This window comes from Aythya ferina (assembly GCF_964211825.1).
Source record: "Aythya ferina genome assembly, chromosome: 5".
Taxonomy (NCBI): Eukaryota; Metazoa; Chordata; class Aves; order Anseriformes; family Anatidae; genus Aythya; species Aythya ferina.
This window is the reverse complement of record NC_140301.1, coordinates 53,548,204-53,620,292: the sequence shown is the minus strand read 5'-3', so window position 1 is coordinate 53,620,292 and position 72,089 is coordinate 53,548,204. Positions and strand designations below refer to the sequence as shown.

General features: G+C 37.5%; 1 long non-coding RNA gene across 1 annotated transcript; it reads left to right on the top strand.

Moving 5' to 3' along the window:
* Positions 1-26,082: 26,082 nt before the first annotated feature.
* On the top strand, positions 26,083-33,736 carry LOC311437609. Its single transcript, XR_014693585.1, has 3 exons — positions 26,083-26,106; positions 26,535-26,618; positions 32,828-33,736. It is a non-coding gene; the product is annotated as an uncharacterized lncRNA (long non-coding RNA).
* The last annotated feature ends 38,353 nt before the right edge of the window (positions 33,737-72,089 follow it).

The following is a 72,089-nucleotide window of genomic DNA, read 5'->3' as shown; positions in this document are numbered from 1 at the left end:
CATCGATTGTACGTGAAACAATTGAATGCATCTGTGTAATAAAGCCAGAGCTAGCTGAATGCCAAAAGATTCCAGAAACCATTTGGGCTGAAAGTTCAGGGTGCTAACTGGCCAGTGAGCAGCAATATGAAACCTCACTCCCTTCCACTCCCTACATTCAAATAGAATACTGCAATCCAGACCTACAAAGGTATTTAGGTCCCACATTCTTTTTTAGGAACCCAAAGTTAGATGCTTAAGAAGGGACTGGGAGCCTCAAAGTCTTTGTATATCTTGGCTTATATATGCAGCATTTTCTATAGGCTTGTGCACAAATCACAACCACGAAGGAACACCTGGGGAGGGAGAAAGAGGAACTGATCTCAGAGCTTCATATGTTTTTTATTACTAGGTAACTCTTTCCATGCAATATATGTGTACAGAATGGTTGCTGCACTTGGAGTCTGGCTTCCAGGGAGGCCAGCTTACATCACAGAGTTGGGAATAAACAGCCAAAAGTTCAATACTATTTAGTAAAACCCAGACCAAGCTACATGATATTCAGGCATAGAAAATACATCTTCTGCACTGCTGTGGAGTACTTTATGAGCTGTCAGTAGATATGGCATGACTTGCATTCCAGTTTCCCATGGCTGCAGTGTGTCGCCAGAAATATCTTTGTTACTCTTGAATATGTTCTGTGTTGGTGGATGGGGTGCAGGACAAAGTTGAAATGTCAAGAAATTAATCAGAAATGAGGTTCTGGATTTTTTCCACATCGTGGGATTCAGCTCATACTGCAGGTGGTGGTCCTATAAAACAGTTGTTTTTCACAAATCATTCTGCCTGTTCATTAATTTCATGAACCAGAAGGCCATTTCCCTGTAGTCTTTTTTTTTTTTTTTTTTCTTTTCTTTTTTTTTAAAAAGGGCCCACCAGACCTATATGTCTGTTTTCCACAGTTTGTAAAGAATTACACCTCACTTATCAACATTTACATGAAGGCACAGAGAAGTCATTGGGTGTTTTGGAGCTGCAAGCTGAAAAGTGAAATTATAAGCAAAATCTGAAAGAAACATAAAGAACCTAAGCCATTTCTCATGTGAAAATTAATATTCTTACCTTTACATTACCAAAAGTGCAAAATTATTTCATTTTTAATGCTTTATTAAACAGAATATAAGACAACAGATCAACTCTGAAGTCAGCTGCATAGCTCATCTGTTGGGCAGACTTTCTTTCACTCACAAAACAGACACAATTTCATGGGTTAGTATTTTTGAACAAGGTTCCAAACAGGCAGCTCAGGGAAGGACTTGTTAAAACACAAATGGTCCTTTTTTTTTTTTTTTTTTTTTTTTTTTTTTTTTTTTTTTTTTGTGTGTGTGTGTGCGTGTGTGTGAAAGATTTAGAGGTACCAACATTTATATTTGTCTAAACTCAGAGGAAAAAAGACACTGTCCTATTTTTGTTTTTTGAGAAAATGATTTAGAGAAAAGGTGTTATTTGAGAAGGCTCACCAGACCAATGGTTAGGTCTAGGACCTGGGAGTTCTGGATCATTAGTGTTCATGTAAGCAATTGGGAAAAAAAAGAAGAAAGATTCGATCTAGATACATCGGGGAAGAAAAAGAACCAATCTGAGCCCCTTTTCAAACCATTCAGACCACTAGGTCCTGAATACTCTAGGGCAACATTTTTTTCCCCTCTTCAAATTGGACCCTGGCTCTTGAAACCTGGGATGGTTTCAAGTTCAAAATTGTGTATTTCTATGGGGCACGTAGCACAGAATTTGCTGCATTAGCAAATTCTGAGCTTCTCTGAAGGAACCTCTACCAGAGCACATTTCAGTCAGCGTTCTTCAGCAGTGCGGTCTGTGTGCGTGCTAACAATCCCCACTGCTTGTTCTCACTGGCAGGGAGTTAGAACAACTTTTGACCCCAAGCCTGCTGGAAGGCATGAGTTAAATGATCATCTTTGATTCCCACTTTCCCTACAAACAAGGTCTAACCGATAGCTTATAAATTCTGATAATTCAGCAGGGAACAGATACTTGGAAAGAAGAAATGATAGATGATATGGAATATAGAAGAACTTATGTACAGCAAGCTAGATACAACTATGTTCACTCCTGAGTGTTTTTATGTTGTAAGGTAACTATTTCATTGGAGAGAAACGCTACTGGCACTTAGACAAAACTAGAAGTATGAGGGCATGGCTGCCACCTAAAGTTTGGAAAACAAACATCGACAAGGGGACAAATTATATAACGACATATGAGAAAGAACATTGTAAATAAGCTAAGAAAATTAATGATAATTTAGAAAAAAATGGGTTGAGCATGAGGGGCTGTTTAAGAGGCTTGGGGTCACTATTATTTGTGACAGGTATAATCTTCCTCCTCTGCTGAAAGGAATAAGTCTAAGATGTCATACAATGAGAGCACATGGTAGGCTGAAGAAATTGGAAAACTTATGGGCAACATAATTTTACTCACTTAAGGATGGACTAAAATCATGTAGCCTCTCCCTGAAAGATAGTTTAATACTTGGGGGTTAAGAGAAAAAGACAAGACTACCCTAAAATGTCCCCTAGTTTCCCCTCTGCCACCATTCCATCCATCCAATTTCCTCTGCAAGTGCAAGCATTTGTGCCGCTAGTCAGTGAAGATGATTGGGAAACAAATCAGTTTAAAAATAAATCTTCTGCTGGGTTCGTTTTAGCCTGGATTGGTTTCCTGATCTGGTTCATAATGCAGCCAACATGGCTAATGGTGTCTGTATCTTGCTCTATGGTCGTAGTCTCTGACTTCTGTGATTTGCATTAGCCTTGCAGCTGCTGCACGTGTGCACTGTAGGACTTTCAGACCTCAGTAAGGAACACTGTGCTATGGAAAGAGAGGGCTGGGTCTTCCATGTGGGGAAATATCACTGTATTCAACTGGAAATATTTTACTGGAAATGTTTCTATTGCCTTCATTCAGACTGAGCTTACACTTCACAAAATAACTCAGTGACTAAAATACCCGTGTCATAAAAATATATGTGCTAATTTCAGTTTTCTGTGATTTCATGAATACTATAAATGTTTATTTTATATAATACGTCCTTTTAACAAGCTGTTTTATTCTGTTCTATCATGAAGCATCTATTCTGTCCTGACTACTCTTCTGATACAGGCCTTTGTAATTCTAGGAGGAAAGGTTTGAAGTTAAAGTGTATGAAGACTACTCTTTTTACTACATCTGAAACAGCTCATTACACTCACCTCATTACCACTCAATTCTCTACTTTTTCAATTCTGTTGTCAGTCTGGCTGCTCAGCTGCACTACCTCAAATTTAACTGTGTCCTAATCCTGTGGTTCCATCCATCTCCTCATCACCTCTAATTCACTGCTCAACCCCCCTTTTCTCTTGACAGAAGGTCTTAGAAAGTTCTACCTTTGATATTGATTTTTTTAAAAATATTTTTCATGTGACCTGACCTTCCTCTTCATGCTAGCTTTGGGCCCTTTCCCTGCTCTTTAGACTTCTCTTTCTGCTTCTCCCTCATCACAGATGCAGGCATGCTTTATCTGTTCTTTTCAAATCCCTTTTTCTGCCTGCCTCCTCCTACCCTCTCTCTTCTTAGTTTTCATCTTCTGATCATTCTCCTCCCCTCCCTTACTCCTTAGCCTCTTGATCTCCTCTGGTTTGTTGTTTTCAATGTGTCTAGTTTTTTTTTTTTTTTTTTTTTTTTCTGTTTTTTTTTTTTTTTTCTGCTCTCTATACCATATGTTAAGTCTCTCACATCATAAATAAAGTACTTTTGACTCCTTCTTGCATCTTTAGCTACTGGCCCATCTGCAGCCGCTCTTTCATCTCTAAGCTCTCTGAATGTGCTGTTTACACTTTTTCTTCCTAGAGCTCTTCCAATCTGGCTTCCCTCCTCTGCCCTTAAATGAAACCATTCTTTCCACAACATCTAATGGCATCTGCTTTGCCAGATCTCAGACTCACTGTTATAACCGTAACTTCTCCTGGACTCTCTGCTTCTGCTCTCCTTGAAATCTCTCTATGATTCCTTGGGACTGGCTTTCCTCGACTGCTTCTTTTACCTCTCTAATCCTTTCTTTAACACATCCTCTGGAGAATCCTCCAGCTCTTGATGAGGCAACTAAAGGCTTCTAACTTTGCCTTCACAATTGCACCTAGGACCAAAAACTCTCATTATCTCAATGCTTTCACAGATCTACCAATATATTCTTCTGTTTCCTTTTGTCCTAAACAAACTTTTTGTCTGATGCCTTCATGAATGACTTACTAACCATGCAAACTTAGCTTGGCTGAATCACAGATTTTTCACCACAGACCTTCTCACTATATTCTTCTCAATAACCATGGATTTTAGTGTGGTTGAAATCCTAATCTGAATGCCATCTAAGCCTTCCAGACTATTTCTAAACTTAACAAACATAATATCTCCAACACATAGTGCTTCCTAGCCATGCGGGTTGCTGAAACTTCCTCAGAATCTTCTTTCCTGACACTTAAATTATGCAGTATCCTTTTCTCTGCCCCTATAAAGGTGTTCTTGCTCCCCTAACGTTCATTTAGGAAACAGCAGCAACACAATATCCCTACTTCATAGTTTAGTGATATTTCACATATCTCTTAATGTATCTCTTCCTTGAAACCCTTTTACTGCATTCTCCTTCTTTATTTTATCAAACAAGATTACTGCTTGCCTTCAGAGTAAAAGGCCTTTATACCTACTTCCATTTGCCACATAGTATTAGCTCGCAGTATTAGCCTTTTAACTTCCCAGACAAGGACCCTTGTGTTTCTGACTGCCAAATTCGGAGGGAACTTACTGTAAAGCATCTGCAACACTGTCTCAATTTTTTGCTTCAAATACATTTTTAAAACCCCTTTCTTGTGGGGAGGAATAATAGGCAGCTTAATGCAATGACATTACAAATCTCAGATTTTCTTCCTTTTCTGTTTTATTCCATTGTATATCCTGGGTAAGGGGAGTAAGTTTTCTCAGATCATTTCATCTCTTTTATTCCTTTTGTATTCACTACGTTCTGATTATAAGTAGAATATGCAGTATGAGAAGGGAGGAGGAGAAGCATTTGCAGCTGTTATAGCACGTTCAAATTGAACTAAAACCAGAAGAGAGCAGAGAACAGCTTTCTCCTTCAATAAAATAAAATTGAACCAAGTTAGGGGGAAACGTGTCTGTCAGATATGTTAATTCTATAAAGGAATGCTCAAAAGTATGAAAATAACTGTTTAAGTTTGTGAGTATGTATATGAGACAAAAGAAACAGAAACTCTAACAAAGTAGTCACCATTTCACAGTATAACTATATTTTGATGATTCTGAGACTGCCTGAAGCATTTTTGTGTGTGTATGTGTAAGAGACTGGAAAGGCACATGTTCCATTTCTACCTGAAACTGTTAAAAAGAGAGAAATTCAACGAATTACAGGATGGACATTGTCATATAGATTGTGTTAACATCTGGAATTTTATTTTTCTCAAAATGGAATATTTGATACTATATTAATTTGTGTTTGTATATGCGTATATATATATGCGTATATATATAGCTTACTGGATATTCGACTTGGCTGGTAGTATGTGTTGAACTTTTGATGGACTCTGTGAAAGGTGGAAAAATACTTACAGTAGTTAAAGTGGTGTTGACTGATTGGTGAGTTGTTCTTAGTAAAAGGAGATAGTCTTGTATTCTGCCAAGCAGAGTTATCCTTTGTGTGGGGCAGGCATTTTGAACTGTCGTTTTTTTTTCACTTGGTGTGTGGTCATCCTGAAATGCTTTAGGAATGTCTCGTTTTCTTCTTGTAAAGTAGGTTTGTTTTTCTTTCCTTCTTTCTTTCTTATTTTCCGTTTTGGTGGATAGCTTATTTTCCTGGTATAGGGCTGTTGTCTTGTGGATTATAAGTTTTAAAAAGCATTATGTGTTTGAGCAGAATAGGGCCATATCCTCATCTGTTATAAATTGCTAAGGCTGTTTTGCATACGAGGCTTCTTTGAAGCTGTTTGACAAAATATCTCTATATTTCACATAAATTAAAAGCTGAGAGTACCTTATTATTTAATTTATTAAATAATATTTAGAGAATAATTATTTTTCTCTTGCAATTCCAGTGCCATTCACAGATTTCCACTTGCAATTAATGTAGTTCCAATTTTGCTTATGATAAAAATGTACCTTAAATTGAGCTTTTCATAATATTATTTGTTATGTAATATGTTTCGTAATATTATATGTGTGTGTGACTGCACACACACAAACATATACACAGACAAGCATGTGCTCAGTACTAGAGCTGTGTGTGTACCATCAGCTCTACCATTTTGTGTACCATTTTGAAGATGAGCATGCTTTCTTTTTAAAGTATAGGGTCCATTCTGACCTCGAGGATGAGACTTAAACTGCAGAATAGTCATGCCAAATTGCCAGATTTGAATGTCATTTTTTTGGTGTTTATGATTCTCTGTTATGAGAAGGCATTTCTTTACTGTGAGGATGACAGAGCACTGAAACAGGTTGCCCAGTCAGGTTGTGGAGGCTCCTTCTCTAGAGATACTCAAAATCCACTTGGATGCCATCCTCAGCAACATGTTCTATGTGATCCTGCTTGGCAGAGGGTTTGGACTAGGTGATCTTCAAAGGTGCCTTCCAACCTCAGCCATTCTGTGTGATTCTGTGATTCTGTGATTCATTTGCCTTGACATCTCATCTGAAAGCACTGTGCTAGATATTGTACACAGATTGGGACAAATTAGAAGGCTCTTTCCTTACATCCTGAATGAATAACCATATGGCTCATTGTTGCAAGATGTAATGCACTAATAGTTTCATTTTCAAGATCAGAAACTGAATCTGTCACTACTGGAAAATACTGCAGTTCTGAAATCCCACTCAAAGTAGAATAGACACAGAGAAGGAATATTAAGTTGATGAGTACTGGAGAAAAAAAAAACAAAAGAGAGAGATTGGTATGTTTATCTTAGTAAGATGGAAGCTTAGGGAGGGATCTAATAATTCTCTGCCAGTGCTCATGACAAAAAAAAAAAAGGGGGGGGGGGGGGGGGGGAGGGGCTATTTTAACACAAGGTAAGGTGAAAGCATGCCAGTCCTGACACTATTTCAGCTGGGGTCTACCAGAACTTCTTAATGATCAGACCTTTCAGATGCAAGTGATAGGAAGCAAGAGATCATAGCCCATGTCAAATTCAAAGCCCTATCTAATTTCATGATAAAACCTGTTACAGTCCTGGAAAATATCATATGTCTAAATTGCTTCTACAGTGACCAGGGGGATTTAATGTTCCAAAATACCTCTTCCCATCTTGTATCCCTGTATTAATTTCTGACATGAAACAGTAGATCGTTAATCTATGTTTTCAAACAAATATTTTACAGTATTCATGTTGTCTTTACTTTCTAGGTATCAGGCAATCTAGTAAACCTTTTAATATCGGAGGCCAATGACCAGGTTGATGACCATACAGAACAATGGTGGCAACCTCAGACATGGTTAGGATTTTTATTACTAAAAATTGAATCTCTACATGAGTCTAAGAAAAAACTGCAAACTGACTCTAAAAACTAGAGGACAACGCTGTGAATACCACTGCAAATACCACTGGCAAGAGACATGTCTCCAAGCTGTCTTCAGACTCCAGAGTAAATAAATAAAATATTTCAGAGAGAAGAGGCCTGTATATGTTGGCAGCATTGCTTGACTTTGTGTGTAAAACCAAGCACGATTCGTACTTCCACTAGGTAGACACCAACACAAGAAACTCATTTAAACTGGTCAAATTCTAACAAACATTTTCTGTGAAATTTTGGTGAGCTGGAGTTTGCCAGAAGTTTTTCCAGGAATTAACAACCTCCAAAGACTGCAAACACTTTTTCTTCTGAACATCTCTGCCCAGAATCTTTCTCCAAAACTCATAAAGCAAGAACTTGAGAAAACCTGCCTGAAAAGCAGTCTGCTTTGTAAAAATATAGTAGGAACTTGCCAATCTTTGAAGCCAGGGAGAACCTGAGTAAATGCAGTGAAGTACTCTGCTTCCCAAATACTATGGGAGAAAATGAAAAAGTTTTAAACATACTACTGGGGGACTCGACCTTTATCTAATTCTTCCTCTTCTTCTTCCAACCTTCTGATTTCTCTATGGTAAAGCATAAAGTGTCCGATCTAGGCTAATCTCTAAAGATGCTCCTTTTTGGGGCTCTCTCCCTACTCCATTTCCCCACTCTTAGTCCTTGGTAATCAAGCCTTGGCACATTTCCACCCATCCTCCCCCCCCCCCCAAACAACACCCACATTCAGAATGAGATCACATTACTCCATGATTTCAGTTCTTTTGTTACCTTACACTTTCAGCAGGTCAATTATCTCTTTGGAGCAGTTTGAAATGTCCTATTGATCCATAGACTCAGTAGTACAATATTTGCTCACTTCTAGTAAGCCTAATGGACTAATGGCAGTGAGCATGTATTTTTAGAAGAGATACACTTGCCAAGATTTAAGATCTCTGGTGAGAATCAGCTCTGTATGAAAGTTAGAGTAAAATAGAGTTTTTATTATTATTATTATTATTATTATTATTATTATTATTTCATTTATTTTTTAACATGAGAAAAAATAAACATTATTTTTAACTCAAAAGAGATTTTAGTTTCACACACTGCCTGTGCACAGGCCCAGTGAGGACAAGGGCCGTGTGATGACACTTGGTTGCATAATTTCAAACTGAATGAGATTTACATATATTTTGTATAAAAACAAAGCAAGAAAGTTTCTCCTCCATTTTTGGAGGAGAAACATTTGCCAAAAGCTCAAAAATTTGGTGAGCTACACTAAATCTGAAGTCAAAATTTTTGAGGCAATTATGTAAGATAAGATGATGATTTGCACCTATGCATTTGTGTTCTCTGGACTTTGTAGGCCTTATAGCTTTGCCATCATCCCTCAACACTTGACCTTTGAGTGCTTTGATCATACTTACTTCCAGTGAGCTTACTAAAGAGTGATTAATTCTGTGGTACATTAAATTTGCACAATACTTCTTTTTTCTTAATAGAACACATTGTTACTATTTTGCAAGCCATCCACAAGTTATTACTTCATGTTTGGTTTTAAAATACAGTTTGGAAAATCAAAACAAGTCTTGACTACAAATTAATCATGCAGTGAAAAAAAATCAATACAGAATAAAATAAAGTAGCTTCCCAAGGGAAATGTTTAATTGGTTTCAAGTGTTCTTAAGAGGAATGAGAAATGAGGCAGCACCTTTTACAGAAAGTGTTAAATCAGTTAATAATTTTGTAGACTTTAACTGCATAAAGAGATAGAGCTTATTTAAACCAGCTTTCAAAGTAATATAGCAAGATAGGCTTTAGCATGAATAGAGAGAAGTTTCTGTTTTTCTTTCATTCTATCTTTTCTTGTCATACCAAGATGTTTGTATTGCACTTTCATCTATGACCAGATCATGTATGAAGAAGTCTTGACCTGTTTGTTACCAACAAGTATTTGATATTGCTCATAGTCACAGGAAAATCAGAGGTAAAATCAGATTAAAGCCAATTACACAGACACACACACATACACAAAAAGAACAACAACAAAAATGGAGTATGCCTTCATTGTATTTTTCTTGTTACTGTCGTCACAGTCCCGCTTTCTGATTGGAACCATGGAGTGTGTCCTTACTTAGAAGAGTTTCCCAATTCAAGTCAGCACACATGCATACTGTCCACTTCAGAATATGGTCTATGTTGCATTAACCTTAAGCTTATGCCTAAGCGCAGTTCCAGTTAGGAAAGAACATACTTCATGAATCAGAGTTCTGTGTGTAAAGTTCTTCATATCTTCTGGATCTTGCATTTACAATGCCTTCAGGCATAACCTTGCCTTCAGCAAGACATGTGACATCATTGCACCTGATAGGCAACGTCCAGCTGTTCATATGTTACTGAACTCTGTATTTATGTTATAAATTCTCTTGAACAAAGATGGCCTCCTTTTATATTCATTTATACTATTTCAAGAACAATGTGGCCTTGACCCCTTTGAACTATAGTTATTAAAATAACTAGCAAAAACAATATAGATATACCTGATATGTATTCATTGCAATGGGCAGACATAGGGCACTTCATTTTTTGCTGAAGCTGAGAATTGTGTATTTCAATCTCTTTCATCCTCACGTATTTTTTCCATGATCTAAGAACTTTATCTCTGCAGTCCTGTAGCAATGGCTCCAATCTGATCCCATGGAACAGACAATCTACAGTCTCAACAAGTGAACACAAGGACATTTCTGAAGCACAAAACTATAGCGTCACTGCACATCACAGTTACTTCCCTGACAGACTGAGTTCTGCACCAAGACCCACTACATGATTAAGGAACAAATAGCAATTCCAAAAGAAGTATGTCCAAATTCCTATGAAGCTTGGTACCCCATTGTCCCACCATCCTCTTGACCCACATTTATATTTTATAGCAGATCAAAGCTTACTCTTGTCTGCTTTTTCTCATGAATAAAGCTACATCATCTTCAGTCAATACTTTTTTCCATATTCCTTCATATCCATAACTTATTTTGGAAGGCAATTCTCGGTTTCTTGGGGACTGTAATTCCCACTAATTTCTGATTAGTTAAAGACTGCTGAAAGCCAGCCACAGAAATAGTCCATGTAAAGACTATGCACACTAGACTTGCAAGTGTTCTATATGTTTCCACAGCATCTTGTCTATGACAGAACTATGTGGAATACCTGAGCTGAGTTGTAGTAAAAACATATCTTGTTTCTTTTTCATCAGAAAATTTTGTTTAAATACTTCTGTCTAGTCCTAATGGTGATTTTCTCTCATTCATGTGTCTTTGTGGTAAATAATTGCAAAAAAAATATATGTCAAAACCAGAATATTGAAATTATACCTAAAGGTCAGTATAGATGCCATAAAATATCTTATAAATGGAATTTCGAATATGACAAGTCCTCAGATGAAATTAATTCTAACACCAATTCAACTAATTGAATCAATAGGTTTTCCTCTGAACAACCTTGTGCCAGGGTTCTGAATTATCTTTAGGAGTTATGACAGTGATGGACAGGGTTTGATCAATATTTGTGCTGGGGAGCTTAGACTCAGAATACGTCAGAATGGCCACGTATTTCATCACTTTTTTGATCAAAGAAAAACATTCACTTATTTGAGATAGCTTTCCCACAAGAAGTGCATGCTACAGAAAAGCAGACCAAAGGAGCTGATGCCTTAACTAAATAGCCACAATCAAAGGACAGAACAAACAACCCAACGTGCCATTCCAACTGAAATCTATTTTCTTTACTCTGGTTTTTCACTTTTTCAAAATGCCTTGGAACATAACCACCATTACAGGGTAAACCGATCCAAAGTAATTTTCACCAAGTGGGGAATAAATTAAGAAGTCCCATGGTGAGAAAGCACTATCCTATTTCATTTTGTGTGGTGACATGCACGATAGCCAAACATGCCAAACAATTACATTTCAGAATTATAAACTCCAACAAAATTGATGCCTACATCTCTATTTGACTCTCTCTCCTCTCTTTGACTCTTTCTTATCGTTGAATTTGGTTGAGTTATTGTAATTTATTCAACCTATTAATGCTATCTGGATTTTTTATTTTTTTCATTGGTTTTGAAGGGGTAGGTGAGCTTTGCATGGGTTTTACATAGCCCCTTACATAGTATTCTAGGGTTTAATGTCTAGTTGACCACTGCACTACATCTTCCAAGTCTCTGAAGAGTTAAGAACTCTGGCATTGACTGTAACACAGAGGAAAGGCTAGCCATGGATTCCAGCATTGCTTTTTATTATGTTGCAGCTGTACTGCACTCAATTCTACTTGGACAAATTCCTGAACAAGAATCTATTTCCCTCACTTCACTTTTGGAATATGTACTGTTTTGGTTTTTGGCTCAGCTTTGAAGCAATGTTCTTTTTGTCAGTATTGAAGGAACGAAGGGTATATTTAAAGAATAAACTGTTGGGATGTGTTTGGTGATTTTGATTTAGGATGTAGGAATAAGGTTCTCAAGGGATGGAAAAGTTGAATTCTAAAAATAATGACCATCTACATTTTGGTGGAGGTATTATTATTGCATTGACTCATATGGTCCCCACTTGATTACATCTCTGTTGAGGAATGGGGCATTTGTTTACAAAGAAACAATATTTACAGTAGTTACAAGCTATAAGCAATTTCTTCCAGTAGTTATTTAAATAACATTAATAAAATTCAAATATAGTATAATATATTAACTCTCACACCTAGAAAACACATTAGACAAAGTTTAAATTAACACAGTTCTTATAGACTGATGCAAAGTCTCTTGTGTGATTTCCAGGTGGTTGCAAAGCCTGAAAAAAATAATATTTGTCTATGTATAGATCACCTTAGTCTATTTTTAGGGTATTTTCCAGTTGAATACAGTCTCCTCTTTGGGATCTTAACAGATCAAAGCCTTGATAAATACTATATATGAAGTTTCTCCATTGGACATCCATAGTATACTTATTCCATTTAATTCCCACAGTATAACTAAAACTCTATTAGCTCTATGGACTTCATAGTAATGAGGAGTTGACCCCCAGTGGGGTCAGGGTTTGGACCTAATTTTTTTCTTTGTAAAAACAGCAACCTGGAGAGAAATCAGCAATCCAACTCTAACATTAGGCTAACATTACCACTTTATTCATTGCCTACAGGCATTTACACATATGTAATGGTTTGCTTCACTGCAGCATAAAGGTAATCCATAAAACAGAACAAAATCTTTCAAAGAGGTTGGCCAAGATCTGCTCTTTATTTGTATTGTAGGCTACAATTATGAAATTGGAAAGTAAAAATTTTGACAAAATGTCAAAAGAAACTTGCCCCTAAAATAGAAGAATCCAAGGAAAAAAAGACTATTCTCCAAGGTGAATTAGGGACCAATCTTGCCTGTAAGGGCAAGACATTATTCTAGATTTCCTTAGGAATTGTCAGCTATCAGAATTAGGCCATCTTTTTGGCTGATGCCAGTAACTAAACCATTGAGTCTAGTTAGCAGAACGTGAGAATCTCCACAGTTGGAGAAAAGGAATCAGGCTTTTCACAAGAGGCTCCAGGATTTTCACATCTGTGCACAAGAAGAAGGAGAAGACATTGACTAGTGACTTTTACTGTGGTTTGTTAGAAAAGTAAGCTTACAGCTGTTGCCAACATCTCACAGCCTGACCCTTTAGATTGTAACACCTGGACAAATTATGACAGGTTCTCTATAGTGAGCTACATAATATCAATCCCTTAAAAGCATTTATTAAAATAAAATAAAATTTTAAAAAATAAATTTAAAAAGTAATTTGCTTTGCAAGCACAGTTGCACAGTTTCAAAAAATAAATCCTTTTTCTTCCCCTTCTTTTCTTAAACCATTAATTTGTATTCTCTTCACTTAATTATGTCGTTGCTTTTCCAGGAAAACAGAACATTTAATCTCTTACTAAATCAGGAAAGTAAGAATTTCTTACTGCATCCCTAATCTGACCAGTGCTGCTAAATTGGTCAATTTATGTACCTTCTTGCTCTCTTAAGCACAGTTACTCTCCAGAAACAAGACTTTTTATAGCAAAAGAGCATGAAGTAAATGGTTCATTCCACTTTCCCTCCTGATAAGATTTTGGACTGAGTACATTTAAAATACTCTTTTATTGCCCTGTAATAGATTTTAAACAAATACAATCGTTTTTGTAGTGATCAAAGAGATATGGATATGTTTGTCATCTGTTAGAGATCTAGATGCAACACAAAGCAAAAGAAGACTCCCTGATGCATTTGGCATGAAGCCGTTTCCACCAAGTTATGTATTCTCAGATAGTTTACAGCAAAGGGACCAGAATCTGGCAAAACAGGCATATTCATATAATCAACTTCATGCCCATGATCTATAAGATGAACTTCACAAGACCTGCTTTTTGGGTGCCAAGCTAAGCACACATTTTGGATTTTTAAGTCCTGAAAACGTCATGGGAACTTGTCTGATTGTCCTGACTCTTGCATCAAACCTAAAGTTTACCTGAAGGTTTGACACCTGTAACATGCCTGTGGATGACACAGGCATTAAATAATGAAATGTCTGCACTAGGAGGACAGCATGAGAAAGCCTAAGGAAAGCTGCACCTCCCATGAAAGACTGAAGAATAGTATTCATGAAGACTTGAAGAGCAAGGAGACTGCATTACCAGTGCATAACAGAGAGAGTCAGCAGGTTGAAGTGACCTATTCCAAGTATATGCAGGATGGCATTTTATTGAAATTCTTTTCTTTTCCTGTATGAGGATATGAACCAAGAACTTAAGGTTCTTGAGTAACACTTTCACCACTTTTTTTTTGGTCTGCTTTTATTCAGGGTCTGCTTGGCCATGTTTATTCAGGGTCTGTGGTAGTTCCATAGCTGTAATGCAAAAAAAAAAAAAAAAAAAAAAAATCAATGTAACAATGTAAAAGGCATTTTTTTATTTTTTTTTTAATACATTAAGAAGTTATTAATTGCACAATATATATGACATGGCTTTTAAGTCACTTAAAAGCTGGAAAAATTGAATACTTTGTATTTGGATAAGGAGCAAAATTCACAGTATGAGATAGTTATAATATATAAAATTTGACAGAACGAAATATCTACCTACTTAGTTATTTTCAGCATATGGTTATGAAATATAAGCCTTCTTCAATAGATTGTTTGTGTTGTAGTGTGTGAATGTTTTTTATGAATTTCTAATTTTATTTTATTTTTTTTTCACACAGAAAAGAGGAAGTTTAAAAAACATGACTGAGAAGATTCTCTTTTTGTTTATTTCAGAAAATATGTGTCTTTTAAAAGTAAATTTGAATTGGTTCCATTATTCAAAACATATAAAACATCTTAAAGGCTTTGACAAATTCTATTCAGAAGCTGCCAATAAAATGAGTTTTATAACTAACAATATATCACAGTTTTGATACCAAGAAAGCTGTTGAAGACACTGCCAGTCATTCATTTTCTTCCAGTTCAAATGCAGATCCTTATAGGGATGACATCTCACTACCCTGACATCTGGAATGTAGTAACAAAATGCTGCTGGCTCAGAGAAACAGGAGCAACATGTACTATTCATTGCCAAATGTCACTTAGCAACATAACATGTACAATGGAGGAAAACTCACATAAGCCATACCCTAACCACCCCCCAAAAAACAACAAACAACAACAACAACAAACACAACAAAAAGCTATTTGTAAGACGTATTTTGAAATTAAGTATTGGAATTAATGATGGCATTATGCTACCTATGAATTTTTTTATGTTAAAAATATAAGAATAGAAAAGAAGTTCTGGTTCATTCCACCAGAGAACTGATATAAGGCACTATTAGCCTTTGCATTGCAATGCTGACAAGTCTCTCTTGGGAACAGGGTGTCCTGAATTATATTTGCAGCTTCAGAATCTTCTCTGGCATGTTATTGAATTGGTGTTTAACTAGAGTTACTTACAGGATTATCCAGCAGCCAAGCAGAGTTTTTTGGCTTTCAATTTTTTACTTCAGTGTCTGTCACCATCTTCCCCTGTGAAGTACCTAAATGTATGCCTACGCTTTGCAGATGTAAAGGGGCTTAAGTTCTGAATGGTCCATTGCATTTCAATGGCACAGTACAGCTTCAGATGAATTTAGTTTCCAACAGTGTCATACTGGCATCAATGGGCCTAAGTAGATTCACTGTTTTGATTTGGCTTTGGTCTTGAAAGAGATGGTAACAAATAAAAAAATGTAGAAAATGGAACTTTAAGATTACCCAATGCTAAAGTACTATAATATTTTGTTGTATTATCTACAAAATTTAGTTTATCTGCATCTTCTCTATCCTACCTTGGGTTTAAGCATCTTTGCAGGAACTATAAAGCAGTTAAGAAACTGGTTTACAGAGGGGCCACAGAAGTCACATGTGAAAAGTTAAGGATTAAAGAGGCAGGAGTCACAGATGGAATTAAACAGTTTGATCTTGTTTAAAGGTGTCCATTTGGATGCTCTCTGTGGACAAATATTAGGTATATGTTAAAAAAAATATCCTAATAACCTGAAGCTAAGGCATCACTAATGTGGCACAGTATCACATTAAAGAGTATGAGGACCTTGAGGACCTGAAGAGATGGGATGAAACCAAATAGCCTAAAGAAACAGTAATAATAATATCTGGTAGCAACCAGGAGCTTAACAGTTAGAAATGTTGTTGAGAAAGACCTAACAACATTTGTACTGTACAAGTGGACTACGTGCTGTCAATGCAAAACAGTTACTAAAAAGGCACATGTACAGTAGTGCATAGGGAATTTGCAATAAATTAGAGAAGAACCAAAGTCATTGACAAAACATCTGTGTAAACCATAGTTTGAGTGCTGTGTTCAATTCTGGAGAGCTTTGTTCATGAAAAAGGGAAAGAACTATGAAGAACAGGATTATTAGGGGTGCTTGGAGGAATAAAAGTCCCATTTTATAAGAGAGGTTGCTTTCTTGTGCGTACAGGGGAGTGAGTAAATACAAGCATGGGAAAAAAAACAATTTCAACTCAAAATATGTTGGAAAAAATAAGTAAAAAATAAACAAAATAAAACAAAAAAAAGCAACAACCTGCATTATAAACTTAGATGTGAAATTACGAAAGAATTGTCTCACCATCAGAGGAGTGAAGCTCTGGAACAGCATAAATACAAGAAAAACCTAATTGGTGGCAAGGCAGGGCTTGATCTCTTTCTGAAATGGATTATGTGGTAGCCTTCAACAGACTAGTACAGGATAGCGACCTATGAAGTCTGTTCTTTCTCTAATGTCTATGACATCAATTTAGGCACAAGGAAAAAGCAAGCAAACAAACAGAAAAGCCCTAGCCATACTGTAATCTTGGGGAAACAGTAGAAGGAAATAACTGACTAGGCAATTAATAAATTTTAGATAGATTATTGTTAAAAGCAGTCAAGATCCACACAAACAATTGGAAAAGGAAAGAAACCTTCTGAGAAATAGAAGTTTAATGGTGTAGTTCTGTACTAATCTTCTCCTCAAAGCTCCTAAATAGATTGACTAAAACCAGGTACAGGTTTAATGAGCTGCAAATGGCCCAACCAGAAGCTGCTTTTTATGAGTCCAGAGATTAGGGAAATTATGAGTAACCTCTTCCTGGGTCATACTGCAGAATTAACAACTAGGGGAACTACTATGTTGATACAAGGTTGTAGTCATAGAAAATCGATTAGGCAGTTTGGGATGAAAATAAATAATTTTCTAATTGAAATAAATAAATAAATATATATATGTACTTTCAGTTACTGGAAACATTCTTCACTAAGAGACAGAGTCCAACTCTCTGCAGTCCATCCAGGTTGCTCGGATATCTCAATAAACTTAAAAACTTGCCAGTGATTTGAAATATGTGAGCTTTGATAAAGTCATAAGACTTTCTTTTTGGTTATAGTAGCTATGCTTGAAACTCTTACAGTCACCTGTCTTATATCAGTCAGTTCTTGTCCATATCATATACTGTAGAGGGAAATTTGTTTCTTCCCATTTCAGAAGAGATAAGATGCCAGATACTCTCAACAGCAAATTATGCAACAGACTTCCTAATTATGAAAGTTGTTAATTTTGGCAATTACAACAGAGAAATTTGTTCATTACAGTTGGGAAAGAATCCACATTTCCCAATTTATGACAATTCTCAAATTATTGTTTTGTTGTTGTCATCATGAATCAGGTCAAAAAGTGGAAAGATAAACAGGATGCTATCATGACCATGACATCTTATTTACTGCAAACAAGACATTCCTACTGAAGGATCTTTCTGTGTACTAATTGGGCATTTCCTGACAGACCAAATTTCAGCAGAAACACCAGTCTTTGTCCATGTCATACATATATATCAAGTGAAATTTATTGAAAATAAGGCTTAAGATTTAATTCCTGTCCTTCTTTTTCCACATTTGATTCTTTCTTTTCTTTTAATCATCTCTAGTTTTCCATCGTCTCTTCCCTGACAACTTGCTGATATTCCGGCCAATGTATGGTTAATAGTTTAATATTAAAGCAACACATTCCCTGCCTCCCACCTATATTAATACTGTATGGTATGCAACTGAGTATACTACTAAGCGTAGCAGCTTCTTTTTTCTTGTTTTTGCTGTGTTGGAGCATTTCTTATGGAAGGTAAGAATTATATACAATTTTAGCTAGGGACAGGACATGTAGAAAGTCCTTGTAAGCTCCTTCATGGAGAGGCTACAGTTACTTTGTAGTATCACTGCAGTGTACTGCAGATGCTGTTGCATATTTATCATAACAGCGAGAGTGATGACATGAAGCACAGTGGCAGATCTGAAAGGTGTGACACTGTAACAAAGGAAGAAGAAACTGGGGAAAGAGAAAGCATAAAAGCCTGGTTCAATTGAGAGTCATGGCAAAAACTCCTGCTGACTTCAAAGGATTGTTTCCTCCCAGCACATTTTGATTTGGTAAGAGTAAAGCACTGTGAAGTAAAAGATATTACTTTGATAAGTCCAGATGTTACTTTAGCTTGTTTCACTAAAATGATGGTAGGCACCTGGCATGAAGCAGCACAGCCAGTCACTGACATCACCAACTGACCATCTTAAACCAGAAACGAGTCAGCTCCAAAAAGCTCCCACTTCCTCTTCAGATATGCCTTCAAAATATCAGAGAGGGACAGAGTATGACCAGTGGGTAAATATTTTTATCTCTGTACTTTTCTTTTTTTTTTGCTTAGAACTTCAGATTAGAATTTCAGTCCAGATTCTAGTTAATTTTGACTTTAAACAAGTGGTGGGAAAAAAAAAATGAAAAAAAAATATTAAGTTTTCAGTTTCCTTCTTCAACTAATAGAACAGTGAAAATGTTATGTAATTTTTATTTATTTATTTATTTTTAATACTAGTTATCATTACTGTCAGTAGAGTATGCTTTATGAATTTTCTGCCTATTTTTCCATATGTTAACATGCCAGGTCTCCTCTCCTCTCCTCGCCTCGCCTCGCCTCCCCTCCCCTCTCCTCCCCTCTCCTCCTCTTTCCTTACTTTCTTTCTCTTTCTTCTGAGCAAAGATCACTACATTGGACATATAATTACTACAATGTTTTCTGCCAATATAAAGAAACCCCAGAGTTTTAGGTTTATCAGTTCATCATATTTCACTTACTACAGGATAATCAGGAAACTCAAAACTTTTCCTGAATTTTAAGCGTGGGGTAAGACATTATAACAAAACATCATCATGGAGATAATCTATTAGAAGTTATATTCCCATCTTGCAGTTCAGAATGCCTATATTGTTTAAGAAATTTAGTTGATTGTATGCTAATTCAAATGTTTTTGTAATCTGAATAAATCATAAACTCTTGCTTCTGCATGCAAGCAGGGTATGTATCTGCCAGTCAAACCAGTGGTGGAATCCACAAAGTAGAGGCACTAGTTTTCACCCAGCTTGTTTATATTTTTGATCAACATGTAGCTTGAGCACCGCATGTTGCTTACAGCATCTGTGATATTTCTCACTTTTCTTCCAATACCTGCTAAATGACATCTCTTAAAAAAAGTCACCTGAAAGACAAGTGACAACATTTTAAAGAATAAGATCATTAACATCTTTTAATGAGGTTATGCACTAAAGACATTCTTTTCCTTTTGTTTGCATTAGTCTAAATTTACAGGAATAAGAGAAGAGTTGAACCTATCCTGGTTTATCTGTAGTCTGATCTTGCAAATCTCTTTTCCTGATTGCAGGATCCTAATATCGAATGTTTTTCTCTGTGTTAAATATATTAAGAAAAAATAAAAAGACATTGAAAGAGATTTTAAGCAAATGTAGATAGAAAATTACCTTCTGATTCAATAGTTGGACTCTGTCTGGAATGTTTACTGAGTTCTTGTGTTTCTGATTTTTTCCTTCTTTTCAGTATTTTAGGCTTTATTATATATATATTTTTTGCTCATGACTGATGAATGATTTACAAAAAAGTAACATTATTGTCTTCCTGACTTTTGGGTTTCTAAAGAGCACACATGATGTGCTACCAATGGTTGAATTGGCTTCTTGTTTTGTAGGAGGATAATTCAGGTTGAAAGAGATCCTGGGACCTGTAGCCCAAACTCTGTTTAAAGCAGTGTCAACAATAATTTCAGTCCAGGACTTTATCCATTCTTGAAACCCTCCAAGGATGGATGTGGCCCTTACAGGGACAGAATTACCATAGTCTCTACACACAAAACTTTGTGTTTCATCTTACTAAATGTCATCCTATTCCTAAAAACACTTAATTGATCAGTCCAAATGCTTTCTCAAAAGCCAAGTACCATACTTACATAGTGTTTTTGACTGGCTTAGATTTGTGTAAGGAACCTTCTGCAAGGTACGTTCAGCTCCCTTTAGAAATTGCATGTGCGTGGATAACTGTACAGCATATGTTTCCTATGGGCATATCAGCAGTAAGTTTGTTTCTCTAGAGCCTCTTGAAATTGTTCTTTTTACTGCACCTGGCAGAAAGTTGTGTTTGCTCTCCAATCTCAATCTTGGAAATTCAGGTCTTCTCAAATAGGACTATTCCCTCCTTCCCTTGCATGATTTAGACTTGAAAGGATTCTGTTTCACTCATTTTTGTGCAGAAAGCCACATCATTAACATAAAATGCTAGCAGCTATTACCAGTTTGATCAAACGTTCACTGAGCAGTGCATCTTCAGTACTCGCTACTGTTAGCCCACTGCTTTATTCCATAATGGGGTTTCTCACCCCATGCTATTCCCAAAGCTCCATTTTGTTGTCCAAAGTGTTTCTTATTTTTTAAAAACTTCTTATACATAGTTCCTGAAACACACTATATACTTTTGTTGCAGTACATACCTGGCTGTCATTCTCATTATATGATTTCTTTCTGTTGGAAATCTTCTATAGTCCCATAGGTTTTCATCCATTTCCCCTGTCTTCTTTATGTGATTTCCCTGTATATTGAAGTCAAGTGAAGAAATTACATCAGTTTGTCCCACATATTTCCATTCGTATTTTTGTTAGAAGCTTTCCTAAGCAATCATGATGTATTTCAGAAAATTATTTCCCTAGTTGCACAGAAGTTACCCTGCAAAGCCTCTCTTTGCAAAAGTACCTGAAAGTTCATTATAGGCTCCATTTTTTTTAGCCACTTCTCTAAAGTTGCTAACATCAGCCATCCTTCTCTGCAGAGAAATAAAGTTTCACTGCAGATGACCTGAGTTTTATTTCTTTCACTGCCTTCCATGGTTTTGTGGGATTGTCCCTTGTACTTTTCAGGCTCATATTCATGCTTTATACCTTGCCCCTGGCAGGGCCTTCCCATGAGTCCTCTGAATCTGAGAGGACTGAAGGCTGAGGAAGGCCTCATGGCGGCCTGCAGCTCCCTCACGAAGGGAGCGGAGGGGCAGGCACTGAGCTCTGCTCTCTGGGGACAGTGACAGGACCTGAGGGAACAGCATGGAGCTGGGACAGGGGAGGGTTAGGATGGGTGCTAGCAAAAGGTTCTGCACCCAGAGGGGGGTTGGGCACAGGGACAGGCTCCCCAGGAAAGTAGTCATGGTACTGAACCTGCTGGAGTTCAAGAAGTGTTTGGATACTGCTTTCATACACAGTGTCTGTTCTTTTGGTTGGTCCTGTGGGAAGCCAGGAGTTGAACTTCCTGATCCTTGTGTGACCCTTCCAACTCAGGATATTCAGTGATTCTATGATTTCCTCTAGCTTGTTGAGGTGATTTAACACCTATGGGCAGCTCAGCACCACCACTATACTTCTCTAATTCCCCCTCCTCAAAGGAAGGGGGAGAAAATATGATTAAAAAAGCTCAGAATTTGCGATAAGGATGGGGAGATCACTCACCAATTACCATCAGAGGGAAAAACAACTCATAAGGGAGATTAATATAATTTATTCCTTGTTGCTCACAGAGTAGGTCAGCGAGAAACTAATAGCGAAACACCTCAGCCCTAGTGGTGCAGGGGAATGGGGAACAGGGGCTGTGGTCAGTCCACAGTGTTGCCTCTCTGCTTCTCCTTCATGGTCACTCTCTGCCCTTGTTCCAATGTGGATCCCTCTCATGGGCTGCCGTCTTTCCAAACTGCGTGGGCTTCCCACAGGCTGCAGTTCTCCAAGAACTCCTGTATAGGTCTATAGCATGGAGGCCCTCTGTCAGGAGTAAAATGCTCAAACATGGGTTCCCCACAGACTGCAGCTCTGGCCAGAATCTGCTCCTGAAGGGTCTCTTCATGGGCTTCAGCCTCCTTTAAGCCACATCTACCTTATCCACTATGGGCTCTTCTACATGGCATTGTCAAATCAGTGTTAGCCAATATAGCAGGAACCGTGCATTACCCCAAAATCTGCTGACATCTTTGAATACACAGAAACTATTGCATGTCTGTGTGAGATCTTACAGCTTTATATTGGAAGCCAGCTGTGGCAGTGCCAAGCAGATTTTGCTTCATAAAGAAGAGAATGAAGAAACAGAAAAGATTAGCTACTTGTGGATTAGCTTCTGCTGGAATAGCCTTACTCAGTACAAAGCTATTTCTGGTTACAGAAAACTATCACTGATTAGTTTTATTGGTTTTATAACAATTGGTTTTATAACAATGAGCACAAAAGATGCTCATATACAATTATTATTGTTATTATTATTTATGAATTAGAATTTTGGGTGTAGCTGAGTTATTCAGTAATCTATCCAGGAAGGTACTTTATTTGTAAAATCCTCCATCAGTGGCTACCTTAAACCATAAATTGCTTTTCTGCCCTCATACATTTCTTAGAATGTACAGGTATGCTCCAACTGCTGAATGCATCGTGAGAGCCTTTCCTCTGCAAATCTCTGGGTCTCAGCATTGGGTCTCAGCACTTCACTTATGTCCCAACTGAGTGGAAGTTTTCACTACCTTGTGGATGCAAAGGCTTCCCAGCATGCAGTGTCAGCATTATCTAGCCCCTCCTGAAGACTCACCTACATCCTGAAGGATTCCCAATACATCAATGAGCAGGATGCACAATTTGGATGTGTTAAGGAATAAAGGCTTGGGCTCTAGTTGACAGATTTCCTTTATTTGAGACTTAAAATGACTCTCTGATGGGGGACAGCAAAAGTTAGTCATAATATGTAATTTTATTAAAACCACTCAAGGGGCATCGGACAAATGGAATAAAGAAGCAAATACAACAATTAGCAACAGATTTACAGAAGTTACATAAATGGACATAAATGCCACAAAAACCAAATCTCCAATAAGTGCAGGAAACTTTAAAGGATTGGAAACATTTTCCTGGAAATATGACAAACGGATTTCACAGGCCTGGGTGTTGGTGGGCATACCACACTTGTGTAGATCATGAGATTCAGCAGTAATTCTCTCATGGTGCTGTGTTTGTGCTACTTACTGGCATAGTGTTAACTCTCCTGTGTATCTCTAACTACACCTGTCAGAGCATCTTGGAGGTTTGTCTCTGGGGAGTCTGGAGCATTGATGGGAAAGGCAGTTGTGGAAGGCAGGTGTTTTGGATGGCAACTGCTCACCGTGTCCTACAACATTCAATTGACAATGCTGTATCTTGCTGTCTGACTTCCCAAAGGAGCAGGAACAGTTATTTTGCTGAGTGTTCCCATTCCACTACTGCATGGTTGCCCAAATTTCAGGTGGAATCCTACTTCTTCCCTGAGGTTTGCATACTAGTCTGTGTAAATTTTGTTTCGTTTTTGCTTTCCCTCTATCAGCAATCCCTAATATAAAGAAAGTTAAAAAGTGCAAGAGTCTTTAAAGTGTCAATGATAATTAATACCAGGCCTCTGTTAGCTTTATCTAACAGGATATAATGACCACAAGAAGAGAGCTCCTCTACAGCCCTTGGGACAGCAAAGGCAATTTTAGACTTAAAAAGTTTGAAGATGAGACATAAGAAAATGAAAACATATTCCAGCAGTTTTTCATCCAACATGGATGTATAGCTAGTTAATACAATTCCCCCAGTTCATCAGTGATTCATACCAAAACATGTAAGGAGATACAGGAGTAGACTTGGGCAATACAGGAGCAGACTAAGGATTGCATGAAATATCCTTTCTTGGAAAAGTTTAAGAAAAGTTTAGATAAATATCTTTGAGCAATCAACTAGGTATAAAGCATCCAAATACAGTATTGGAGAAATGACCTCAGTGGTTTTATGATGGAACATCCATGTCTACATATTAGTATGAAAGATAACATCCCAGTAGAATGCTACAAATATCAGAACATTTGATATATTCACTTAAATTTGAAAATATGAACTTTTGGTATTTTCCTTCATAAATTCTTGGTCTTCTTCATTTTTGGAACCCCCCAGCTTCTTCTCATGAATCAAAGGAACACCTCTAAGGCATAATTGCTCAATTGTGACTCATTCTAATAAAACCTCCACACAATTTAGTCTCTTCTCCCTAACAAATATTCTTTTTTTTTTTTTTTTTTTTTTTTCATGCTCTCTTCTTATCTGCGTGTTTGATACCATTACTCTTCACACTTTTAGCATTCTCTACATTCCCGTTTTTTTTCTCTTACAAAAAAGTCTTCCTTTGTAACAGATCTGTGTAGCTTTCTAGAGCTGTTCTTTTTTGTTTCAGTCATTCTTACTCAAGATAAAAGAAAATCTAAAAGTTTTGACATTTCATTTTCCTCCTTTCATTAAAAAACAAACAAACAAATAAACAAAAAACATACTTATGTATTTGAAACCAGTGTCAAAGATGGGAAGTTAGGTAGCTATTCAAACAATGCAATATGGACAAGGGCTGTTTGCCAACCTGACTTTTAAATCTCCCCACATCACTGTCAGGCAATGAGGAATCACCTTTTTTGTAGCCAGCTTTTCCCCTTTGTCCAGGTGGTGGCAAGCAAAGTGCTCCATTCATTTTTAGGCCTGTTCTACATGATCTTTTGCAGAAAAACATCAGCTTAATGTGCCTGTGGTTCGAGTCACTACCATGATCCATAAACCAGAGCTCTGATCCAAAAGCTCTGAAATCAGAGTAGCATGGTACTAAGACCGAGTCAATTTGTGCTGCTGGATCACAAATTGTTCTTTCGTGAAGAGTTGTGTAACTATTATCTATGTCTTTCCATGTTGAACCAAGAAATAAAACCTGTATTCATTGAAAATCTTTCACAGACTCCATAGCCTGTTTGAAGAACCGTAGCATAATACAAAGTTATCATTTTTTTTTTTCAGTATTTTCTAAGCAACATAGTGGATTAAAATGGAAACTCGTGATGATGTTTCATAACTATTGTAAGTAGCTATTAGCTAATTAAACCACTGAATTGATCAAACTTAAAGTTAATTTCAGAGTAAGGACAAGGGAAAAAAACACAAACGGAAATGTCTTTTTGACACAAATTTGTAATTTATGATAAATTTAGATTTGCAAAAAAAGCATGGGTTAGAAAATTTAAAAAGTTTACAAGGGCATCAAATTGCCCATTGCCTTGCAGTCTATTTTGAGGGATTTTCATAGCATGAAACCTAAGCATATTGCTTACAGTCATTAATGGAATTTCGCAGAATTTATAAGTATGCAGCAAGGACATTTCTTTCAAGACAGTGGGATGTTTAATTTAACTGCCAGGTCAGTCTTAGATTATCAAGATTTAGGCATTTGGTAGGGCACAAGTTCTTAACATATTGGAGAAGCAGTGATGTCAGGTTAAAGCTTCAAACTGAGTGGGGTGGGAGTCCTAATCTTTTTCTAAATTGCCCAGTTACCCATTATCAACATTGTTGGTTCTTTGGTGCATTACCTATTTAGTATGTGTCAGTGATGACTGTCAGGTCTGATAGATGTCCTATGTTACTTCTGTGTTTTAAATGACAAATATAATAAGTACCTTTCCTGTGTACGGACAGGCAACCAGCTATATATGGAGATCTGCAGATGACGCAGTGCCATCAGTTCATCCCTCTGCCACCAGTACATTAGTAAGTGTGAAAACACCGAAAAAAAATGCTGTAAAAAGCAAAAACAACAGCCATGGTGTAAGCCTTAAGCCTTCATAGTAGTATAGCTTTGGCAAACTGAGAGCAAAAAACGTATGAAATGGTGCCATACTGACACCCTTTTCCTCTGTATTGGTGATTAGACACCTTTCAGGGGTCAGTTCTTGTCTGTCGATATTATTTATATACTGAAGTGAAACTAGAAGGGATGTTGAGTGAGATAATCCTTGTTCACTCTGAGCCTTACCAAAAAAAAGTAATTCAATGAGCATCAGGACTAATGAATTTTGTTTTCCTGTATATTTGTGTCCCATGGATGGAGGGGAGAGGGAAGAGAAACCCTGCAGATTTTCTGATGTCTCATATTAGATGTGCTGCTTTTAATATGGTTTATACTTTCCTCTTCGTAGAATCTCTTTCTCAGAGAATGCATTGGACATGATATTTCAGAGCTCTCCAACCTTTTGTCTGATTTAGTTGAGGTTGAAAAACAGGTAAAAATTGTTGTGAATGTATATTTATTTTTTATTTTTTATTTTTTATTTTTACCAGGATGTCATATATATATGTATATATATGTGTGTGTATATATATGTGTGTGTATATATAGATATATATATATGATGGTCCTCCTCCCTACAAACACTGAAGGTCACATGGAGAACATGATCTCATAATTCTCATATTCTTAGGAAATCTGGCTAAAAATACCACATATTTCCACATGAATAGTAGGCTTTGCCTGGGCCCCAGCTGTCACTGAGATGAGAAGGAAGCAGAACAAAGAGTGTATGGTGGAACATGGCATGAAACTTCCCCCTGGGCTTGTTTACATGAGCACAACTTGCCCTCTGGTTGCACCAGCATGACAAATGTTCCCTAAAATAAATGGGCTTAAAGAAAGGGATGGAGATTTCTAATAGGAGTAAAACATTCAGGCACTGTGAGTGTGCTGCTGTGTCAGGCTTCATACCTAAGATAGAGCCAGGCATTTCTCACTCAGCTTCCACTTGCCAACATGTGCTGTGTCCCCCATCCAGCTGGCACGTGAAACTCTTTTGTGCATGACAGAGCACATCATGGCTGATGTGGCCATGTGCTGAACAGGTGTTTTGTGGCTGGCTTCCTGGAGCGGGGACATCAGACTCATAACCTGTACCTCAGGGTGAACTGGCACTCTGTTTCTGTGAGCTAGGGGAAGTAACTTCACCACTCCTCTTGGCCTACTGATAATCTCCAGTGACAAACAAAGAGAGAAGGGAAAAAATGCAACCAGCAGATGACTCTGTCTTGCCTTTATGTGAAAGGGAGAAGAAACTGAGCAGGAAAGGATTATGAATCTTTCCCAGGGCACAGATGACCTTCCTAAAAGGTGTCTGTATTTGGTACAGAGCAGTTTAGAAGAGAAATCTGGAGAGCATCTTCTCAGTGCCAGCAGTTTTCAAAGTGTCTTCAAAGAGCTAAATAATATTCCAGAGAAGAAAATTTTATTTACAAAGAGAAAATATCAGATTTTACAGGACAGTCACAGGCAGTTAAACTGTAATCCAAGAGACAGGATTAACCTACTGTCACTGAAACCAAAGCACAGAGCCTATGAAGTACAAGAGTGATTTCCTCATTAGACTCTTACAGAGGAAAGAATAGCATTGTTTAATAATGAAGGTAAGAAACAAAAGCACTAGAAAAAATTAGGCAATTTCTGTAGAAAAGGCTCAGATGTGTGTCTCCCCCATCACAGGTAGCAAAGAGCTTATTTTAAATATATGTGTGAAGAGTGGCACCTATTTCATTTGATTAAATCCATCCTAACTGAGTATCTGAAAGTAAACTCAGCCAAAAGGACAGTCACACCTCTTGGGAAAGCTGAATAACCTGTTGTGAATGACAGCACTTGTAATATGCTGATGCATTTCAAATATTTAGTTACTTAAGTAAGCTGACACTGAAACCAGCATTCAGTGTTGAAAAATTCTGTCCATAAATCAATTTAAAAATTATAAGTGATTATTTTTCACTTTAAAGCAAATTAAGGTCCAGATGGGCTGTCTTTTTATCTGGATCCCAAACCCTAGTGGTTTTTGACTATGAAGAAATCATGTGATCTCAGTATTTTTGGCTATATGCACTTATGCATCTCAGTGGTAAAGAGGAGGACCATCAGGATTAGCATGAAGTTTTTGCTCCATTTCACATCACAAATACACCAGCTCACTTACAGGATCTACCACAATTCCTCTGTGTTCCAGTAACTTCGATATCATGATTGTCCCTTCAGCCTCAAACATCTTGCTCTACTCCTTTAAGAAACCATGAGCAATGAATAACTTTTTGCTGAGAATGAAAAGTTTTACATGATGAAAATCCTGTGATGATGATCAGTTAATAACGTATCATGAAGACAGAAATAATGCAGCTGACATGTAGTAGTGACAGAAAGCTGTGTAGCAAGCCCCACTGTGTCTGGCTTTTGTCTGCTGGAGAAAAGCATCCTTGGGCTGCTGATGTACTCATTGTGTAGTCAAATTCTTGGCTTCAGTTTATAAGATCCTACATGAGACAACAACTTTGCATGTCCACTTCCCCTTTCAGGGGATAGTGTTGTATTAGCACTCACAGCCTCACATTTCTTTAATTACGTTCCCTTACAATCACCTTATTGCTGTTATACCCTTTCAAAATTATTTTGTTCCTTCCTTCCTACGCACATATCAACACCAAAACACATTTAAACTATTAAGGCAGACAGACACAGCTTTGAAACTCAGCTATTATCCATGTATCTTTTTTTTATATTATTATTATTATTTTTATGTATTCCCTTGGTGTCTGAACTCACCACCACTTTGGAGACAGTCTCTGTCTGGGTTTTGAGAAATGCAAAGGGTGTGGAGAGGCCACAGCTCTTGCTGTACAGATTGTGGAAGCACAATGGAAAAAATGGTCTGAGCCTTCAAAGGAAGTACCCTGTCCCTGTACTGCTGGAGTATTTATGCTGTCTAATAGCATCAAGCATGGCATTGCTAGTCGGTCGAGGGAAGTGATTGTCCTGCTCTACTCTGTGCTGGTGTGGCCTCACCTCGAGTACTGTGTGCAGTTCAGGGTATCACAGTACAAAAAGAACATTAAACTGTTGGAGAGTGTCCAGAGGAGGGAGATGAAGATGGTAAAGTGTCTAGAGGGGAAGACATATGAGTAGTGGCTGAGGTCACTGGGCCTGTTCAGCCTGGAGAAGAGGAGGCTGAGGGGGGACCTCATCACAGTCTACAACTTCCTCACGAGGGGGAGTGGAGAGGCAGGTGACCTATTCTGTGTAAACACCTGCCTCTCCACTCCAGGACCCATGGGAATGGTGTTAAGCTGAGGCAGGGGAAGTTTAGGCTTGACATCAGGAAGAGATTCTTCACTGAGAGGGTGTTTGCACACTGGAACAGGCTCCCCAGTGAAGTAGTCACTGCACCAAGCCTGTCTGAATTTAAGAAGTGATTGGACTGTGCACTTAGTCACATGGTCTAAACATTTGGGTAAACCTGTGTGGTGCCAGGAGTTGGACTTGATGATCCTTATGGGTCCCTTCCAACTCAGGATATTCTATGATTCTATGATAATACCCTTCCACTAAGTACTTACATTAGTAGATTCCCTTGACTCCTGAAATCACTAGAGGGAAAAAAATGCCCCTGCAAACAGTGGCTCAGGATACATCCTGCTTTGAATTCTTCTGAAAGAATACCTTTGTTTCCATTCACACTATGTGGGGACAGTAGGCTAGGGAGATCAGCCTCCTAACGGAGTCATCTATGCTTTTGGTTTCAGGTCACCTGATGCAAACACCTTCTTGGCAGCCTAACGATTTTGACTATTTATGGGGTCAGTTTGCTTTGGGGCCAACGAAGTTGGCTAGTCACACGAGGGAAGTAACATTCATTCCAGTCACAGTGTACCTGAGATATTAAGGTCGCTCTTCTGAATTATAGTTCCTCCAGGTGCAACTGGTGCAACCTATCTCTCTAAATCACAAATTCTCTGGACATGGGAACTTTTAGAATATTGTGTAAGGTACACAGTACATAAAGCACAACAAAACTGTTACTACTACTGACAGAAACATAATGTTCACATTATATGCTAGAATACCATACACCATGGTAATTAAAAAAAAAAAAAAAAAAAAAAAAAAAAGGAAAAAGATCTATTTGCCTGTTGATAAGATAATTTAATTAAAAATGAAGAAAAATTTGATTGAATATGAAAAATACAAGTGCAATAGCAATTGTTTTTGATGTTTTCGATATCTTTGGGGATGTGTTATGTAAACTGAGAATTTGCTGTTCTATAAGGTAATGGATCAGGAAAAAAAAACACACACACACACACAAAATAAAATGGAACAGTATCTCTGAAGAGAGAAAGTGGTAAAATTTTGACTTCCATGATGCTTTGATCTAAGTTAAACCAGCTTCAGTAAAAGTATATCCATATCACTCAAGTCCTACAGCAGGACCTAGGAAGTAGGAGGAGATAAAACAATAATGATGCTTTCATCATGTTCAACTAAAAGATAGAAGTAGGCTGAAATCTTTTCATTTTTAATTGGCTTTTGATATTTAATTTGATTATTTGATCAAAAGATTCTAGGCTGACTCTAATAGTGCCATTACTTGGCTTTAAAAGTTCTTTGTAGTGGTAAGAGTAATAAAAGGAAATATCACAGATAAGAGTGCATATAATGTAAGAAGCTAGCTTTACTGCAGAGGTAGATGATTATTAGAAAACAAATTTATGCATGGATTTAAAATGCTTGAACTTGATTGCTTTGTTGCCCTTGACTTGAAGAAATATCTTCATTGCAAAAATTCAGTTGGACAAATGTTTCCAGTTGGTCTTTTTATTCAAGCATTATCATGCTTTTCAGTCCCAGGGACAGAATTTAGCATTTACTTAACTGACTGCTGTGGACTTTATAAAAATGAAAAATGGATATAGCTGCAAAAGCAGCTTCTTTATTATTCAGTCAAATTCACCTATGGGAGCAATAGGATTGAAAGATCTATTCACTGTTAGAAAAAAAAAAAAAGCAGAAGAGGAATTTCTGTGAAGCATATCCACCTACAGCTGGTCAGTGTTTTGCGATGGCTGCTTCCTCTTTGGAAAGTTCTGCTTTCAGTTTGGTTTCCCTGGGAACGATATGCAAGAAATAGAGTCTGTTGTGCTGTCTAGAGGCTTGACTTCTTCACTAAAATACCCAAAATATTCCCTTGAGACAAAAATGCGTTCATGTCCAGAGATAGCTGATATCCATTGGCCTACCTCATAAAAAGACTTAATTTAACAAAAACAACAATCAACCACACAAACAAAAAAACAAAACAAAACAACAACAAAGTAAAACAAAACAAAAAAAACTTGATCATGTGGCTCACCACTCAGATTGTTTTGTTTCTTTGTTTGGTTTGTCACACAAAGTTGTAACAGAAAGGTCCCAAAATTCTGTTTTCAAGATTAACGACTCCAGGAAGTGTGATTTTCTTTCTTTCTTTTTTTTTTTTCCTTCCAAACCCAGATTTTATTATTATTTTTTTTTTTACTATATTTGTTTTAGTTTCTTTTGCCAAATGAAAAAAATCAACAACCCCCCAAAAAATCATTGCTGATAGACTAAACTTTTCTGTTTTAGCTTGAGTAAATATGTTTGATGTGAAAATAAACATAGAATTACTTGCCTGCCATTGAAGCCTAGTTAAAGCACGTATGGACAGTGTTACTTCTAAGAGGCTGGAGAAAATGCTTTTATTCAAAAAATATATTCACTTCTGATGCCATTTGTGCTTCAAACAACCATAAAGCCTAACTATTCACATTCATCCGGTTGATGTAACACCACTGATTCTCAGCCATACAGCGTACATGGTGGTAGGCTCTAATCAGAAAATACTACAAACAAAGCAAGTTTCAGTTGCATCCTTGAACTCACTGGAGTTCAAAGTTCTTGAGGCAGAGGTGCCAACAGAATCACTGACATGATGAAGGATGCTCATGCTCACTAAACATGTCACTAAAGTAGGAACTCATTTGGAACAAGAATGTTGATTTTTGTGTGGAAGGAACATCTGAACTGAAATGGCAAAAGCTAATCCTTCTTAGATATTTAGCATCCTGAGGCCCAATGATGTCCCTAGAAGTTCTGAGTGATAAATACTTCATCCAGGACATTGAAAAGAGATTATTGCAAAACCTGCTGAAGTATAAAGACTATCATTTATTCCAGCAGGCATCAGATCAAGCCCAGTGTGAATGAGCATCAGAGTATGTCTACGTAGACTTTTGCAGGCAGAATACAAGTTTCTTGGCCCAAGATTTGAGCCAGTTGGATGTATGACAGCCCTGAACTGGAAGCCATGTTACTGCATTTAGTGTGGAGCCCAAACTAAAGCCCCTGCTGAAAGACAGAAAATATCAATTTGTGCTCAGCAGCATGCTCATCCAAGGATGCGTAGAGTGAATGCACATATGCCTAGAGCGCAAACAGAATTATTTCATGCTTGCCTGCAAAAGACCACGTAGAAAAATGTCCTAACAGGGGAAATGCATCAAAACTCTGATGTGAACACTTAAATATTCTCCTCTGGACTCAGGGAAACTGAGGAAAACAGAGAGACAGACTCTTTCCTAACACTGCTTTTTCTGGTTTGTTTCTTTTCAGATGGAGAGACAAGAGATAGCAAGAGAGGCCTGCAGATGAAAAGAAAAAAATATTAATTGAACTAAATTCCAAAGCCACAAAATGATTGACTTTCACTGGCATAAGCTTTGCAAGCCCCCAAACAATACTTTAAAGTGTTTAATTTTTTCACATCAATTTTAATTAAGCTCTCATTAGGCTCTTGTGCCCCTAGAATTTGGCGGACAAAAGAAGCTGGCTTGCCCAGCGAGTTTCCCAAGCTTGCACAGCTCTATTCCTAAGGAGATTTATCGCATTTTTTTCCTCCCCTTGAAAGAACCTTACATGAACCAATTCAAATGAAAAACACATGGACTAAAAAAGACTTCATCATGCCAGATACCTTTTTATATCCAAAGCAGTGAACTTGTAGTCAGTTTGTCCTTTCATGTGTTGTTTTTTCTGGCTTTGGGACCTAAGAATGATTTTTTACTACGTGCAGTAGTAAAACAACATATTATGCAATTCTATTTTTCAGGGAGAACACTATGTAATTCATAGGCTATGCAATGCCACATTTTCTGTTCAACAAATACATAAAGTGACTTCTCTTCCCCTTGTGGGCAGACATCAAGAAATTTATGTTCAGCAAATGGTATTCCAGCTTACCTAACTTTTTTTTTTTTTTAAAACTATTTCAAAAGTGACTGCAGAGTGTAAGAATAGACAGCCTACAGACTGCTGTTTTCTCTCTGTTGTTCAAGTACTTTTCACACAGAATTGATATCTTTTATCTTTAGGCTACCAGTCAAAGAATACAGGTGGAAACATAACATACCATGGCTAGATTGCAGCTCTGATAAGAAAGAAAGGTCTTTCTATAAAATGCACATGATGGATTCGTAGCTCTGTTAAAGTAACTTTTAGAAATGGTTTTGAAGATGATGCTATCTTCCAAAGAAAGCTTTCATAACTCTTTTGGGTTTCTTATAGCCAATCTACAAAAGAAAGGTTGGTTCAATTACAAAGAACACTTTAAATCAATGCCTTCAACTTGTAGCTTCAAATGAACAGTCATAATTCCAAAAGACTAGCTCTCTAATCCTCCTGTGGATTTATTTGGTGCCTAGCACCTCTTATGTATGCAAGGGTCACTAAGTAGTTAGATGTGTGTTTGCATGATAGATACAGCCAGGAAAGGCAGAGAGGCAGCTACACAGGTAATGTAGCAGGCTGGATGGCAAAGCATGCAAAGAAGAGGTCAGACATGATGAACTGCCCTCCTTAGCTGCTGGCTGTCACTCTGGACACAGATGACCTGGACTGCTGAAAAGGTAGTGATTTGGCCTTACGCTAAGTACACCAGAATGTCTGACTCTTGAGTCATATACATACCAAGAGGACCTACAGTAAGTCTGCCAGTGTGAAATGGTGGGAGCTGAGGAGCCCATTCTTACATCCCGGTACTACACGTATTCTATCATATGCATAGTTCATCTTAGTTCACAACTGTACCCAGTCAAGGCCACACATCTATTTGACTGTGCTGGATGTTACAGGAAATATCCACAATGATGCAGGTTAGTAGCAACTCCATGTTACTGCAAAATATATTTGGAATCTTTATGCTATAATGCTGGAAAGGCTATGCATTCATCCCTTGTGCTTTCATGTGAGCTTAATGTTTGCTTCACCCCAGAGATGCTTGCGGAATATATATACTCTAGACTGAATCTGCTGGATCTTACATGTATAGCAATTTGTACCTTATGGGCAGACACACCACAGAGCTACTGAGCAAGGGCCCCGGTAGGGGGCCTGAATGCTAAGCACATTCAGCATGTGTCACGGAGGTGAATCCCCATCCTGTCCTATGCCTGCTTCTCTACTTTAAGTAATGCTCTTACAAAAAAGTTAAAGGATAAACATAAAGCATAAGAGAAGATATGGCATGAGATGAAAAAACGCATTTAATTTTGCATTTTCCTTAGTCCTTCTTGTTAGTGAGAAGGACAAATCTAGCTGGCCATAGTGTCAGCAAGAACAGGGATATGATGAGATTGAGTAGTCTCCCAGAGGGCATAGTAGTCTTTCACTTGTTATACAGTCCCCTAAAGATGTAATCATGATCTTTCAGCTCTTATTCCCACTAATCCCTCCAATTCAGATGGGGCCTGTAAATGGAGCTCTCTCACACCTGTTCTGCTTGAGGGCTATTGCATTTAGGCTCAATGACAGAGAATGGTGACTTAAATGCCAGTGGCATTTACAAATAAATGGGGGAAGCATACTGAGGATGTTGAAGTAAATGATATAATGTGTTATAAGAGAAAGCCAACTTAAAAGTATTCTCTGCCATGTATACACAGGATACAAAGTCTTATGAGATTTCACCAAGTTGCTGCATTTTAAGCCATTTGACAAATGCAAATGTTTTAGACATTATCAATCACCCTTTTTACCACAAGCATCACCAGCTACATTGTTGATCAGAGAGGAAACTATCTGAGCTCAGAAAGCTTTCAGTGTTCAACCATGAAAGGATAATCAGGTTAGAAAATGGACAAAAATATGTAGAGAAACTGGTACATCTTCACCATCTTCACCATCCTTTCAGTGCCATTTTACTTCCTTCTAGCTCTAAGAGCTGAAAGTCATATATTCTTCCTTTATATCTTTACATTACATCTTCTTCACTGTGATGCATGTCAGTGACTTTGGGAGTACAGGCAAGCTTGGAGGATCTTTTGAAGTAAGTAATTTATTCAGTGACACTTCCATATTTTCGTGTTGTAAAGATCACCATAGTCCTTAAGATTATTTGGGAAATTAATCTGAGTAACAAACCAAATAACTTGTTCTTGACCTCTACATTTTCTGTACACTATTTGTTTTGAATTCTGATAATTTGTAACCTGTCCATTTTTATTTATATATTTATTTTTTATTTTTTGCCTAAAAAAATTGTTATTAAACTATAATGTTATAGTTTCTTTTCCTGACTACCTACGCACAATTTCTTTTATCACTCTACTGCTGTGAAATCTTCATGTTAATTTCAAAATTCACTTTCTGGAAATATTTTGCAATTTTTAGTTAAAATTTACAATAAATATCCCTTTTTTTTCAAGACAGATTACAAGAATACTTACTGGGTGAGACTGCATGGAAACAGTCTGAATAATTTCATTTGACAAGCCAGAAAGATTTTCATAGAAAGTTCAAAGTTTCTTGCCTACTTCTACTATCACAATGTATGTATTATGTTACTGTTAGGTGCTCAATAATGGAATTAACTTTCTAAGTATATAGAACACTGCGATGTGGGTTAAAGACATTTTTTGTCATTCCTTTTGTTGTTTTCTGGAACTTGAACAAAGAAAATATTCTAATTTCATTCTACAGAAATTGAAAGGGTTAGACTGTCCCTTTCCATAACCTTTTGTTCGAGGCACAGCGGAAAAATAACTGAGATGGGAAAAGTTCATTAGATACTATATAACTTAGACAGTTGAAGATTTCTCCCTTCAGAGTCTACTTCATATTTGCTGGGGAATTCACTGCCATCTTAGAGTATTTCTTACTATAATTTTGAAAACTGTTCTAAGACAGTTAATGGCTGCCACATACAATACCCAGGAAAAGAATGGAACTAGCAGAATTGGGAAATGTTAATTGTTGAGACACAGGGATTGTTCCTCAGCACACCTATCATTTGCCCGTAAAACCTCATGGGTTGGGATAGGCATGATGCCAGTCTCCCAGAGCCAGGGAAAACCTGCTATTCTGTCCTTAATACATCTTGAAGACTTCATTTGAATATGATCCCTACATCTCTAGAAAACTGGAATAAATGGAGACAAGGACAAGAAATGCCATTACCAAGACTGGCAGCTTACCTGAAGGGCAGATTCACTCTGCACTTCTCAGGGCACTTGAGCTCAGTAGGTTGCCTCAACAATGCCCTCAGTCTGAAATGAGCACACTGTTTTCATAGCTGTTGACCAGTGGCCTCACCAACAGAGAGGCTGGAGTAATTCAGACTGGGATATTTCAGGCACTGCCATATAAAAGGGATGGTTAATTTTTTTCTCCCAATAGATAGAATAAAATTTGCAGATAAAACACATGGTTTTCATTTCCCCAATATACCTTGTGGAAGCTGAGTTTATTCTGAACTAGTTGACCGCTTCAGGTAGCTAGAGGGAATAATTTCATTGTGCAAATTCCCCATTAAAGTTTTGCAGTTAAATTTTGTGTGTGAAATAAAAGTACATCTGTGTTTAATTTTACAAGTTTGCCATACATCATAACCTCAGAAGAACCCCTCAACATCATGCAAATTAAAAGCAAGTATTCAGATGATTTGCATACATGTTTTTCTGGGTTAGACATTACATTGGAATGCATTGGCAGTAAGTGGCTGTGACTAATGTAACAGAGCCTTACATTTAATGTACTGCATTATACAGTCTTATGCACAGTAATGTAATAATTAGTTTGTCAAGATATCACACTCAGTTCAAATTTAAATAGTGTTGCTCTCTGCTGGTTAGTTTTGTGAACTACACATTTGTTTAATATAAAATTACCTATTAAAATGGTCTCAGAGGTAAGATTTCAGGTCCCATTCTACCAGCTGCCATCCAGGCAGACTGTTTTTGTGAGAAAAAATGAATTACATGCAACAACTAATCACATTGATCACAGTCCCTCTTTTCTCTGGTATAAGTTAGTGACAAAAATTCTTAGTTCTTATTCTACTGAATTGCTACCTGGCTTCTCGTTATCCCATCCTGTATTTGCACATTTGATCATTTCTCTCATTAAGTCTGATTCCCTCTTTCTCTAAGCTTTCCCAACACCTGAATAAAAGTTCTGAAGAACACTTCTTCTTTTGAAGAACACGGAAGGACACTTCTTTTCCTAATTTTACAAGAAGGCAGCAGCAGATCTGAAGAAAGTGAACTAGTCAGAACATTAGGCATGTTCTGACTGTACCATTTGGACTCGACTTTTTGGAAGACTATTGCTTCAGATTCTCTATCAAAGCCTGACTGAGATCTAGAAAGTGAAGTGAAGGCAGTTTAAACAATCATCAGATTTTTTTTAGAAGCAAAAAGTTTTGGTTTGCATTTTGGCATCTAAGTTCTCTTCAAACACCAGCTGACAAGGTTCCCAAGATCTTGTCTAACCTTATAATGATATATGATGATATAATGAGACCATGAAAACCATTTTGTAGGAGAGTACAAAGAGTGTTTTTTTGTTGTTGTTGTTATTGTTATTTATTTATTTTTTTCTCCATGCCACTACTGCAACAGCACAAAAGAACAAGTTATAAAAATTGAAATTTGTCTAAAATTGCTTATATTATTCAAACATATGTTAATGTTTAGTTTGGTAATGTAAGTTTTACTGATACTGTGCCTTACTTAGAAGCACAAGTTCTGATACATGTTACCTTTAAGCTTTTTTCATCCTACTTAACTAGGATGTATATCACAGCTAACAGTTGTACATGTAGCATTATTTTGTTGACTGTATGAAACAAATAATTATCAAAACAAGTTTTTAGTTAATCACAATTAAAGGAAAGTTTTTTCAGTGTAATTATTGGATAACATAAATAATTAATTGTGATTTTTAAAAAATCTTGAATTTGTAGTGAATTTTAGTATTTACTGATATATTTTGAACAGTGTTGAAATTGTATGAATTATAGGCTAAGTCTTTCCCGTCTTTATGTTTCCAAGTACTGAGAACATTAAGATCCAGATCCTTCATATCTGATCCTATTGAGGTCACTAGCTAAAGCTCCTTGCTGAGTTTACTTCATCACAGATGTTTGTTGTGTGGATTTGCAGAAGTCTTCAAATACCTCTTAGTCTATTTTTCCTTCCCAACAGACAGTCCCTGCAAGTCTTCTGAGTTTAATTTTAATTATATGCTTCAGTTGCTGCCATAAAACAAGTTAGTTTTGGCCCTGATGTCATAGATTGTCAGGAAACATTTTATATGGAGGAGAATCGGTGCACAATGAGTATATGATATAACTTGTGAAAAAATTGTGCTCTTGGAGTTCTTACTCAGACATTATTTCCACTTATTATGGCGTTCATTGCCAATGTTTTCCAAAACTGATAAATCAGGACTTGAGAAAAAAATACATCATGAACAAAGGACAGTATGTACTTACAATGAGGATTTATTGGGGGGGGGGGGGGGGGGGAGGTGGATATGGAGGGGAGGCACTTTGATAAAACCTTAGTATATTTACTGTGTGACAAATCTCAAATCAGGACAGTGGTATGCCATGTAGTTTTACTTTAGCAGCAATGAACTACAAATCAATGGAAATTTTGGAGGAGATTTTTCAGAAAAAGTTTGCAGAGATATTAGATATAAAGTGTTTTTTGTTTTGGTTTGGTTTATTTTTCTTTTTTACTTTACAGCAATCAAAATGTTAGCACAGATGATTTGTTTTAGATAAAACAATATAGTTAACTCCTCTTTTCCAACTCAAAAGAATTATATTTAGCTATTTTGATCACTCAGATGAGAGATAACCACCTTAGTCTTTTCACCTGAGTTCCTGACTAACTTATAAGAATGACTGGTGGTTCTTTTTGCTCGTTGTCTAGGGGCAGCAGTGGCTCTCTGCAGTCAACATCACACTTTCAGACTTTTATACTTTTTTCTGCTTTTTTGAGGCAGCTGGAGCCATATTTTTTTTTCCCCTAAGGTCAAACCAATGAATGAGATCAATGAATCAATGAATAAGAGCAGCAACCAGATCTTTACATCTTCTACTGTAAGACCTACCTCCTTACAAAGCAGGGGTAGTATTTGTCTTTGTCTCCCATCCAGACTGGAGTTTATTTCAGAATTAGGTTATTCCTCCTGAAATCCTTCTTCTTTAGCAATTAGTTTTTATCTGTATTTTATAAAACAAACAAAATCCATGGATGCTATGCCACAAATTTACCACAGTATGCTCTCATATAAGTATGTTGAACTGGATTATAGGAAAGCAAAATGCAGCACAATAACATTTTCTTTTTTAAAGTATAACTAAATTACCATGAGAAAACTGGTCAAAAGGAAGTTAAAAAGGAGCAGCTAGAAGGACAATTTTTTATAGCTCGCATGAACAATGTTTAAAACCACCACATCAGAGGATTGCAGTTAATGAACACTGTTAATTAAACAGAACCATTCAACGAAAGCCCAGCTACAAAAAGAAAAGGATATAGCTTCACAAAGCAGCAGAGTGAAAGAGTGAAGTAGCTCTAAAAAAGGCATTCTCCCAGAAAGGTAGATATCATATCCCAGTGGGAAAAATAGAAAAATATGTAAATTCTACCAAAGAAAGAATAAAACAATAATGAAGGTGGACAAGAAAAAAGGATGTGTATGTTGGTAAAAATCATAGAATTTTTACAAAGTTGTGAAGAGCAAGGAATCTGCCAGAGAATTTCTCTGTTTTATGAATGATTAAGGTACAAATGGAACTCCTAAAAAAGTTGAAGCAAAAGGAGAAAGCTAACTGTAAACTTCCATTGTCTTTCATGATAGAGGAACAGTTTTGGAGAAAAGCTGAGAACAGAAGAGAAATCAATACATTGTTCTGAACATGTATGTATCTTGAATATATACAGTCTTGAATACATACTGCACTTTTCATAAAGTAGAATTAGAACTAAAGTAGGTGAAGTAGACCTAGAAAAGATGTAGAGAAGAACAAGAGTAACAAGATGTTTGGAACAATTTTCACAAAAAGAGAGAACAAACAAAAGAACTTTTCAGCTTGGAAAAGAAAGATCTATAAAAACATGAACATAGAAATAGTAAGCAGTAAAATGCTGATCCTTTCCTTTTGCATAGGAGTATGGAGACAGAACTTTCAAAACAATGAAAACAAGTAGTTTTTAAAAGTACTTTCTGTCAACTTAAATATTTACACTATAAACTCATTGGAACCTAATGCTGTAGAGGCAAAAAGTCCATATAAGTTCAAAACCAAGCAAACAATATTAACAAAGAAATAAACAGATTCAGAGATTCTAATTAAATGTGACAGTCTAGATCAAAAAATCAGTTCAGAATTTAAAGAAGAGGGGTAAATATAGAAAGGGAAATAGTTATACTAATAACTGGAATGGTCTATAAAATATTTCTATTTTCATCTATCAAATCATCCATTTCTTTATCATTAGCAGCAGCAGGACTGTCAGTGATCAACACATCTGTTCTTCTGTACACTTGTTGCTCATTATGTACACCAGCAAAAAATTTAATAGATATACAGAATTTTTGGTGTTCTGGATGTTGACAAGGATGGAATGTTTGATAGTGTGTCAAATATTGATGGCATTCCTTTCCTTCACCCCTGCATTCCTTGATATTTTGCCACAAACACAAACATTTCATTCAGTAAATGTTAACCATGCTTCATGCAACTACCATGATTTGACTTGTTCTTTGCTTTCTTCTATACACCTTGCTTTAAATGGGATTTTTGCCTTAAATTTCTCTTTTCTGCCTGAGTCAGTTTGCCTCCCTGCCCAGAAAGCTTCTTCTAGTATCTAGTTGTTAGCTTCTAACAATTTCTTCCAGAGGGCAGACAGAGCCAGAATCTATACGTTATGATTAATATTAACCACCTCAGCTCAGGCCTTGCACACTGGTCTGTTTCCTAGTGTTCACCTACAAGTAACTGGATACTAGTTCCACATCTGAAAAACCTGCCCTTGTGCTCACAAGACAGTTGATAGCTTTTCATTTTGTGTCTCTGGATATATTTTAAGGAGTGCCTGCTGACAGTGTCAAAACACTGGCTTTTATATATTTATTTATTTTTATGTATGAGAATGTGTACCTTCCCCTCAGGGGTAGACTTTTTCCCATTCTCCACTTGCCTTCTTATCCTCTGTTTTGCTGGGGTTTGTGCCCTGAGTGTACCTTTTGATATGCTGCTTGACAGTCACCATTGCATTTCCTGGCCTAGCACTGTATCTTCAGGCACTTATGACATTAGGCCATTTTCTGCTGACAACCTGATGTAAAATGAGCTCCTCCACATGGAAACAGCCCTCAGGAGAGCAAGTTCCTTCCAACTGGCTTCATATTTTGTTTACTGAAGCAGTGTGATTGTCTCTGTGTTATACTCACATATCTTGCAATTTTTCAGTACTGCTTCTATTACTTTTGGTAATTTCAAAGTTTTGGGCCAGGTTAAGTTCTCCTCTGCCAACAATCAGCCTTTGAATTCTCTGCTTATTAATACCATAAACCAATTTATATTATAGCATGCCCTCTAGGACATTTCTAAATGAACAACATTCAGTTATCCTTCATCCTACCACACAGAGTTACAGTTTCTTCTTGCTTCTCATTACGAAATTTAACACATCCTACAGAAAAGCTTAGCTTTCCTGAGAAAACTCTGAAGATCTTTTGCAAGGCCTCTAAATTATTATTGCAGAAAACCATGCTGGAATAAAGCTTGTCCTGGGGCATCCTTCTGCCCCCGGACAAGAGCAGTTCTACCTGATTGAGCTGTTGTTTTTCTGAGACTGTAACAAACTGAGTAGGAGGAAGTTTTACTGTCATTGATTAAAAGCTTTTCTTTATCTGTAAATCTGGTGTGCAAGAATAGGGCAATCACAGCTTTCGCAAACTGCTGCCAGCCCTTGTTTGCTTCATTGCCTGTCTTCAGTCTTTGAAAAAAAAAAAAAAAATCTGTTCTTATGATTATTACTTCCCTTACTCACAGCAGTTTTGAAATGGGATCAATCAGCTATACTCCAGAACCTAGTTCTCCTGTAACTAAAAGGTAAAAAAAAAAGCTGCTTGCTCCTATCCCTTACCTGTAGAAACCTGACCGGTTAATTTTTTACTGCAGAATCCCAATTCTGGTGCCTTTCCTACAGCTCTGGGCCTGGTGTTCCAGCATGCCCATCTCTTGGCAACTCCCTTCTCCTCTTTGGGAAAGCAAAGTTCACTTTAGTCATAAAGGAAGTAGATACAGCTGGGACAAGCACAGAAGCTCATAGGCCTGGTGGTCATTGCACAACTTGGTTGCCTGTATCAGTTGAAAAAAAAAAAAAAAAAAAAAAAAGACAAGGCTTTTAGTATTTCTTCTCTCTGCACTGTTGTGAGCAGACTGTATATTTGGCTGGATAATTTTTGTATCTCCTTTGGCCTTGTCTTTTTCAGCTTGCCTCTTAATGACTCAGAGAGGCTTTACCAAGGTTTTTGTATCTGGTATCACAGATGTAATGCAGAACTCAAGGGAGATGACATATTTTGGATCCGGTTTAGACTTGGCTTCTGACAGAAACATTTACTGTTACAGTTTTACTTTGTAACTTAATCCATTTTTATATTCAGCTCTGAACTCTGCAAATATTAAGGAGCCAAGCTTTCCGACCTCCCCAAGAGATGGAGCATTAGCAACATTTTATGTACAGTGGAGTTACAGGATAGAGTAGTGAAAAGAATTTGGTCACAGAGTCCATACTAGCCTGGACCCTCTCTGCTAATCACTAGACAAAGCACATCTTCTGCTCTCTGTACCTTCAGCTGTCTGAAAAGCCTCTTCTCCTAGAAGTGGTGGTGCTACCAAGTTATACAAACTGCATGAGGGAGGATGACAGATGTACTAAAAAATGTCTGTGGCCTGGATAGATGAATCTTTGACCTAACAGTGCCGACAAAGAACTCTCATTCTGTACTTGCAGCTACTTCTCACCTCTGCACATGCTGGATTAAATAGTAAATTAAAAATAAAAATAAAAATAAAAAAAGTCCAGATTCTGGTCTATCTACATCAGAATTACCCACCTTATATGCCCTATAGTAGATCTCATTTTAAAAAATAATTATTATGAAAAAACAGAGTCCCTAAAAGACTGGTACTAGGATGTTGTAAACAACATCTTCATTGATGATCTGGAGAAGGGGTTGCCCATGGAAATTGCCAAGTTTTCAGCTGATATTAAACTTTTTCAGATCATCAGATGCCTAACTTGTAGTGAAGAACCCCAGAAAGACTTGACTGAACTGACTAAGTGGGCAGGCAGGAGGTGGGGATGGAACTGCATTGCTGAAAATATTAGGTTGGGCATCAAAGGAAAAGCAATCTAAACCATGGTTATGTGGTGCTGAGTTTCAAACAGGCAACTACAATTCTGGAGGGAATTCTTGAAGTAATCACTGACAATCCTCCACAACCACCAGTTCAGTGTGTGACAAAACAACAAAATGTTAGGCATCAGCCAGGAGGAGAGCTGAGAACAAAGCAGATTGTAATTTTCCTTGATGCATTTCTTGTTGAGTACTCTGTACAGTTCTTCATCTCATAAAGGACATAGTTGGAAAGCATACAAAGAAAAGCAAATGATTCATAAAATGGATTAGCTGCCATGTGGATGGAGACTCTTCAATGTGGACAGGAGAAAATTGACAGAAATACAATGTAGAAAAATTCTGATGGTGTTTCTGTCCAAGGACCCTGTGGACTTGCTTGTGGACTCTGCTCCATGCAGAATTTTCAAATCACTGTATTTAGCTTGTTCTGAGGCTTATTCATTCTTTCCTGGGTTTTTCTTGTTCCATCATGGTGGTAAAATGTTCAACCTCTGTGTCTGAATGGCCAAATGGATAAATAAATAGTTATAAAAGATAAAGACTGGATAAAGATATATCCCCAAGTTATGGTTCAAACTGAACTACCTAGGTGTTTTGCAGCCTACCAACATAGAGTAGGGGGTGAGAAGGTCTGAGAAGGAGGTCTTGAGGGCCAGAAGAGGTTGGGGGCTCCCCTCCCACAGGATTTGCCCAAGATAGGAAAGGCTTATGGGATTCCAGGCAGCCTTAATTTCATGAAGGTGGCTGTGTAGAATTAGTGTAGATGAGGCACTGGGAAACCAGAATACATCAGAGGAGAAGGGACTTTAGAGCACCAGTGAACAGAGCTGTCAAGAGGTGTCTGCTCTGACATCTTCCACAAGTCATTCTCTGTGTGGGGACTGTGGTAGCAGATGTGCCAGTTAGATTGTGAAACTGAACATGTAAGGCATTTGTCTTATTCTTCCTCAGCAAAATCAAAGCAAATTTTAACTCATTTCCAAAGACTTACATAGATCAACATCGCATATGGCACAGTAAAGTTGAAAGAAAACTTTAATGAGGAATTTGAAGCATCTTCAGCAAGATGGCAATCTTTCTCAAAGATCCTCCTACATGGCAAGATGGAGGAGAGACATAAGATGTTTGTTTATTTGACTTTCTGTTACAAGTCATTTATTTCTGATAGCTTATTCAAGCTTGTCTAAACACTAAGAGAGACTGAGAGTCTGTGGAGCTCAATGGAGAGTGGCATGAGAATGTAGATGTATGTGGTTGCAGTGGGAAAAATCAAACAGGCAATTAACAAAAGTCCTGCAGTACACTCAGTTCAGAGGTTATGGAGAAACTACAGGTAATAGAACACATTATAACGTCACAGTGGGTAACTATAGAAACTACAAGAAACTAAAAGGAGTATCTCCTCCCCTCTGCCTAGGTTCCACTTTATTTAAGTGTATGTATGGAGTGTTGGATCTTGTACACTGGTGTTCAACCCACTAATGACCTGCTTATCTGGGTGAAGGGAGGATGAATTCTCTTGGCTCTATATCTACTAAACAGTTTGGTCTGTCTTGGCTGTAGATCTTATATGTGATGCTACCTAGGCTTTCTTTCCTGGAATGCTGCAGCACAAGATATGGAAGTCTACACCACACAAAAGACTTGATGTGGTCTCTCATATATCTTACGTTTTATACTCTGTGCAATTTTACCATTATATTTTATTGATACGGGAGAATGGCAAAAAGTTGCATATACTGGGGTGGTCCACCTTCCCTTACAAATGTTACTGAAGAGCCCCAGAGACAGTCAAGTGTCTGTGTAGCGCACAAGATAGCATAAAATTATACCAAAAAAGACTCAATTTCATAATTCTTACAAAGATACAAACTGTATGGAGAATGCCAGAGAAAAAATGAGAGGTGCTGCATGACCAGAAAATGATAGCCTAAAAATACAGCAGTGTTTACCTTTTTTTGACAGACAGGCAGCAGTAAAACCATCATCAGACAGAGACTGTGAACAGTTACTGTTCATATTTATGACAGTGAATTAATTTTCTGCTATTGCCATGGCCCTCAAGTTTAATACACTTGTCCTTGAGTTTAATTTGAAATGAATTTGCAGATGATGTCAATAGATCATTTGATGTCTCTAGCATGTTATTTTTTTCCCTTGTAAATAACATATTCTCTTTTTCCATGTCCTCTGTATGAGATCAACAGTGCAATTTGCTTAGGTTTTTCCTTGGATGTCTGATAGCAATCAGGCACTTTGAACAATTTATGTAGGTCATTGCAAAGCTAATTAATCCTGCTTTTCAGGCTGAAAACTATTTTCAAGGAAATATGTTCTAAAACAGCTGTCCCAAGGATTTTAAATAGGTTAAAATAATATGCACATTTACTGCATTACCAGTATTTCTAGCAAATAAAATTGATTGAGATTCATTGACAAGACTGAAACAGCAATACTGAGGATGACACAATTCAAGATATATATTTCCTAAGTAAGATAAGGAAATTAAAAAGTTAATCACTAATATGTTTCTGAATGAGCAATGTAAAAGAAAACCAAGGAATACAAGACAGCCATGGAAGATGTCTGAGTTGGTATTTCTTACAGAAGGGCAGCATTTGAACTTAGGTCCTTAAGGAGGAATTATTATGTCAATATAATAGCTTTGCCACACTCAGCAGAAGAGTTTCATCATCTGTTAAATGCTTTTCTTGGTATGCTGTCATCCAACTTTAAATTTAAGAGGTCTGTGAATTCAAAAAGGTATAGAGTTTGTGTTGAGTTCTTGGTTTTATACTGGTAATGTATCACCACTTGTTTATTTCATTTTTCAGTTGAGACCTTTTTTTTTTTTTTTTTTCTTTTTTCCTCAGAGCAGTGAGCAGGGTGCCAAGAGAGAAATAAATCTGCAAAATCCTTCACATGGTTCCTATAAAATTCTCTCCCTCTGTCCCCCAAGCTGGCAATCTCAGCCTTGCCAAACTTCAGAGTTTGCCCAGTGTCGACTGTTAGTGACTGTTGAGCTACAAGACAATTAATAGCCAAGTTTCATGCATGCAACAGAAACAATCTTCTTATCTGACACAGTCAACTCTGCTTACTTTTTAGCAAAAGCATCATGGAGAGCAGTCAATATCAAGCATGGACATAACCAACATATTAATAGATTAGACAGCAGTTCTAGGAAGCAAATTATCACGAACTCCACAATCAGTAAAGTATCTCCAGTAGTGTTTTTGGAGTGTTTCTCCAACTCTGCTCCATGTATTGTTGGTAGAGTTTAATACATTGGTCTGTGAAATTAGAAAGAAACCACACATACTCCCCAAACTTCCAAACAGACTTTCCTTTCATTTTGTAATAAACGAACATTTAAACTTTAGCCTAATTTTTAGTTGCTTTTAAATGAAGACAATTGTGGGAACACTGTCGAGATGGTCTGTGGATTTTTTTATTATTATTATTTATTTTTTTCTGAAAACATCCTCATGGTCATTTAATTAAATGAAATTTGGAAACACTGGTCTACATAGTGGATGTTTAGAATCAGGCTATCAAGAAGGATTACAACATCTGGAGCTAAGAGATGTGTTTTTAAGAAGGACAGACTGTCTGAGGTGTTAGGTTTATAGAAGAAAACTGAGTCTATAGAAGTTATTTTTCTGTAAAAAATGAATTATATCTTTCCCATTGCCTGACAGTGACTACTACACCGGCTCCCAAAAAATCGTATGAGATGACATTCCAAATTCATGAGGAAACATAAAGCCACTTCTGAATGCAGTCCCCCTATTTTGGCTGTACCACCTCTCCTGAAGTGTTATTTTGATTCCATCCATTCCTTCCATCTCCCCAGTATTCACTCATCTCCCCAGAGAGAGAAGGGAAGAAAGTTTCAGGGCTGTTTCAAGCATCTGGTGTCACAGTGCAACTCAAGGTTTAAGCACATTTTCCTTGAATTTTAATTTTTTATCTAAAGTACTAAAAGTTTGGTGTGATTAGATGGTTTTAAAAAGTTAATGAACCTGCTGCTCCAAGTGTTTAATGTCTGAACAGATGCCACAGCCTTGAATGAAGAAAGTACATTGTGGGCTGTACTATACTGTGATACTGGACATTGGCCCTTGCTCCCCAGACTCTGTGAACCCCCCTCCTCCTTTTCCAGAGCACAGAGATTTTGATGTTGCAGCTCTTCCCCAGGAGCTGTGAGTGCCTGTTCCCCTCCACATTCAGTTGTGATGACAGCACTGCTCCCCTTGAAGGTGGCAATAATGAATTTATGTTCCTTTATGTTCATAGCTCTCAGACTAAATCTCTGCATGCCTGGCTGGAGGCTTGAAATAGCATTATAGTAAAGATCAAGATTGGAAACATCATCATTTTATTTTACGTTTTGAAAAGAAAATTGATCTAGTTTTTTCTACTCAGCAGAACAAGTTAGGCACTGTAGCCCAGGAAGTTCAGGGGACTGTGTTCTGCCCATCTATACTCATTGCACAGATGTGCACAATTACAGCAGACTGCACACAGGATACAGAAGTACTCCTTTTCAGTCCTAGATTCCTAAAATCTCAGAACTGTGAATCTAGGTTTCATGGTGTCACCTAACTCATGCTTACAGTTAGAGGCCTAAGCCCAGGAGACAGGCAGAATTTGAGATATGGCTGCAGAAGGCTTTACTTTTTTCCTTACAAGCTGATTTAGGTTATGCACTGGCTTTGCACCTCTCCCATTCACTCACTGTTATAGTTGCTTCAGAGCCCCTGATGTGAAGTGGAGTAAACCTCAGCAGAATCACGTCTCAATCTCTTCAATGACCTGCGTCCAGGTCACTGAGGTGATCTGAATGGTTTATTCACAATTTATAAGAGGCTTCACCAAATGTGAGAAGTGTTAGTCATGGGGAACAACAACAAAAAAGCTCTGATAAGCATTTCAGCATTGCTTATTTGCACAGATGGTTGAACTGGAGGGAATATACAGAAAGAAAAGATAGATCCTGAACATACTCTGGAAACATTTTTTCACCCAAACAGAAGCTGCCAAATAAGAAAGATTGCTGATGCAGCAGTGTAGATGCCAGGTTGAGGCAGTAAAAAACTGGGTGCCCTTGCAGTGGAAACATATTATTAAGACAATGAAAAAGTTTTAAAGAAATAAACAACAACAAAAAAAAACAGTTTTGTAACTCCCATCTTTACTTTCTAATGTGTTCTTCACTCAGCAAGACCTTCTAGTGTACTGCTTTTCAAACAGATGCTGGTGAAGAGCACACTGTGCTCTCATAAGCAGGACAGAAAGAACATAAATCACTTATCAACCGAAAATATGTATGGCCCCTGAAAAAAATACATGGTTTGAAGTGTTCCAAATATGCCTGTTCAAATAAATGACATGCAGATTTTGCAAGGGTCTAAATTCTTTAAATTATAACTGGGTATATTTTTTTCCTCTCCCATGAAATTGATAAAAGGAATTTGATAAACTACAGATGTAAAACCATTACATAAAGATTTCTCATCAGTCAACAGTTAGAAACATAAGACTGAAAATGACTGTATAGTCTCAGATCCTAGTCCTGTGCTACCACAGACAGCCATCTCTTAAACACTGCTGAAAAGTAGTTTATCTATGTCTGGAAACTATTTGGGGATTTATTTATTTTTTCTCTGTTCTGCCTCCCTGAAAGCATTAGAACATATACAAAAATTATACAAAACTATTTTCCTCTCTAACTGAAAGTCACTTTAGGCTGCCTCAGGTGATTATTGACTTAGACATTATTTAGTTCTGCTGAGGAGGGCATGTACTGAGTTCTACAAAGGACTAACAAACCAGATAAATGGACTTTGCTATAAGGGTACAGAGCACTGGAATTGCAATGACAAAGTAACTGCATTTTGAGTTTGCTGTGTAAGAGATAATTACCAATTCATATAATTCTAGGGTTTAAATATGACTAATATTCTAACTTCAATACACTTGTTTGTACATGGGCATATATACAAACACTAATTCTTCTATATGCACTGTAAAAATTTGGATTCATACATTGAGTTTTGAGTTTTTCAGTCATATGAACTAGTGATAATTATAAACATTCTAAAGTGTATGTCAACATAATTCCATTGTAATTGTAGTGAGGAAAGTCTTGGCTTTTGCAATACAGTAGCAAAACTTCCATTGTCCTCACTAAGTTTGGGTTTCCCTTACTATAAAACATGACTAGCAATATCCCATTAATTGTTCATTATCTATTGACTAGGACTGTTTTGTTTAGCAGGATGCACAAGGTCCTTACACTTCTTCAGTGCTCTCCCTGTGGCCCTGGAACACAGACCTGGAAAAAGGTAGGTCAGATTCATTGCATGAATGAGCTGTTAATCCAGTAATGGTACAGACATTATGTGCTTCCTTTGTGTGACACTTGAAACATACTTTAAAGAGGTTCTGAAGCAGAGAATGAGTATTTATTGAGTAGGTAAGGAAAATAAGAGAATCACAAACATGCTGTATGAAAAAAGGTGATTATGATGGTGGTAGAAGCCAGGAAATTTCTGTGACTGGCTACTTCTATTTTCCTCTTATTCCCCTGCTTAATGAGAATCTGGCCTGTATCTTATTGTAGACCATATTGCTGTAATGGAACAAACTCTCCCTTGGAAGAGAAGAGGTACTGTCTATGTTTGATTGAGCATGCCGTTAATCAAGTATCATTTATGTAGTACCTGATATTTAGCATTTAACCATTGAGTATAAGATCTATAATAATAGAGAAGAGGTTGAAAAAAAAGGAAAAGAAAAAAGGAAAAACTAAAAGTCAGGAAACAAAATGAGGCAATACTAGCAGCTGCCTTTGCAAGGGCTCAGGCTCCATCTAGGGGACGAGGTTTTAAAGAAGGACCAGGGTGCGGAAGAGGCTGAGGATCAGACATTAGGATTCCACTGGCAAAAGATCAGTGTGTCTTTACAAGGAAAAGGGACATTGGAAAAATAAACGTCCAAAAGGACAGCGGCTTCCTATTCCCACTACAACCCTGTACCAGAGGAATTGATTGGGATTGTGGAGGAGGACTCAGGTTGATGGCGACTGGGGGTTGAGGAACTGATTTCCCTAGCTGGTTGACATTAAGGTGGGGAGTGGTGTAATCAAATTTCTAGTTGATACAGGAGCAACTTTGTATTGAACAGCTGTAAGGGACCCATGAGTAAATATTCCATAACTGTAGTTGGAGCAACAGGAAAACAAGAAGTCAGACTCTTTTTTCAGCCAATTAATTGTAAAGTTAGTAGCAAAATGTATGAGTTTTTATATGCCTAGTGCCTCTGATGGGAAGAGACATGTTAAATAAATTTGGGGCACAAATAGCTTTTGATGAAAACAAAATGAGAATTCACATCCCACACAATAATGCCTGGGAGGCGCAAATGTATATAGTGCAAGAATTCCTTAAGATACTGGAAAGCAAGAATAAGGAATCATCAAACAGAAATAAAGGATGCCCTTTCATATGGGCAACTGAGAAACCTGGAAAAGCAAATCTGCTGAACTGGTAAAAATAATGCTAAAGCCAGGAGTCAAGCCATAAATAAGAAAACAGTACCCTATGAAGTTGGAGGCTCTCATTGGACTGGAACATATTTGAACTCATCCACCTGAAGAGACCTGAGCCTTAGAACTGTCAGAAGGAAAATGAGCCAGCATTTATACAGATTCAAAGTATGCTTTTGGAGTAACACATGCACATGGTGCAATTTGGAAAGAGAGAGGATTGCTATCATCAGGAGGGAATCCTATAAATTATAGCTAAGAGATTTTGAGGTTGCTTGAAGCAGTTAATAAACCAAAGGAAATAGCAGTGATACATTGAAATGCACATCAGTTGGGACAGAATGACATAATCAAAGGAAATAGCTGATGAAGTCATGAAAAGAACTGCTTTACTTACAGAAATAACAACCTTAGTTCAGGAAATAACTTTTGATATCAAGATTGCTGAATACATAGAAAAAGAAGGTGTTATCTGATTTCTTGTACTGTATTAAGACTTCCGAAGGATGGTGGAAAACCCCAGGTAGACAATCCATAGTTACTCCTCAAGTAATAAGAAAGGTCATGAAAAGAATACGTTGTACCACTCATATGGGAGCTGAAGCTCTAGTAGAAATGGTCAAAACATATGCAAAAGGCATTATTATGTTAAAAATCATCAAAGGGATGTGAGGTTTCTTTGAAAAATAATCCAAAATTTCATAAAAGACCTTTGCCAGGGAAGGCAAAAAGATACTTTGTACCTGGGAGCTATTGGCAAATTGATTTTCAGAATTATACAAGTGTGAGTGGTATAAATATTTATTGGTAATTGTTGACACCTTTTCAGACCGGCCAGAAGCTTTTCCATGTCACACCAACAAAGCTAAGGAAGTAGCAAAAGTATTATTAAACGGAAATAATACCTAGATTCAGAGTCCCTGAGGGATTCTCATCAGATAGGGGACCACATTTTGTAGCAGAAGTTATTCAAGAAGTTTCAGATTTTTTACAGATTAGATGGGATTTACACGCTCTGTGGAGACCACAGTCTAGTGGGAAAATAGAAAGGATGAATCAAACAATTAAGCAACATATTAGAAAATTACGACAAGAAATCCAGATGAAGTGGACAAAGGTTTAAACTCCTGGATAAATACAAATAGTCATGAATTACCCTACCTTGAAAAATATTGCCTGTGTGCTGATGAAGGATATAAACTTTCCCTTACAGGCTTTAGCATCTATGTGAATTGAAATGACACAGATTTGAGAAACTACTTTGGAGAATCAGGCAATTTAGATTAGAGTATTAACTATATAGGTTATTTGCTATTATAGATTATTTACTATTAAGACAAAATGATGATTGTGAGGATTTCAAAAGGATGCTCTAAAAATAAATCAGTAATTAAAGGCATTGGCTTCAAAAGTTTCTGAAAAAGGAAGGATTGGATCTTTCTTGGTTATCCTCACGGCTCCCTAATATGGGGTAGCTTAAATAGCTATTTGTGATTATTTTGTTGATAATTTTAATGATTATAGTCACTAATTTTCTGATTTAAATTGTACCTCTTTGCATCCCAAGGAGATATAAAGAAAGGAACTGAGACTTAAAGGTGTTAAAACAAATTAAGACTCAAAAAGGGGGGAGATAATTGGTATGGACAAACTCTCCCTTGGATGAGAAGGGGTATTGTCTGTGTTTAATCGAGCATTCCTTTAATCAAATATTATTTATGTAGTACATGATGTTTAATGTTTAACCTAGGCTGCCTTTGATCAAGGACAAATGCTCCTTCTGGAAGGAACAAAGGAAAGTTGGTGAGATAAAGTAGCCATTATGTTTCCATTAGGTGACATGTGACCATGCATGGATAAAAGAGGTTAGGGTACTTAGTAAGAGAAGACTATCAAGGACCACCAAAGACCCCCAAAGAAAGGAAGACATGCACAGAAGGGCCTGAAAGGGAGCCATGAAGAATGATGCCACATAATTAAGCAACTCATGTAGATTATAATGAATATGTATTATATAGACTGATAGAATATGCATTAATTTAATGTATAAATGTAATGAAGAAATTGGCATTAGATGTGCTTGATTAGTGGAAAACCCACTGAGTACCCAGGCCTGAATAAAAACAATAGCTCTCCTGAGTGTGTGAGAATTGCACGCTGGGTAAATGATCTGCTTTTTCAGACAATATTGACTATTATCTGAAATAACATAATTTTTTTGTAGATAATGGAAATAGTTGTAGATATATGTTTTATGTCCCATTGACTTCAGGTGATTCTGTTTAACAGATAGATAAAAGGAATGAAAAGCCACAAATCATGACTAGGCATCCCGTGAAAAATTCCAGTATCCCTACTGTAATGAATAACTTTAATAATTGTTTGCAGAAACGTTAGTTTTTAAAGATATTAGAGAATGCCCATGGAAAATGAGTCAAAAGAATCATTATATTGACCACAAATCTCTTTAGAGAATTGGTTCCAGCTTTCTGGGAGCAGAAAATGGCCATGTGACCAGTCATCCTACAAAAATTACTGGATAAACTGAATTTTAAATACTGATATCTCACACTGAACTAAATCTATAAAACAAAATAGGTCTGGGAATGCTTGCAGGCACTTTAATTCAACCCATACTCTTCATTCTCTCCATCTCTTATTCTTTTATTACATTGTATTAAACTGAATGGATAATTCAACCAATTAAAGACAAAATAATTTTCCTGGCGTAAGAAATTACACTGGTGTCATTAGACTTGTTATAAAAAAGCAGGATGTTTGCCCTATGTTTGATTTAAGATTTATATCAAAATTCAGCATTTTGATATTGGTATAATACAGAAAGGGATGTACGGATTAGAATGGTGAACATAAAAGTTCCAGAAGATTAAAATATTTACTACTTGACAAAGACATACATAATTAAGCTGGCACCACTTTACTACAAATACATGTTTGGAAGTTTAGATTTGGAAAGGTTTTAAAGGATTATTTTTATTAAAATGTCTCAGGTTGCTAGAAATAGACCTCATGGTAGACATTAAACCCCACACAAGCACAAGGTCACATACTTCCTACCTCTTGAATAAAGAAAAAACATGCTGAACTCCAACCGTCCCCCCCCTTCCCCCCCCTTCCCTCCCCTTTTGTGTCTTTGTTCTAAATAAACCCAAAAGCACTAGGCAGCTCATTTCCAGGGCCTTTCTGCTTCCCGCATCCCTACAGCTTAAGATTCCATTTCTAGAAGCAACAGATAATTGGGGATCTTTTGAAATCAAGTACTTGAATTTACTATTTTTAGTCACATTAATAACGATGAACTGAAATTCTTTCCAGAATTTCACCTCTTCATCTTAGGAATGGGTAGTCAAAATTTGTAATAACATCTTGTTTTGTGTTTTATGTTAATGGCTAAAGTGGCTGAACAGCCTTGGGAAAAGAACAGCTTGCTAGTCTAATTGAAGCTGGTAATATTTCCATGTCTTATTTCAGCTGGCAGGTACTGTAGCAACCAAGGTCATGTAAGAAAATTTCAGCATATGGTAACAGCTGTGTCTGTGATTGCAATATTTTCTGTAGATGGTTTATTCATCTTTAGATAACAGTCATGATTATTAAGGGACTAATTGGACCTTCAAATGGTTCATCTTGGACAGTGGAGGAATTATAAGAGAAAAGTTTAGTGTAACTTAGGGATTCTCTATTTTCAGCTCTTTGACAACTCTTAAGATTTTCCTTAATGTAAGAAAACATGTAATTTCTTTATTTGCCTTCTGCCAAAGCATTTCTTCATCTCCTACTAGGCAGGAGTTTCCATCTTTCAGATCTTCTGAATGTCATCTTTCTACAATGTGTAGTGCTATTAACAGAAATCTGGGTTCTGATTATAATATTTAAATGCCTGGTATGTTATACAGTTCATGACATCAGAGTTAATTTATCACAGGACAGACTCACATGTGTTTGTAGAAAGACAGTAAGACTGAATACAGTGAGTTATTGAGTGAGAGTACACAGACAACTGAGCATTATTATTTACTTCTTTATGACCAACATTACACTCTGATGATCCAAATCACAGCACTAAACATGTTTGTATCCCAAGAAACTGGAAAAAAAAAAAACAAAAAAAAACAAAAACAAAAACAAAAAAGCAAGAAGTTACCAGGCAGAAACAGACTATAAGGACCCCAGAGTAATTACTACTGCTTACAGCAGTGCTGTAATATACCTTACTCTTGTGAGTATGATAGAATGGTATGAGAGGCCAAGTGCAAAGGTAAAGAATTGTTCTGATCATGCAACCAGAAGTCTGTTCTGGAAGACAGCACACTAAACTAGCTAGTTTAAATTGCTTTTCTGTGTTTTGTCAAGTCAGGGCTATATGACTTGTCCATTGATTTTGGAAGTAACATTTGGAGACTGAAGTACTACGCAGGAGTGTAGGAGACAGAATATGTCTCTTACAGGATGTCTTGGAAGCTAATATGAAATATTCTCTGTGTTCCCTTAGGGACTCGGAGCATTTTGCCATTACATAATATTCCAAATAACATAAAAACAGTAGTAGGAACAGGCTGATGTTTCTGTAAAGATTTAGAGTACCCAATAATATGATTTAACAGTCCATCTGTATTTAAGAATACAGTCCTGCAGCCTTTCAGCACATAACAGTTATTGAACCTATGATATTAGATACCAAAATTCATGCACAACAATTCAGCTGTTAAAAAAAAAATAAACAAAAATAAACAGACAAACAAACAAACAAACAAAAAAAACCCCACCACCCACCCATTAGTCTTGCTGCATTTCTACATCATAATCTATTCTTTTACTTCCTTTCTCTGGAAATATGTATTCTTTTGTTTCAGCTGCAGCCACAAACAAGGCTAGACTAAAAGGATACTGATGTCTTACATAATAGAAATTTTTTCACTATCTGATCTTTATTCTTTCTAGGCTGGTTTTGCAAGTTATTTAAGGACACCTTAAAGTTACAGTACTTTAGGGCACTGCTTCAGTAGACAAAGTTCTAATGTTATGTTTGGGATATCTATCTATATAATCTTAGCAAACATTACAAGGTATGGTTACCATGCCACTTTTGAATATGTTACGATCAACATATGTTTTATCCAATTATATACATGTGTATACATAAGGTTTTGCTAAAGCAGTACTACTGGACAGTGTTTGTGCTTTGGTGTGTTTAAAGACCTAGCAGGCTGAGATCCATTGTCAAAAGATGAGGTACTACTCCACCCCCCTACCCCCTTCTAATCACAGTAGGACATTGCCAAGCTTTAATATTCTTAAGTCCCTCTACTCAGATGCAGTAGAGTGGAAGACATGATAGTGAATGGAATAAAATTTAATTTAAGAATAACTGTCTAAGATGGAACAAAAAGAAATTGATAGCAACTAGCAGGTGAAAAACATGAGATCTGAACAAGTGAAGAACTAAAAGGGAACGGGACTTACATATAACCAAACAATACATTTAGACTGGAATGTAAATCTTATTCATTCACTAAAGTCTGTCAGTATAGCCTGATCAATGTGCACTCATCACAGACAAGAAGAGCAAATACCCTAGAAAATTGCATTGATGAAAGTATTCCAGTTCTTAGCCTAAACAGCAGGAAAAGTCAGGCAGATTTGCAGTGGAGCAGGGCTGAACACAAAGGCATCGCTTCACAAGGGCATGTCAGACAGGCTTTATTTCCTATCCTTATAAATAACCAGAGAAAAGTACACTAAAAGGACCAATTGAAATGGCAGGTGAGAAGTAAGTGTCTACAAAAGAGCCTTGGACAGTTCTGAACAACACCTGGAGGGACATCCTGCTGGGGAAGAGATTGTTCCTCCCAGTATCACGCTCTTTAGATGTAGCACTGTTGAACTCAATGTCAAAGACAAGTCCAATTGGTTGTTTGTACAAGAGCCATTAAATAAAAGAGGATTGGAGCAGTCTACTTAGTAGATGCTCATGGATGTCAGAAATACTTTCTGAAAACATCACCTTTTCATTCTAAAAAGCATACACTGCCTGGCCAAATTTCTTCTTTCAAACCAACCTCTATAGATTTTATGAATGGATATCACTTTTCATTTGAGACATTCCTTCAGGAAAAATAAATAAGAATATGGAAGGATATGACTAGAACAAGGGCTAAAATTAATAACTGAAGGTTGTACTTCACAGTTATCTTAAGCGGATTATTGAAACTTGGTTCCTTAATTTACTGATCTTCTACAATAAGGATAATCTTTATCCACAGGGTTTTGTGAATGGAATTTGCAAATTTCTTTGAGGGCTTCTCCATGAAAGTCCTATAATCTTGAAATGCAAAGCTTTATTAAAAAGTATTAGTGTGTCTAAAATGCAGGTAAATCAAACATAAAAGCTGCTAGGTTATGATTTAAAACATTTATGCTTAGTCATTAATATAGTGAATCAGCAATTATAATAAGCCAATATACATGAATGGCTATAAGCCTTCCAGAAAGTCATAACCAGAACTATCACTCAACAACACCAAATGAGGTTTAATAAGAGCAAGTGTAGAGTCCTGAACCTGGAAAGGAACAACCCAAAGTATCAGTACAGGCTGGGGGAATGACCTGCTGGAGAGGAGCTCTGAGGAGAAGGACCTGGGGATCCTGTTGGACGACAGGTTGACCATGAGCCAGCAGTGTGTCCTCGTGGCCAAGAGGGCCAATGGGATCCTGGTATGCATTAAAAGAAGCGTGGCCAGCAGGTCAAGGGAGGTGATCCTCCCCCTCTACTCTGCCCTGGTCAGGCCTCACCTGGAGTACTGTGTCCAGTTCTGGGCTCCCCAGTACAAAAAAAGACAGGGATCTCCTGGAAAGAGTCCAGTGGAGGGCCACAAAGATGATACGGGGCCTGGAGCATCTTCCCTGTCAGGAGAGGCTGAGAGACATGGGGCTGTTCAGCCTGGAGAAGAGAGGACTGAGAGGGGATCTCATCAATGTGTATAAATACCTGAGGTGTGGGAGACAGAGGGATTTGGCCAACCTCTTTTCAGTGGTTTGTGGGGACAGGACAAGGGGCAATGGCCACAAGATAGAGCACAGGAAGTTCTGCACCAACATGTGAAAGAACTTCTTCACGGTGAGGGTGACCGAGCACTGGGACAGGCTGCCCAGGGAAGTTGTGGAGTCTCCTTCTCTGGAGATATTTAAGGCCTGTCTGGATGCCTACATGGGCAGCCTGCTCTAAGGAACCTGCTTTGGCAGGGGGGTTGGACCCAGTGATCTCTTGAGGTCCCTTCCAACCCCTTCAATTCTGTGATTCTGTGCACACAGATTATTATTATTATTTTTTTAATACATACATTAGAAAATATACTAAAATGCAATGAAATCTAAAATATACACTGAATATCTTGTCTGATGTTTAATTGTCTTTATTATTCTATTACAGTCCTATCATACTGAGCATTTTCAAAGTTTAAATTATCTTGAAAGACATAAATCCCTAAGTGTCTTACAGGAAACTTTTTTAAAGAATATGTTATTACATTTTAAACTTACAGAATAAGATACTACCAGCATAGCGTCTTATACTATTTCCAGTTCCTGTTTGAAAATATAGATAAGTGATTATCATTGAGGATACTCCCTTCAACCAGGTATCAAGCTTTTGTTGATGTTAAAGGTATGAGAAATACATTTCAACACTAAGGAACATTGTTTCAAAGATTACTCATTTCATTTAAGCAAAAGATCATAGTTGTTTGTTCCTCAGGATCAATCTTCTAGCTTCTGAATACAGTTATGACTTTTTCTGTCAGCTTAAAGATTTGTCTGATACCAATCGCTGCATGAAAATACTTATATTGATCATGATTGTGCCACTAAATCTGCTTTGAGATACATCCCAGAAGTTCAAGTTGCCACATGCTTTCTATACCTTATGCATGTAAGCCATTTCTGAAGCCTTGTCACCATAGCTGTTATACTCTTATGGAGTATATTCAGATGGATATGGCATCTTACTAATTTTTCTATCCAGTAGAAAGTGTGAATCAACTTTTCTACCTGTCTGATTGTGAAAGAGGATGAAAGGCTTCCCTGTGCTGGGCATACATACTATGCTTCTGCAGGTCTCATCTCTGCATAAGGCCAGGGAATTTCTTTGAGTTTTACGGGGAAGTGGAATTGATGTAGAAAAACATTTGTTCCTATCATCTTCAAGAAGGGCAAGAAGGAGGACCCAAGGAACAATAGGCTGCACAGTATGGGTCAATACTAGTCCAATCCTATTTACCAACTTCTATAATGATGTTGGGGCAGAGCATACCTTCAGCAAGTTTGCAGATGATACAAAACTGGGAGGAGTGGCTGATATCCCAGAGGGTTGTACTGCCACCTAGAGGAACTTGGAAAGGCTTTAGAAATGGGCTGACAAGAACATTATGAAGTTCAACTTGAGAAGTGCAAAGTCCTGCACCTGAGGAGGAACAACCATAGGATCCAGCACATGCTGGGAGTGACCCAGCTGGAAAAACAGCTTTGCAGAAGAGGACCTGGTGGACAGCAAGTTGGATATACACCAACAATGTGTCCTTGCTGCAAAGAAGGCTAAAGGCATCCTGAGCTGCCTCCAGGCAAAACATCGGCAGCAGTTTGAGGGATATGATCCTTCCCATTTTCTCAGCATTGGCAAGGTCATAGCTGGAGTACTGTGTCCAGTTCTGGGCTCCTGTATGAGGAAGACATACTGAAGATAGTCCAGTGAGGGTGTTTAATGGTCTACAGCATCTCTGTTATGAGGAAAAGCTGAGAGGGTTTGGATTGTTTAGCCTAGAGAAGACTCAGGAGGAATCTTACCACCATATATAAATAGATGAAGGGAGGGTTCAAAGAAGATGGAGTCAGGCTTTTCTAAGTGGTGCCTAGTGACAGAATAAGAGGCTCTGGGCAAACACTGAAACACAAGAGGTTCCATCTGAACATCAGGAAACACTTTTTCACTGTGAGGGTGACTTAGCACTGGTTCGAATTGCCCAGTGAGGTTGTGGAGTCTCCCTCCTTGGAGGTCTTCAAAACCATCTGGACATTGACCTGGGCAGCCTGCTATGGGTGGCCATGCTTGAGCAGAGGGTTGGACCAGATGGCCTCCTGAGGTCCCTGACAACCTCAACCATTCTAAGATTCTGTGATTTTAACAGATATTTTCTGTCACAGACAAGAATTAGGTAGAACAGTTTTGAAAAGCTTTAGTGATGATGTATGAGGCTTTAAATATTTGCTGTTGTATATAATCAGAAGAACTAAGCTAAAACACTTCCAAATCAACACACACATAAGGTAAGAGCTGGTCTAAATGGCAGCTGGGAGAAGGAAGGAAAGAAACTTCACAAACATTGAATTATCCTCATGTTAATGAGGGGAACATGGGTTATCAAAGTTCAGATGAGCATTTTGGTGACCTTTTTCAATAGCCTCTTCTACTGCTATTAAATCAGATTTTAAATCCCTCACAATATCCATTCTAAATTTAGAAACAAATCTTAAGAACATGCTTCCACTTCTAGTACAGAGCCAGAGTATTTCATTATAACATTCACAAAACATTTGAAGAGCGATTCAATTAGGCTGGTATTGAGCTGGTGGAGGGAGAGAGCAGGACTTAGGAAATTCTTGCTATTCCTTCTGTTAAAATTAGAAGTGACTGGCATATTTTCAGGCCATATACCAGACTGTGTCTTTGTTAGGTGTCCAAGTGCCTAAAGTTATTCTGATACAAAAACAGTAAAAGCAAGAGAAGAATCCAACCTTAAAGGGAGAAATGGACCAAAGACAGTACTGAAATCATTATCAAAATTTATTATTTATTTATTTATAAAACTTTATTTATTTTATTATAAAGCTTAGTTTTGAAAAAAAAAATAGATAAAACAATATTATTTGCAAGTGAGATGAAATTTCTGTAAGGTTGATGATTTTGTAAGAACATTTGATGTTGCCTCAAAATATTGATGATGAAATATGTTATTTACTTAAACTAAACTTTATTTTTTGTTCCCACTCTCCTCCTGTCCCCCTTCAAACTGGCCTACAATATTTAAGTCCAATAAAATTCTACATTTCATTTCCATCCTGTCCATTGCCCCATAAAGATAACACGCTGTTTCCCCTTTCTGTCATATTAATCAAGTGATTTGCTACAACATGATTGCCTCTGCTGCAGTGCAGTTTTGACCTACTGTTCAGCATTGTCTTTTTCTATGTTCTTCATACAAATTAGAGGATTTTTTTTTTCCTTTGGCAATATACTGATTTACTTCTGAGCCATGTGGCACAATATGGGAGTCACATGGATGGAGATCTGTCCTGTGGAATCTGGGCACTAGGTCCCAGAACTTCAAGCCAACAAAGTAATTTGCTAAACAAATCAAAGTTTAAATGACTGTAAATGTACAAGACCCTAAAAAAAAAAAAAAAAAAAAAGTTAAAGGTGAATGTTTCCAAATTAAGTATAGTATTATTTATTATTTTCATCTCAGCTTTTCCAATAAAGGTTGAGACAGTTTTCGATGGAGCAGAACCTCCTACTCTTGCTTAGTTCCAATTTGGATACATCTATTCCTGGAAAAATAAATGAATAGAATATAGTTTTCTGGGTGCCTTTTCCCTGATTTAGTTCTAGAGGACTTAGAGCAAGCACAGGAGCGTGTCAGTAGATGGCAACATGATAAAACAGCCTCTTGGTCTGCTCAAACTGCCATATATGTGATGGTCTATTTTGCACTGAGTCCCAGAACATCTCAGGTCTGTGGTAATGTTCAGCTTTCTTCACATTGCTGGTGTTATGTGTGGCACACACTACAGCCCCAGATAGGTCCACATAATAGAAAATTTCTGTTGCAGTGTTAGAGTTCTGATCCCACCTGCATACTTTTGCTGCATCTATTTCCTTTGAATGAAAGTTTTTTGAGGTAACAAGTAGTAGTACAAGGGAAAGTACCAACAAGTTATACCCCAAGACAAGAAGGAAAAGTCTGTGTGCCAAGCCTGTGTTTCCTGTGGTTTCTCAACAGGAGGGGAAAATAATCTCCCACAGACCACCCCAAATCATCAAAACAGTATGAACTGTACTTGCTATGCCAAGAACCAGGCATCAAAGCTCAAGTGCTTACATATTCTATTAAGTGGTTTAATATTAGAGCAGGAAGACCAGGAAAACTGCAACCTTTTGGTTCCCTGAGGTCTCCTAAAGAAGGCCATAAGGGACAAAACACTGTATTTTTTTCTGTTCTTCTCTACAGTATTAAACCACTTAATAGAATATGTAAGCTCTTGAGCTTTGATGCCTGGTTTTTGGCATGCCAGAGGCTTTGTTACATGTTTTTACAGTAATTGAAAGAAATATCCATCTGTAGCAATTTCATTTTTTAGCAAGCTGAACAGATTCTTGGGAGGTAGGAGCTGCAAACATATGAAACAGAATAAAATAGTTTCTATCAAGCTGAATTCTTTTAGTGTTGCTTTTGAGGAAACAATCCCAGAGGGTTGTAGGAGAGTCCTGGAATCAGTGCTGGCACATCCACAGTCTTGGGTCAAATAATGCTACATGCAGACAACCCTTGGGATGCTTACAAGCCTATCATATCACACTAGCAGATAAGGCTGAGGTTATGCCACCAGACTCTATGTATAAGACAATAGCCCTTACTATCCAGCTATGATTTTTTTCCCGATTGGTGATTTTTTTAACCAAATCTGATTCCCCTTGTACAGATCTTCCCATTTTCTTACCCTTCACTCTTCATAAGCTTTTGGAACAGTGATTTGCCTCCTGCTCCATTTCCGTGAATTGTGTTGCAACAGGATCCTGATCTTGGTTGCATGGTATAGGTAATGCTACATTACAATCACACAGCAATATCTGGAGAACGGCTACTCAGAAATCAAGTAATAATGGCAAAGTGGCAAATGTTACAAGCAGAGGTAACCTGATGTCTTTGAGGAACAGGATAACAGTAAAATGGAACCAAGAAAGAACCTACAGAAATTTGTAAAGCCAGAACCTTGTACATTTGGCAATGTGCTGAACAGGGAAAATTTCTTTGAAAAGTGGAGAATCAAGTTTCCACAGTGAGGTTTGTTATGGCCTTTGAGAGCTCAGAATTTTTACAGCTTCAGCAGATGGACTTCGCCCAGGTAATATGTTATTTTTTTGGAACGTAAGATGTGTGGTTAGCAGCACCCCCACTAACATCTTTCATTTCTGAAGCTGGCACTGTTGTGAGGGTTGGCAGCCACTTGCCTACGATGCGTGCTCACAGCACTGTGACATCCCGATGCACAAAATCTCACCAGTCTGGAGCACTCCACGAACACTAGTTCCAATCTAAAGGCACAAAACTCAAAAAAGTAAGGTTTATGCACCATCTTACCTTTCTGTTGAAAAGCAGTATAGATTTATTTGCTACAGTTTGTCCTACTCTTTTCCCATCTGGAATGTGTAGCTGCAGAGAATTACAGTGAGATTTCTTCTGTCAGTAGAGCAAGCTTGGTTTTGCATTGAGCTGCACTCTCCGGGTAGTCGAGGACCTTAGGGCAAAGAAAGGTGCTGTAAGGCCACTTTATTTATGAAATACATGAGACTTGAATTCCTGTTATGAACATCAAAAGCCTTTGACTTTACAGCTGTCTCTAGAGAGCAGAACCAGAGAATCTTTAATAGGCAGAGATGATCCCAGGAATGAAATGTCGATTCAGAGCATGTTGTTCTGCACAGCTCCTCATGCTTTATTTTTTATTGCTATATCAAAATGCTGGCATGTTTCACAGATCTGACATCAAGCCTGCAATAGTCAATGCCACCAGAGAAATTGCGCTGTTGTTTATTCTTGCAGTGCAAAGCAGGACCATGCCCACAACAGCCAGAACTTGAAGATGGGTGTATCTAGACTATTTCCCTATAGCTTGCACCCCCACAAAGGCAAAAGACTTTAATCTGAAAAAGTCATGTTTTTAATGATGTCCAACTTTTAGACATAAAGAAATCTAGACAGATTAAAGGCATTTATAAACCAAGATGCCTTTGCTATCTGTCTCTTTTTTTTTGGAACAACCTTGTTTCCAGGCTTAGTTTCCATCAGTTCAACCTCTGCAGAGACTCCTTTGGTCTCTTCTGATTGTTTCTTTTACTCACCATGAAGGTCTGGCTGCTGACTATGCACTGCCTCCTTGGCACTCTCACAGTCTGTTTGCAGGGCAATTTCCTGGCTACTTGCTGTGACTATCCCTGCCTGCCTCTTGACCATACCCTTTTGTCCCCGAGACTCTGCCTTTGCACTGCCCTCTGGGGAAGGCGTCTCTCCTCGAACACCTGAAGGTCCTTCCTAACCCAGTGCTTCTCTTCACAGGACATAACAGAAATGGAGAAGAAACAAATTAATCATTTCATGTCACAGGTGGCTTATAGAAGTGTCAGCAATGACTAAAAAAGATTTGAGAATAGCTGTAAATGTTCTAGAAAAAAAAATATAAAAAAAGAAAACATTATCTTTGATTAAAAAAAGAAAAAAAAATAATGATGGAGGTCAATTAACTGCAGCTAAAAATGGAGATAGCTTAGAGATAAACACCAGCTGTTTTTTAAATCCTCTGAAGCAGTGTATGAGGTGAATTTCAGGTATTTAAGAGGACATATGCAATGTTCTTGGAAGATGCACTACCATAAAGAAATATTAGAGGAAGAAGGGTTGTTGCTGAGCAGGGTAAGTCATTATTAATGTTTGCAATGGATGCCCAGATAGCAGGCATAAGAAGAGTGCGATGGTTTGGCCTTAAAAAGCCTCTAGACACCAACCTTTTCACGTAGTGAAATGTAAAATGTCCAGTTTCTGGGTTTTGCATTAGTAGGGGGGAAGTGAATAGAGAAAGCTGACAGCTGCCAGATGGCACAAATAGCTCCACATTACCAAGTACATTTCTAGTCTAAGTTTATGACAGAAGATTTGCAGTTTTGCAGGAGCTCAGCCTTCAGAAGTTACACCTAGAATTTCCTATTGCAAGAACTGGGGTGATTGAACAAGGTTTCCTCTGGAATATTCCTTATTATTGGGGTTTCTGGCCATCGGCTGTAAATCAATCACTTGTTTTATTGCATCCAGAAAGCCATAATATTACTGTCTAGTCCCTTCTTACAGCTCCTCCATGCCTTCTCACAGCCCCGCTTCAGAAAGTGTTGGTGTTGCTCAGAATTTAAGGTCTGCCATTCCTTTACTTTACACACTGGCCTGAATTCCTGAGATCACCTACAGCAGCCCTGGAGAGTAGGATGCTGGTCTGCAGGTACTGTGGAATAGAAATTAATAGGGTTTCAGGAAAGGACATGGGTTGTTTTTCGTTTCTATCTTGCTGTCAGTTTAGGTGCTTTCCATTTAGACAGATTCAGGAGACAAATAGGAATACTTAAGCCGAGACCTTAACAAACTACACATTTATATTCTTACCTTCCATTAGTCTTAAATGAAGGATAAGAGAGTCAAGACTGGAGAGAGTGAAGACTTTGGTGACCATCTATGGGTGAAGAACCACTAAGTGTAAAGGGGAGGGTAGCTTTTCCTCATACCTCTTCCTTTCTGCCTGTTTCTGCCTGTACTTCTAAATATGTAGTAACCCAGAGGAGAAAAAAATATGTTCCTGTAAGACAGAATTTTTCCTGCAGAACAAGACGGTAGTAAATAGACCGTATATACTGTTTGGTAGTAATGTGGAACCAGAAACTGCCCTTCAATGAGGACAAACTGATATGGGGATTCTTGAAATAAAGTCTGTAGTCTGTAGACTTGCACAAGATCTCATTTTTGCTCTTGCTAAGATTGTTCTGCTTGTTCACCAGATACGTACCAATGGAAAGAGGCTCAGCTCTGAGTCTGTTTTGAAGTTTCAGCAATACAGACATGGAAATCTGTTTCATGTCATCAGTATTAGGCACTGAATTTGTATGTCTGCAATTACTGCCAAGAGTTCTTGTCCGAACTCTGTTGTGATTCTGATGTTCAATAAATGTCAGTGAAATCAGATAACCACCCATTCCCTAAATAATGTGTCTTCTCCCTCTGTCCAGAGAATGAACATATTGCTAAATAGTTTTAAATAGAATGAGAGATGGGGAGTGCTGAAACATCCACTTTTTCTTCAAGTTCTTCTTATGAAGTTGTATATTATTATATATAATTTTCGTTCATTTTGTTCATGTATGCTTTTTGAATACAATTCCCAGTATGTTCTTGCCCCTTTCTCCAAATGCACCAGGCAGTCAAGCCTGAAGTTACAGCAAATGAAAATTTATAGCTTTTTAGAAGGCAAAGCAAGTTATTCTGTGGGAACAATGCCAATCTGAGACTTTTTGCAAATGAAAAAAAGAACTAGAGAAATCACTTTCTTTGGATCGGTGACCCGTGTTTTCAGGTAGATTCAGTGTAACTGGTATGTGTGCATATATATACACATGCTGCTATTATTTATAGAATGGTGCACAATCCATTAGAGGCTGCTTTGTGAAAGAACAGACTTTGAAAACTGTGAAGATGCTTTTAGGAAGCATCCAGATGCTTGGATACTCAGCCAAATCTCTGGACTACAAGAGCAGGATAGAGATCAACGAAAAGCAGTTTGTGTTTTTAATTTTCTTCTGCTGTATCTCTTGCTCTTGGCACCAAAATAAAACATAGCGACCAAAGAAAACCAAAAGCCAATCTGAGTTCAAAGAAAGGTTTGGTACAGTTTGTGGATGTCCAAACTGGCATCCTCTCCCTACAGGTGGTGAATGCAACTGGTGTCTTTCATGACCTTTTCTGTAACACCAGTAAAAAGGTTTGCAAGATCTGGTCCAAAAAGAATGAGAGTAATTGATATTCCACTCTCATCTGAATGAATGCAATATCAATACTGACTTTCCTTTGTTTTTATCATCACTACAAACTTTCTCTGTTAGTAAAATAAATTTATTTTTGTATGTAATTTTAAAGATTCGTTGTAGCAGAAAGCAAACACTAACATAGAACTCTATCCTATGTCCTAGAGGAGCTGAAATGAATGAATTCTCGGACTAAAGAATGAGGCAGAACTGAGTTCTGACTGTGCAACCTTCATACAAACGTGGAGACATGCAATAGTATTCCTACTTCACGTGCATCAATTTACAATTCATAACCATGACATATTTTCATATAGGCACTGTATCCAAGTTCACCTCCATTTTTTTCTTCCCTAGCAGACCTCCCAGTCATCTGCAAAACTGTTAAGCACTGGAGAGTTCTTTTTCTTCAAGAGTGCTCTCTTCCACTAGTGTTTGCTGTTTCCACACAATGAGGAATACACTTACCTCCCAGCTTGCACCATTTAAGTCTTATCACGTAGGTAAAGGCAGTCTACTGGCAGTCAAAACAGATATGTCTTACTTTGCATTTTTCATGATACCAGTACCTGTGAACAGATTTCTTCACAGATTTTCAGATTTAATTACTACTGGCTTGGTTTACTTTAAATGATGAAGTTGTGAAAAAAAAAGAAGGGAGGGGAATTTAAAAGCAAACATGAGAAAGAACAGGTTTTATTTTATTTATTTATTTATTTATTTATTTATTTATTTATTTATTTATTTATTTTTCCTGGTCTTTCTCTCTGGTTCACCCTGCTTTGGCTCAGTAGGACAGTTTTTAGAGTAGGATTTTTGTGAAAGCCCTATGACTCAGGATCCCTAGGTATGCAGGTCTGTGTAAAACCACAGTACCAGGTGGCATGGGGGACTGCTGGTGCTGGCTACATATTCTCTGGAAGCAGAACTAGCACAGCGACATCATTGTGTTGCTGCCCTGACCTAAGCAAGGGAAGGAGTTCACAGCCTCAGAGGAAGTGTTGGGCAATCACAGCTATGCTGCTCTCACCATCCAGTAAAGTGCTTGCTCTATGTGCTTCTGAGCATGCAGGTTAATGTTCAGCTTGATGCTAATGGGTGGATTATTTTATTTCATTTTATTTTTTTTACTGTACGCTGAGTCTACAGAGCTCCAGCACTACGTAGGATTTAACACATACAGTGAGGCATTAGAACAAAGGGCCGTGCCCAGAAAAGTAATGAATGCATGGCTGTCATAACATGCCAGTTAAAGTAACCTCCCTGCCCCTATGAAACCTTCTCCTTCTTCAGCCTCCTCAGCACATATGCTTTACCAGCTCAAACTCACTCCTGCATTGGTAAATACATATATAATCAGCTACCATTTGACTGTTTTATGCTAACAAAGTCTATACTCCTGCTGGAAAACATAACACCATTTCGTTTGGTTTGGTAAGTTTGAAGAGGGTTTACTCAGCTGCAAGCAATACTTCTGGTTGTTGTGACTGTATTTTACCATCTGACCACAGACACAAAACTAGTACACAAAGGGGAAAAACAGGAATTATACTTCTGAAATTTCAAATCTTCACTTTGGAACAAATATCTTTCAACAGTCAAGAAGTGCTGACTAAAGAAGCAGCTTAAAGGCAGTAGATCAAGAGTGATCAAGCTTGATTTTTTTCCACAGAGGACAGACAGTAAGTAGTTCGCTTACAACTGCATGGAGTGAACAAAGCCCATGGAAGAGTATGTCCCAAGGCTGAGGACCTAGTAATAATCTAGGGGTCTGGCTGCAGAAAATAGAGCCAGAGTTCTGGACCCCAGCAAAGCAGCAGTCCTTTAACTTTAAGGAAAATAATACTTACCTGTCACAGGAGCACCAAAAGAATGAGGTAACAGTAATTAATAGAAGAGCTTATTCCATAAGTATTTAAATGCTACTCATTAAAAAGAAACTCGGACCAGAATTTGGAGTGAGAGTCAAAACTATTGCACACTAATGTGGGATTTACATAAATCAGTCACAAGTTTAGACCAGAAATAAATCCATTTGGTACAAATGAAAAAAAGTATTTACATCTGTGTTTTTCACAGGAAAACACAATTCAAAGCCTAAACCCATCATATCATCCAGCATTTGCACTGATATTGGTGATATACTCTTCTGAAATACTTGCACCAAAGGAAAACCTTCATCTCCCCACCACTGTCAAGTCTCAGTGACAATGATGCTCTGGACTTAGATGCTCTGGAGAGGACCTGGTATAATAAAATACAGTAAGCCTAACTTGCCATTAATGCTGTTTTAAACAAAAGTTGGTACTCTATTTTTTTATATTTTAAACAAATCAGTTACACATTTCAACATTAATGAAAGAGTGTAATTCGCTGCTTCTCATGTTCCTTTGTATCTAAATGCAGCACTACAAGTAGAAATTGATTCCCAGAGTACACTTGTTAAAAACGAACAAGCAAACAAAACTCTGACCATTCTGGAAGAAGGAATGAACTGCAGGATTCTTAATTTCAGCTGAACCTTTCAAGCCACACCAATAGATCTGTGCCAAGGCAAAAAAAGTTTGCCATATGTGTGATGCATGCTGCTTTGTTGAGGCACTAATCTTACAATCCCAGAAATCACACAATATTCTCACTAAACTTTGAGAAAAATGAAGTCATGTCAAATGAGAATGCAACCCTAAGGCCCTCTATAGCTCCAGTTTCAGTTCTAATTTCAGACTAGGATCTTTATCCTGAAATCTTTACCCAGACACAGACACACACATAAAAAGATAAAAAAAAATACAAATAAAATAAAAATTTGAATCACACTGCACGTGTACTTTCTTCCTACTTGCCCTTTTCTTGAGGAACGATTTCAGACATGCTTTGAATAAACAATAACTTCACTCTAACAGTTCTAAAATGCCCATCTCTGCCACTGGAAGGAATTCAGAGCAAGAACCTGAGGTCCGTCACACTCCAAGCATAGAGACTTATACACTTCTTCAGGATAACAGATCACTGTGGCCAGCTGCATCCTGTAATGGTGTGCAACTGTTAGTTCACAGCAAAATCAAAGCATTGTGAGTTCAGTGAAACTCAAAGACAAAACAAGTCAAATTAATTTTTTATTTGTGTCAGGATGGGCAGCTTCATACAGTTTGTAACCAGGGCCAGTTAAGGCACAATAACTTGTTATCTATGAGAGAATAAATTTTAGCCAGAAGCTCTGAGGCTTTGGAAGGGTTGATCTCTGGCCCGCAGGAAGTGTACTACTTTTAAAAGGCTTGACTTTTATCTGGATCAGTTATTTCCAATAAATCTGGCATTTTCTCCCCTCACACTTGCTTTAACTATTGCGTTAATATCTAGAAATTCATGGCACCCCAATAAAACTCATGTTAAAAGGTCATGAAATTCGTCTGAGCAACCTTCAGAATAGTACTGCTAAGCTTCAACGTGAGTGTCAGATTATTACTTTTAAAATAAAAAGCAGAAGAGACGATCTATTCTCATCCTTGGAAACCAAGTTGTTTTTTTGCTGAGACTTAAAACAACATTAGCTTGAGCCAGACACTGAGCATGGGAAACCTGAGCATAGATGATTTGCATCAGGCATTGCTATTGCAACCCCAGCACGGGCTCCTAGAAAGAGGATTGTCAGACAAGTTTAAATACAGTATAATTGCAACCCAGGCAATATAAATAATAGTGAATAAGGCTTTCTGGATATATGGACAGAAATACTGCCTTTTTTTTAATTGTTGTTGTTGTACTGAATTTATGTTATTAATGGCTTGAGTGCTCAAACCCCAGAGTTTCCACTTATCCCACAGCTGAAATAATCCTTCCCTGAAGATGAAGACAGACATGCACATAATAATCACTACCTGAGCTTTCACAAATACCTGTGTGAAGAACAACTATTACCATTCTATTTGCAGTTTCTATATACCACATGGCAAGTGCACCATCTAGTCACAGCATTGCTCACTGCCACAGCCATGGCTTGCTAAAACACCTTACAAACATTCTAGCACATACTATCCATGTTTCAAACTGATCCTTTATACCTAGACAAAATGTGGAGATTTGGAGGCAACGAGAGACAGCTCTTGCACATAATCTGTTGGGTTCACCGTAGCTTTATGGCAAATGTGATTCTGTAGAGGAAACATGAATGTTGGTTGGGCAGAGCTTTGTGGGCAGCATTAGCTGGAAATTTTTCAGTGGAAACTAGCTCAGTTGCAAACTCAGCACTGCCCACAAGAGACAGAACATATGTAAGTGTTTATTACATGACTCCATCTGAAGACCTAGTTAGGCTGATAGTTTAAAGCTCCAACATTTGTACCACAGGATTTAATAACATTTTGTCCTTTTCTATATCAAATTATTCCAAAGACTGGAGGGAAAAATGAACAGCAAGGAATCCTTTTAAGTTACAATTGGCTTTTTGAAAGAATTACATCACAGTCCTACTCAGTGGACCAATGCTTTTTTTGCTTAACTATAGGCATCATCATGCTACAGACTGCCTACCAACACCCCAAGCACTTAGGTGCATCTTTGCTGAACTAACATGAACTTCCATCAACCTCATTTCAACCTCTTCACTTCTTACCTCTCTTTAAATTTCGAGATGAACTGTGGACACTCACCAGCAATGGGATGGACAATTTCCCCTCATCTCATCGTGGTCA